The 52324-nt window shown below is 34.6% G+C and overlaps 5 protein-coding genes, 1 non-coding gene and 1 pseudogene across 7 annotated transcripts; 4 read left to right on the forward strand and 3 right to left on the reverse strand.

Moving 5' to 3' along the window:
- Positions 1-764: 764 nt before the first annotated feature.
- On the reverse strand, positions 765-1730 carry LOC11441821 (protein DMP6-like; annotated as a pseudogene).
- Positions 1731-6747: 5017 nt separating this feature from the next.
- Positions 6748-7641, forward strand: LOC112419253 (protein MAIN-LIKE 2-like). Its single transcript, XM_024776455.1, has 2 exons — positions 6748-7254; positions 7414-7641. Exons 1-2 carry the CDS (start codon positions 6748-6750, stop codon positions 7639-7641), a joined length of 735 nt encoding a protein of 244 aa, XP_024632223.1.
- A 965-nt stretch (positions 7642-8606) lies between these two features.
- On the forward strand, positions 8607-11206 carry LOC112419498 (pentatricopeptide repeat-containing protein At5g46100). The gene has a single exon (XM_024777359.2). The coding sequence runs from the start codon at positions 8993-8995 to the stop codon at positions 10430-10432; it is 1440 nt and encodes a 479-aa protein (XP_024633127.1). The 5' UTR covers positions 8607-8992; the 3' UTR covers positions 10433-11206.
- Positions 11207-11772: 566 nt separating this feature from the next.
- LOC11437791 (protein DMP6) lies at positions 11773-12801 on the reverse strand. Its single transcript, XM_003593600.4, has one exon. It carries the CDS (start codon positions 12525-12527, stop codon positions 11895-11897), a length of 633 nt encoding a protein of 210 aa, XP_003593648.1. The 5' UTR covers positions 12528-12801; the 3' UTR covers positions 11773-11894.
- Positions 12802-14642: 1841 nt separating this feature from the next.
- Positions 14643-14746, forward strand: LOC112419569 (U6 spliceosomal RNA). Its single transcript, XR_003009696.1, has one exon. It is a non-coding gene; the product is annotated as a U6 spliceosomal RNA (small nuclear RNA).
- A 12684-nt stretch (positions 14747-27430) lies between these two features.
- Positions 27431-31296, forward strand: LOC11446068 (receptor-like protein kinase HSL1). Its single transcript, XM_003593601.4, has 2 exons — positions 27431-30194; positions 30529-31296. The coding sequence occupies exons 1-2, from the start codon at positions 27605-27607 to the stop codon at positions 30918-30920; spliced, it is 2982 nt and encodes a 993-aa protein (XP_003593649.2). The 5' UTR covers positions 27431-27604; the 3' UTR covers positions 30921-31296.
- A 3455-nt stretch (positions 31297-34751) lies between these two features.
- On the reverse strand, positions 34752-39235 carry LOC11446070 (tRNA (adenine(58)-N(1))-methyltransferase catalytic subunit TRMT61A). Of its 2 annotated transcripts, XM_039830262.1 has the most exons (4): positions 39039-39235; positions 38258-38734; positions 37268-37512; positions 34752-35362 (listed from the first exon to the last, which is right to left on the reverse strand). In XM_039830262.1, exons 2-4 carry the CDS (start codon positions 38707-38709, stop codon positions 35136-35138), a joined length of 924 nt encoding a protein of 307 aa, XP_039686196.1. In that variant the 5' UTR covers positions 38710-38734; positions 39039-39235; the 3' UTR covers positions 34752-35135. The 2 variants fall into 2 exon arrangements, with proteins under 2 accessions (XP_039686196.1, XP_024631490.2); XM_024775722.2 differs by lacking the exon at positions 39039-39235 and having other exon boundaries at positions 38258-39011.
- Between the last annotated feature and the right edge of the window lie 13089 nt (positions 39236-52324).

Raw genomic sequence — 52324 nt, forward strand, 5'->3', positions numbered from 1 at the left:
AGTTGATATTATGAAATAATGCACTTCTATTGAATACATACATAAAGTATGTTCCCGACACATTAAGTCATTAATCAAATAAATCATATATTTTTTAAATAAATAAAAAAAGCAGAAAAGAGTGCAAAGATAACATACCAAGACATAAAAGAAGGATACAAATAAGGAAAATTCTATGGTGAAGTCACGAAAATGACTTTTCTGGTGAAGTTAACATTATAGTATCAAAAATATTGTGAGTAACACCCCACTGTTTGTACAATGGCATCAAAAGTTCAGTCCCCATAGTATCAACAATTCATCAGACTAACAAGAATACATTTAATCTAATTTTATCCTACCTTGTTTTAAGTGTAACACCCCACAAAGTGTAACACTTAAAACTATCACATAATATCATCAACTATGTTTGTATGTTAAAGATGTCAACGATAAAATAATATTTGTAAGTCCAAGATGTTGCAAGCATTACTGGATGAATTACTATTAATCATGAATCAGTAATCAACAATTTAAAAATGAATTAAACATTAAGATTAAAATTAACTTTTTCAAAAAAGTCAATTTTCTGACTGCACCGTAGAAGCTCCCTACAAATAAACTTGAGAGGACTAAACCAAAACTCAAGTCAGAACAATCAAAGTAACTCACATCTATCTCATTTAAAATCTTTGTTAGGAAAATCCAAAGGGACAAAACCTGCCAAGGAATAGAGTATAGAGCAAAAAACTACAGAAACAATAAGAGAACCTTTGACAAAGATCAACATCAATAAAATCTGAATTTAGAAAAGTCTAATCTATTACAATTAAAAGAATCTAAAATTCAGAAAAGCCATATTTTTGTCAATACACTGCTTGACCTCTCTGAAAATATGAGAAATGTAAAAATACATGTTTTTTTTTTTTGTTGATAAATCGTAAAAATTGGATACAGCCATGAACGTGAACATAAAAGATTTCTCAATTATTAACTTGTTGAAAGGGGGAAGCCAATTCCATGTCTCTCTGTAGGAAATGTAACGAAAAGCATGCTGCAAAAATCGCCAATTGCCACAGGCAACGCCGTGAGGATTTCTTGTATCTCTTTTGATGGTTCTGGAAAAAAGCAATTCACCACATTCCGATCAAACAATGCAATTGCTGCAAACACCAGAATTGACATTACTGCATGCATAAAATCTATAAACCGTATGCGGTATTTAGCAGCAACTTGAGGTGGAAGTTTGGTTGATCCATCAATAACCCACAAGCCCTTAAAGGTGGCAAACCCATAAATAATATTACCCTTGCTGTCTCTAAAGCTATCAGTAAAGCTTAGCAGAAAGCATGATGCACCACAGAGAGTCACAAGTGCAGCAGTCATCCACTTGCTGACAGAGTCACAGCTGCCAATATTTGTAAAGATTGGTGATAAAAGTTGTAATGCAAGGACAGTGCCTGTAGGTAGAAGGTTTGCTAAATGTGCCGTGCTCTGAAATGTCAAACTTATAGCTGTTTGTATCAAGTTTCTCTTTGCTTCTGGAACCTCTGCATTTAGCAGTAGTGGAACCTTGTGTTCATCCTTGTTCTTAGAATCATCATTGATGCCCATCGCTTATACAACCTCTCTTCACCTTCCTTTAATGTTTTGTTTTATATATGCAGCAGCATAGGTTTGTTTGTTGATAAGGTATATATAGTTAGGGACTGTTTATAAGGTCTGGTTCATATGCCACATATGTTTTGCTGCGTTTAGAGTAGGTGTGGTTGCTTAAGTAGTGGGGTGGGGCTGATGTAAGGCAATCATTTATTTACATTTCTGCTTCAACTTTGTAGGTGCATCAGGCGGTGTTAAGTTACCTTGTATTTATAGTTGTTGCAGGGGTGGTTGTATTTGGTGCTATGAAGGCTTTTGCCTTTAATCCTTATGTTGGCACCCCTGGTGCCTTGACTTAAATGAAAAGTTTTATTTGGTTTCTAAAAAAAATTACTAGTTGGGAAATCAATTTAAGGAAATTACTAATTCACGGTTCAACATATCTATGCTCAAATAATTTCCGAATCATCGGTTTAAATCAAAGTAGAAGTCTAAATGATAGTTAACTATCGTTCGATCTATCCGACGGTAGTTATCTACTGTTCCACATATGCAACTTAAACAAAAAAACTCCAAGGGTAGCTAACTACCGTGGAGCAATACAATTTATTTTCAATTTATTGTGTGCTTTGTCTCCTAGCATTTGCTGGATGGTTTGGGCGATCCCTCTTTCATGTAAGTGTTGCTCATGAACATATTTATATTTTATGGTAACCAATATTTCATGTAAGTGTTGTTCATGAACATATTATAAATTACTGATTTGTAGGAAGCTTATCATCATCTTGAGCTGTAACGCGTTCCATGAAAAATAGAAAAAAGTTCTGCTCTATATCTACTATTTAATTACAGAAATATTCTATGCCTGTATAGGTCCTCATTGTTATTGATTGTCATTTGCAGGCAATAGTTGTATTTATAATAAGATTTTGAATGTATGCTTATGAAAAAAAGGTCAAGATTTTGAAAGGTGAGAAAGGAAAAAGAATGTTATGAAGTATGGTCGTACAAAATCAACATATAATCTTGTAAAACATAATCCGGCAAAATTCACCAAAAAAATGGCAATGGTGTTGAAGATTGTTTTTTATGGATTTTTGAACTTTTTTTTCCCTTCAGGTTGAAGGTGAAGAAGATTGAGAGGTTAAAGATGAAAAATGGGTTGGAGACTGTGAAGCCCGGATACGAGATACGATACTGCACCGATACGTCGATACGGAAAAATTTCAAAAATCAAGATACGATACGGCTGAGATACGTTAATAAAAAAAAATTATATAATTAAATGTACAATATAATTATAACCATTTTTTTAATATGCAAATATATTAACAAACACAAGAAATCAGGCTCGTAGCACATTAACATAAATATAAATAATATTGACGATTAAGAGAGTAGTCATTAGTCAATTACATACGCAATATGTACAAAAAGAGCACCATCAGTGCTATACACCAATGCTAAACTATATCAAAAAGGAACTTGTTAGTGTTATACTATATCGATCCAAAAATGAAGCATTATATCCAAAAAAAGAACACATCAGTACTAAGAGTTAACACTAACAAGTAACTAACATTTCAATCTCCTCTCCTCCATTTCCATCATCAAGATACAAATCAGCTTCCAAATCTGGTTCATCCAAAGACAACTCTGCTAACTCAATTCCAACACCATCAAGCGGTTCATGCGCATCTCCACGAATGTCCCACATTCTTGATTGTCCTTTCTTATATCCATCTTCTTTCCTTGACAAGAGTCGAAGATTAGTATGCACATAAACCAAATCTTCTACCCTTTTTGGATCCATTTTGTTTCTTTTCAAAGAATGGATAAAAGAGAAAGTACCCCAATTTCTCTCACAACATGAGGAAGAACAAGGTTGCACAAGAAGCTTTAAACCCTAATTTCTCGATGGTGGCCAAAGTGGACGGCGACCACTTTGGAAGAAAAAGTTGAAACCCTAATTTCTTAGAAAGGGAAAGATGCAATTGTTTGTGTGGTGTGGGTCGTACTGACACCAAAGAAAGATAAAGGAAATGTATATATATTATAGTAATATAATGTTTTTATTCTTATTTTTTACAAAAAAAAAAAAAAACAGAAATCAAAATAATATAAAAAACACAAGTATCCGTGCGTATCGGATAATTATTTTTTTTAAAAATAAAATTTAATATTTGGATACTCTCCGGATACGTATCGGGAAGTATCAGGCAGGTATCGGTGCAGGATACGCAGGGGATACGGTACGTCATCCATTTTGAAGTATCGGAGCTTCACAGGTTGGAGATGATGATTTTTAAATTTTAGTTTTATTTTATTTTTCTTTAATAAAAGTTGATCAAAAAATTGATAATTTGTTGAATTGAACACACCACATCAACACCTATCAGCCACATCAATATTGTTTAACAGAAAAGGGAAACAGTGCAAACTGTTTAAGATATAAAATGATTAATTTGAAACTTAAATTTTTTTAAGGACTAATATGATATTTTTGTCAAACTTAAATGACTCAGGGGTATTTGACCTAAAATAAAATGAGAAAATTTGAGTAATGCAATTTTCTATTATGATATTGAGGGTTATCAATAATGATTTAAATTTTAAGAAATTATAAGTATACACATCGAATTTATGTAAATCCTATACCAAATAAGTAACATCTTATACCTCAAAAGAAACCGAGTCACCCTTTAAAGTATAAAAATCTTGCATAAAAAATGTTAGAAAGAATGAGGAGTATCGTAGTTTCATCTCATTTTGTTTCTTCCACAAAAATTTAGGTGAGTTGAATTCTGGAGGCTCAATATGGTCAATGTAAGTCTCAAAGTTTAACGAGTATTTACAGATCACAAACTAAAGAGATCCTCACATCTGCCGCGAGAGTTGAACCCACAACCTTACATATAGGTAAACTTTTAACCAACTGAGTCAATGTTCATCGGTATAGTCCCTAATTTCATTTGTCATGATGGTTTTCTTTTAAACTTTTTAAATATTTGTTGATGTGTTAAACAAGCTAATTAACCATGCAGCCCACAAAACTAAATATATCAAACTGTATGTTTCTAGTAATGACAAATGCCATTATATGTTAGTTTTATAACCAACCTCCCTATCACATTCTTTAACTTTCACTCCACCAAGTTAATCTTATATCAAGGTAACTTTCACGATTCAAGCTAATTTCCTGCTAATGATAAAATACTTCTTATTGACACAAATAATTTATTAAAAAGTCCCCAGCAGTAGTTTAGTCCCTGCAAATATAGAACATTTGGTTTTGGTCTTTGGTATTTTGTTTTAATCCTTGTAAAATCATTTCATATTGAAATTGGTCCCTATAATATTCATTTTAGTCCTCATTTTGAGAGACTAAAATCAAATATTCTACATATTACAAGGACCAAATCCAATATGAATTAATTTTACAAGGATTAAAACAAATTACCAAGGACCAAAACCAAATTTTTTATATTTGCTGGGACTAAAACCAAAAAAATATTTTTACCGAGACTAAAACCAAAATGTCAGATATTTGCAGGGACTATTTTCACATTTAAACCTAATGATTATAAGTTTGCATTTTTGCTTATCTTGCCAAGTTTGATTAGTTTGGTCATAATGATGTAATAACCATATTTTGAGCATAATGATATAATGATTAGTTTGGATTTGTGTGTTATAATGTATATATCTATGAAATATCAATCAAAATAAATACATTGTTTGAATTTTTGAAGAATTATAATTATTATAAGCTTGGATTTTTAAATTTTTTAGCAAGTTTGAAGAATGACATAATGTGGTATGTTATATAAATGCCTAAGTTATTGAATGATTCTAAGTGTGGATATGTATGAATGCCTAAGTTTCATTTTTGATATGTTATATGTTACTTGGTTGGATTTTTATGCTATTTTAAATGCCTTAAAAGTATATAGTTTTTAAGGAAATGATGTATTCTTAAATACATTGTCCACTTATTTGTGTTTTTTTAAATTTGTTTTGAACAGATATGGCTAGGGACGAGGATGAGTGGCAACGGGTTATTAGAGAGGATAGGATGCGCAACGGCAAAACGGCGAGTACCGCTAGCGCTCAGAAGGAAAAGGTGGATCAAAACCCGTATGTCCCGAAGACTCGGAAGCGGATGGACGCGAGGCCAGGTGTAGAGAGCTCACAACCACATATGGATCACTCCTCACAGGTGGTTGATCCGACACAGACATATGAGTATGCGAAGGGATTTCGGGGATATGATCGGATGGAGGAGGATATAATGTTTTATCAGCTGCAGGACGAGGCAGAGGATGAGGAGGTGGCATGTGATGAGGAGGTGCCAGAGGATGTTGTGGCGGATTATATAGAGGCAGAGAATGTTGTTCCTGAGGGTGAGCCTGAGCCTGAGCCTCAGACTCAGCAACGACGTCGTCGTGTTCCACCGATATCGCCATATCCTGTTGGAGAGCCTCCCTATCCTGGAGGACCTGAGACCACACCACTGTTGTCCCACTACGTGAGGCACGTGACGAACCCTCTTTGGATGAACTATCATAATGTAAGTGTTTAAGTTATTTAAAATTCTTTAAATGCTTTAAAGTGATTATTTAAAATAATGTAGCGTAAATGTTTTAATTATTTAAAAGAATGTAGCGTAAGTTTTTTAATTATAATATTATGTAGCGTAAGTGTTTTAATTATTTAATATTATCTATCGTAAGTGTTTTAATTATTTAAAAGAATTTAGCGTTAATGTTTTAATTATATAATATTATGTAGCGTAAGTGTTTTAATTATTTAAAAGAATGTAGCGTTAGTGTTTTAATTATATAATATTATGTAGAGTAAGTGTTTTAATTATTTAATATTATGTAACGTAAGTGTTTTAATTATATAAATTAGTGACAATGTCTTAAATAATTTGAATTTCAGATGTGGCATGATCAGACGGGTTATAAGTGTATAAATGCAGGGAAAAAGATGAAAGAGCTTGGTAAGCCGGAGACGGGTTTGAGGTGGTTTTGGGAGCTTGTGGAGGGGTCTAGCCTACATGATTTGATATACACAGGGTATTCTACCGTGACCCATGCCATGATACGTGCTATGTGCGAGAGGTGACACACGGAGACCAGTAGTTTTCATCTACCTGTGGGGGAGATGACAATCACTTTGGACAATGTGCATAATCTCCTACACATTCCTATTCACGGCCGCATGCTGGACCACGATGAAGCAATGGGTCAGGAGCGTGCGTTTGATTTGATGACCAGGTTGTTGGCCATGTCAGATGTTGATGTTAGGGCTGAGATTAGGACTGAGTCTGCTGGTCATATCAGTTATCCCACATTGAAGCGGGTTTATGAAGACCACCTGACAGAGGCTAGACGGCTGGACGACCCACATATGAGGGAGGAGTTGCAGGAGAGAGCCAGGAGGAGACAGTGGTGTGTGAGGAGTTTTCTTCTATATCTCGTCGGTTGTGCGCTGTTCACTAACAAAACGAATAGACACATCGACATGATATATCTTGATTGTATGGTGGACTTGCAGACGATTGGGAAGTGGTCATGGGGAGGGATGGCCTTAGCGTACCTGTACGACTATCTGGATGATTATGTTATTCTGAATAACAGAACGATAGCTGCGAGAACGACTCTTTTTATGGTAATAATTTAATATTTATCTTCATTTCTTTATGAATTTATTTTATAATTTTTATTATCTTGTTAGATTATTTTTTCCTAAGTTAGACTGCATTTATTTAGGATTTAATTTATATTTTTCTGTGAAGTTTTTATAATGTATTTTATTTATTTGTTGTAGGGATGGATTTTGGAGCATTTGTCAGGTCCGTACCCAAGGAAGAAAAACAAGGAGTGGACGCTGAAGAGACCATGTGCTGGGAGATGGCTTACATGCAAAGGGCATAAAGTTGTGCACCATTACCGCTCATGGCTTGATCACTTAGAGGTGGATGACGTCAGGTTTTCTACTTATGGTGATCACAGAGAGATACATCTTTTTCAGCTTATTGTCACTTACTTGGGATGAGTGATGTGTGGGAAGGAGATGGTGTACCGTCATTTACCTGAGCGGGTAAAGAGGCAGCTTTTCTATGTACAGGATGTTCCCAGACATCCGTCATCTGTCGCTCAGGTGCCTACGCATTTGCTGCAGAATGCTCAGATGTGGTTCTTCACTGCTTGGGGAGATGCGTGTGAGAGACCATGACATCATGCGCCTGACTACATGGCTTGGTATGCCAAAGTCTCTCACCCTCCTATTCTCCCACCCGATGAAGGATCTCCTCCCAGCCGGCGAACGTGGAGCAGATCATAGAGGAGGAGCATGCCTAACACACTGACGATCATCCGGGATGTGGTGCATATAGCTGATGATATTGTGGCCAGACAAGCCGAGATGACTAAAGAGGAGATTGTCCAGGAGGTGATGCGGATAGCCGGTACTGGTCGCCCTGCCGTTACGTATCAGATTGCCAAGCGGCGCTGTGGGTCGAGGTATGCTAGGCAGTAGGGTTGATTATAATTATGCTTTTTTTTTTTATGTACTTTATTACTGTGATGATCGTGATGTATAATTATGACATGTTCTGTACATTTTCTTATTTCTACGACACTTTCGGACGTACCTTTTATATTATTTCTTGTGTTTTAAATATCCTGTTCCTGTTAAATATTTGATGAGTGACTGGAAACCAAACATGTTGGTCAAGTGCTACCTTTTAGTTGGTTTGGAGGCACTGGAAACTGGAAAAATGAGCTACTGCCTGGAAAAATTTCCAAACACGTAGCAGTAGTTAACAACCGTTGGATTTAGCGGCAGTTAACCACCGTTGAACTCAGCGACAGTTAACTGCCGGCAATTTGCAGAATGGTGGTTAACTACTGCTGAAGGCGTTTAAATAATTTACTTGTGTCAATTGGAACTTTTCAATGTCAGAAAAGCAATAAATTGCATGTGGATAGAAGCCCATAGGTACTTCTACTATACTCAACTCCAGTGAACATTTTTTTTTTTTTTCAACAACATTGGAAACAAAACGAACCAAAACATCGGACAAAAAAAAAAAAAGGCTGGAACACGAAGACGATGTTGCATTCCCGTAAATCAAGGTAACATGGCTTCCATCAAATTCTCCACACAGTTTTGATTTCGTGAGCATTTTCTATTCAATTATCGCAATTCTCAAAGGTTGTTGCTTCATTTTGCACGAGACCCGTTTGATGAAATGCTTCACCCAAGTCTCAAACTAAACCTAACTCCAACATTGAACACACAGTGATTTAACTATTCAACAGTGATTGTTCCACCAGATTCAGTGTTGTATCGTTTACAAGTTTCCAAAATCTTTCATTTTTAGGTATTTTCAATTTGGGTTATTATGGCCAGTAAAACTTTGTTTAAGTGGCCAAAGCAAATTACAAATTCACTAGTTGAGCAGTTAATAAAAGCCGAAAAGGACATAAACAAAACTCTTGTTATGTTTGATTCTGCAACAGAAGAGTATAGCAATGGATTTCGTCATGATCACAATACTTTCGGTGCAATGATTCATAGGCTAGTTTCTGTGAATCAGTTTAGGCCAGCTGAAGGAATGTTGGAGAGAATGAAGCAAGAAGATTGCGAGGTTACTGAGGACGTGTTTTTAACTATATGTAGAGGCTATGGACGTGTGCATAGGCCACTTGATGCCATCAGGGTTTTCCATAAGATGGAAGATTTTCAGGTTAAGCCGACGCAGAAGTCTTACCTTACGGTATTTGATATTCTCGTGGAGGAAAACCATGTGAAAAGGGCTATTGGTTTTTATAAGGAGATGCGAGAAAAGGGCATTCCGCCAACTGTTGTTTCCCTCAATATTTTGATCAAGGCGCTCTGCAAAAACGAGGAAACTGTTGAGTCTGCTTTTCGACTATTTCGTGAAATGCCCAATCGTGGATGCCAGCCTGATTCGTATACATATGGTACGTTGATTAATGGGCTGTGCAAACTTGGAAAAATCAGTCAGGCAAAGGAACTGTTGGATGAGATGGAGGAGAAAGGTTTGTCGCCTTCTGTTGTTAGTTACACTAGTTTGATACATGGCTTGTGTCAATCTAATAATTTGGACGAAGCTATAGAATTGCTCGAAGAGATGATAATAAATGGCATCGAGCCAAATGTTTTTACATATAGTTCTTTAATGGATGGTTTGTGTAAAAGTGGACATTCTTCACAAGCAATGGAGTTGTTAGAAGTGATGGTTAGAAGACGTCTATTGCCCAACATGGTCACTTATAGTACTTTAATCAATGGACTGTGTAAAGAAGGAAAGCATAGAGAAGCTGTGGAGATTCTTGACAGGATGAGGCTTCAAGGGTTGAAACCAGATGCAGGGATGTACGGGAGAATCATAAGCGGCCTTTGTGCTGCTTGCAACTATCAAGAAGCAGCAAACTTCATTGATGAGATGGCTCTTGGTGGTATCTCACCTAATCGAGCAAGTTGGACCTTTCATGTCAAAATGCATAACATGGTTGTCCAAGGTCTTTGTAATAATGTTGATCCAACTCGCGCATTCCAATTGTATCTTAGTATGCGTACTAGGGGTATCTCTGTTGAGATTGGCACTTTTGATTGTTTAGTCAAATGTTTTTGCAAGAGAGGAGACCTGAATAAAGCTGCTCGAATTCTGGAGGAGATGATATTAGATGGCTGCATTCCGGATGAGGGAATGTGGAATGTATTAATGTGTGGACTTTGGGATCGGAAAAAAGTTCGAGAAACTACTGAGCTATTGGTGGCTGAGCTGAAGCAGAAATTTGTTGAAGCTGAGAGTTGAAGTTTGTAAGTCCAGATGAGAACATATGGAATGTATTAATTTTTGGACTTTCTATGATGATCATTGCTTCCATGACCAAGGATAAAGATTCAAACTGTGACAATAGATTTGCTGTGTGCAATTGAAGGCTAAATTTACACCTAACCTTCTCTGTTTGTGGACACTTCTTGGTTCATGCCTGACCTTTTTTGAAACTTTAACGACGCAGATATTTGTTGCAAAAAGATTTTCCATGGTTCTGGCCTGATGGATAAGGCAAACACACAGGTAATTAAAAATCCTCTGTTTTGATCAAACCCATTAAATGATGGTTATTTTAATTTTTCATTTTCTAGAAACCTTGTCAGTTCCAGTATTTTGGCCAAATTTTAAGTATACCACATTCTTTTCATAGCGCAAAATTAACATTTAAGTTGGCATTCTTATTTTTCATATGGTCTGACTCCTCAGATACTTTATCTATTATTGTGTTGTTTAACGGTGAATTCTCACTATACTTTAACAAGGTTCTGATGTTCTGTTTTATCTGTTACAACAAAATTGGAGAAGTTCAAAATTCCTGCTAGATAGGGTAAATATGTAGATTGCTAAGTAAATAGATTGTATTTTTGACACACCATGTCTTTTTGTGTTTGTGGATCATGATCAGCTAATGCTGAAATTTTCTGTTGGGGATAACTTTACATCTCTGCTGGAAACATGTGTATGATTGTGATTGTTCAACATGTATATTTGGGTTTAAGATTCAATAAATACCATTTTCCCCTTGAAAAAGTCAAATAACTGGTTCGGTAGTTCCCTGTTTTCTGCGGCAAAATGATACAGGATTATAATTGACTCTTGGACTTTTGACTTTGACCACTAACTTCATATCCTTAATATCGACAAATTCTTGCTGAATTCTGTCAAGTGTTCCAGGTTGTTTAGCGTCACTTCAGACAAAAGTTTGTTCTAGTTTTGAACTTTTAATCAAGCAGAGGTTCCTCATCATCGGATATGAGACTAATCGTAACGAGTTGCTTGAGGTGATATTCAGTTTTAACCAATGGATTAGTAAAAATATTGCTTGTATGATCAAGATAGCTTATAACCAATGGATTAGTAACAAAGTTTTTCTGGTGCTAGTTTTTCTCCAGGTTTAATATACACTAAAAAGGTATTGAGACAAATTTAATTTGAAAACTATGTGATATAGATTTTGCAATGAGAATAAATTGAAACACGGTGTTACAACTTAGGAAGTTCCAGTAGTAGGTTCAGATAAGGGTCAGAGCCTTTATGATTTATGGGTCTCTTGTAGCTGTAGGGTGTCTTGCCTTGTATTGCAAAGTAAAAGTCAATTTTATGAAATAATGCACTTAGATTTAATATAAAACCATAAACATAAAAACGCCAATAATTCATTAATCAAATACATTACTGAAATTGGATACAGCCATAAACATAAAAAAGATCTCAATTATTAACTTGTTGAAAGGGGGAACCCAATTCCATGTCTCTCAGTAGGAAATGCAACGAAAAGCATGCTGCAAAAAACGCCAATTGCCACAGGCAACGCCGTGAGGATTTCTTGTATCTCTTTTGATGGTTCTGGAAAAAAGCAATTCACCACATTCTGATCAAACAATGCAATTGCTGCAAACACCAGAATTGACATCATCGCATGCATGAAATCTATAAACTTTATGCGATATTTTGCAGCAACTTGAGGTGGAAGTTTGGTTGATCCATCAATAACCCACAAGCCCTTGAAGGTGGCAAACCCATAACAAATATTCCCCTTGCTGTCTCTTATGCTATCTGTAAAGTTTAGCAGGAAGCATGATGCACCACATAGAGTCACAAGTACAGAAGTCATGGACTTGCAGACAGAGTCACAGTTGCCAACATTTGTAAAAATTGGTGACAAAAGTTGGAAAGCCAGAACAGTGCCTGTAGGTAGAAGGTTTGCCAAATGCGCCGTGCTTTGAAATGTCGAACTTATAGCTTTCTGTACCAGGCTCCTCTCTGCTTCTGGAACCTCCGCATTCCGCAGGAGTGGAACCTTTTGTTCATCGTTCTTAGAATCATCATCGATTTCTAAATTGATGTCCATCGCGGATACAACCTCCTTTCACCTTCCTTTAATGTTATGTTTTGTTTTGATCACTTTTGTATATGCAGCATAGGTTTGTTTGTTGATAAGGTATATCTATATATAGGTCAGCATAATTTTGAGTGAAGGGAAGGGAGGGTTTGACATTGCTTGCAAGAAACACAAACATAAAGCTTGATAAAACAGCTTTCAATATATTCCTTAAATTGTAGTCAGTTTGAAGAAAGGTTGTAAGAGGTGTGTTTTTTTGTTTTAAAAATCATAAATGATGGATATGAATCTAAATGCTTACGGTGGAAAGTAAGATAAGATAAACTGAATCATGGGATCCTCGTCTTCAGGCTGAAAGTTACACGCTAATTGCCATCTTTTTAGAAGCACTTACTTACACGGTTAATAGTAAGAACAATAAAACCTAAAACTAGTAATTATTATTTTAACTTTGTAAGTTATATCAAAATGTCATGTTGTCACCTCAAATTTTTTTTTACTCCAACATGTGGTTTGCGTTGCCTTAATTTTGTAAGTTGTCCAACGTGTGATGTGCGTTACCTTCCTTTAAATTATCAACGTTTTAGTAATTGGTGAGTTTGTTGAGTGAACATTTTTATAAGAATAAACAACTAGGTTTGCTCAAAAAAAGATTAAACAACTAGGAAATGAACCCCAAATATTGTCCAAGAAGTAAGGGTTTGAGACTTAAGAGTGTGCTCTTATATAGGTTTTAAATTTCAAGGTTTTTTTACCTGACTTCAATTGGACTCCACTAATAGACAGTGAAATTGATTTTCCGAATAAGTCGACTGGTTCATCGGATTCGGTGTTTCTAGCAAAACAACTAGGAATTGTTTTTTGTTTTGTTTTTAATACAAAAGTTTAGGTGAGTTGAGAGTTTGATCTTTTCATATCGTATACGTTTCAAAATGTAATTTTTTTTTTCCTTTAAATTTTCTATATTTGTTTGAATGGGTAACAAAATTTGCCTCAGTTGTAAGTTATATCCTACGGTTGAAGCTTAACGTTTTCTTTTAATTTCTTCTTCTTATTATCATTGCTTGTACGGTATCATACCTCTTTAAAATATAAAATATACAGGTGGAAAAAAGGATTATTGAAGCATATGCATTTAATCTTTTAGCAACATGAAATTTTCCATTCCCATGTTTTCCTAGTACTTTTATTAATTTGGCAATACGTATTTTTCTTTTTATGGTATTTTTTATGCTGATTTGATGTTTTGATTGCTTTATATCAGAGATGAATGTTTGGTCCAAAGAAAATATTTTCTCAATTTCTTCCTTGAGAAATATTATTTTTAAAAGAGAAATGAAAAAAATTAGTTCACCATTTCTCTTTTTCGTCAAACAATAATGATAGTCACCAATCCACAATTTCTTCTAGAAACATGCCTTACAAAACAACTGGTTTGGTTGGGATAATGCATAAAATATGCAAGGTCCGGGGTTCAAACCCCGACCACTACCAAAAAAACAACTGATTGGACTCATGTGTAGATTCAATCCTCATGCTGGTGATATGCCCTTCAAAATTGCTCACATTTATATATAAATAATTCGATATAAAGTTGTGACTCATTTGAGGTTTGCACACAAAAAAGTTGATTGAAAATTACAACCGATCGGTTGAGCAATTTAAAAGACCTATTGAACAACCGTCTATGTTAGTTACAAGCTTTGTCCAACCTCTTTTAAGGGGGGCGACGTTTGTGTTTATTTTTCACCATACTGGTTTCTCATGCATCCTATAGAATTTGAATTATGTAATCCAAAAGCGTAAAACACACCAAAAATCTTCCAAAACCCTCCATTTTTTTTTTTATAATCCAAAATAGGGTACACGAGAAGGTTGAAGCGTTGGAAAAGAAACACTCTTTCCTTTTTTCTACTAGACCTTTATGAACTTTTACATTTTGAGTTGTATTGGTCCCATTTTTCCGTTTACTAGTTTTTTTTTTTGTTTGTTACAAGAGGGAAACATTAAAAAAAGAAACAACAAAGAGGGGAAGGAAAACTAAGGGCGAGCGAAAGAAACTCTCAAGGCATCCGCGAGAAAAACACAGTACATGTCACTAGGTGAATCATGGAAGATAACAACGTTGCTTTAGAAATATCCGATAAAACTGAAATGATATAGAGAAGATTAACATTGTCTCTCTGCAAGGAGGACACACACAAATTGAGAATCTGGTCCAGACTTTTCCTTGCAGTAGTTTGTTTTAGACAATTTTTTCCTTTTAAGAAGCAAGCTTTGTGAAATATAGGTGTTGTGAAAAAAAAATAGAGGTGCGGTAAGTCGCTCCTCTTTCCAAGCGTTTGTTAAGCCCATTAGTCATTAATGACTTTAATATATATGGAAGGAACTATTCCCACCTCAAAATTATTCAGATGTACACATCCAACAACAAAAAAAAAAGTATACTGTCGAACAAAAAAACTGTAGTTTCTATACCTTCAAAACAAAAATTGTTCAGTTAAAAAATACACTTCCAAAGTTATTTAGAAGGGTGGCCAAAGTTATTTTCTAGAAGGGTGGCCAAAATTGTGTTTCTAACTTAATTGTTGTCTCGTTGTTGCCTTGTTAGGCCTATTGAACTATTAGAGCTCTTCTTCTTTTTTGAATTTGTGCCCTAAGTAGGTTTATCTTTTTCGGACGTGAACATTTGAAGTGGATCCATACTAGACATGAGAGTAGGTATTGAAATTATTGACCGTGCGATTTACTATCAATTTTTTCTTTTTTATCTGTTACTTTGCCTTTTTAAAAAGTAAATGAACAAACGTTTAAGTAAATGTTACCTCTCTTTACTTTTTTGCTATCCAAATACTTTTTTTGTTTTCACTTATTTATTTGATTTTTGTTTATATTTATGTATTTTCTCTTGTATGTAAATGATATTTATAGATGTATGTGTTGTTCATACTATTATGACTGACTGTCACAAATATTTTAAAGTACCCGAAAGATATTGTAGTTGGACAGACACATCCTGCACTATAGACTAGACTATACCGAATCATTGATAGTAGTTCGTGTGATTAGTAATATAATGTAAATTAGATCATTATAAAACAATTTGGATTTGATGGCATTTGTCATTTTAAAACCATACGTGGCAATGAAAATCCATGTAGCACTATTTTATTAAATCAACTTTTGTCGGATTAACTTTTAAAATGGACTCCAACAACCTCATCAAACTATAAACCTTATTCTATTGTATAACCTCGAGTAGCTGCTATACTATATATATATATATATATATATATATATATATATATATATATATATATATATATATATATATAGATTAATTTTACAGCCAAGATAGTTTGATGAATGAATCCAAACCAAAATTCACATGATTGTTTTGGAGCAATAATGCATATGTAAATTCACACACTATGCATATGTTAATCCGATAAACTATGCTTATGTAAAATCACGTGCTAGCTTCCACAGTTTTTTTTTTTTTTTTAAATTAAAAAATTATTTCAAGACAATGAGAGGGGAAAAAAACTAGATTGTGAAATGGAATTTTTTAATGACTACAAGTAGTTAATTAAAAGGTAATTTTAAAAAAATATGTTATGTCATAATTTATTGCAACAATGAAAATCAAAATGGAATTGGACCTCGCTGGACCTAAGATATGTGATATGAGTGGTGGAAGAGTCTTTGAATCTATGGTGCCCTCATGAAAAAACATATTTTTAATGTAAAAATCAATCATGCAATTTCCATAAAATATTATGGCTCTTCATAAATTTATTTAAATGAAAATTATTGTGAATGTGTGATTTATTTTTAAGAGAGCTTTTTCTATTGCTCACATAAAAGTCCTAATACAAATAATAAACAATCCCCGTGAGCTTAGCTCAGTTGGTAGGGATATTGCATATTATATGCAGGAGTCGGGGTTCGAACCCCGAACACTCCACTTCTCCACAATTAAATTGTGTGAACTCTAGCCACTAGGCTACTTGACCCAAAAAAAAAAAAAAAATAAACAAAATCTCAGACTTAAAAACTTGAATATTCTTTTCCCTTTTTGGCACTGTTGTTCTTGTAAGATTTCTTTTGTTGATCATCAAAATAAAAATATGTCTGTCAGGACATATATTCACAATTTCAGAGTATTATTTGAGCTCCTCTTTGGTTGCTCCACAAGATAACTCAACATTTGTATCTCGTGTTTAGATAGGTCAACAACAATAAAATGTAATGATATTAAAAAAAATCTAATATAGTGGTGAACAACAATATCATATAATGATATTTAAAAGAATAATAATATAATGATGTGTTATTTCTGATTATTGTGTTACCCTGCAAAATTATTGGCACTTGAGAAAATGTAACTTGAAAGACACTAACTTTTATTTTTTATTTTTATGAAACTTGATTATTATTTTTTCAATGCGTAGGTTGATGCAAATTGGAGATGGGAAACTGAATAATTTTTATCATGCTCCATCTGTCAAAATAATTATCATAATTTTCATCATAGTCCAATACTAGTATTCTTGTTTACTACTCTAAAATTTATGCCTTCAAGATTATGAGACTCATGCTTCAACCATGTGGACCCTTATGATCCTTAATTGTTTGTAATATTATTGAACTTATTCACTTCATCAGCAATAAAGCTTGCAATTATAGCACAAGGGTATTAAAAAAATGTAAATAAAGCTTCAAAATGACTTTATAACCCACGTTTCAACTACAGTTTTTTTAATCATGAAGAGGGAAGGTGCCAAAGTGTGATGAGTTGCATGAACCGTAAAAGTTTAACCAATCTTTTACGTCAAAAAATGTTCTCTAGCACAAACAAGCATGTTGATAGTCATAAAATGTTTTCCAGCACAAACAAGCATGTTGATAGACCAATAATTAACCCGTCAAAATCATGAAGGAGAAATCATGTCCCCTCTCTAATAATTGTCACCCTGAGCTTTTTTGTTAAATTGGTTCCACTTTCTGTTTCTAGTACTAATTGGTTTGTTTGTGAACTTTTTCCTTAATTTGAGGAATAGGTGGGCAAACCCACATTGATGTATAGTGTGACTGTGGTAATCTTAATTTGAGGAAGTAACTCAATTATTACAAAACTGATTTGAAGGTGAGAATTATCTCTCTTATATATTTATATGCATGTCATATCTCATCTAATGTGAGACTCTTAACGTACATTTTTATGTTTAAGATTGAACAATTTTGACATGATCATTGTGGCTTAATAGTAGGTGACATGACATGATGTAGCATAGCGTCCTTAGTAATTTTATAGGATTTTGTTATTCCAGTCTAGTTTTATTATTTGTTTGTTTTGTTTTCAGTTTGTTATTTTTTGGCCCATTAGGGTTTATTATTTCCCTATTTAAGCTTAACAGTTGTAGCCTAAGAGATACTCCCTCCGTATTTTAATATAAGCAAAATTGACTTTTTATGTTCATTCATTTAATGATCTATGTGGTTCATAATATGGACCACATACATCATTAAATGAATGAACCTAAAAAGTCAATTTTGCTTATATTAAAATAACTGAGTGAGTAACTTTTATTCATTCAATAATATTTTAGAGAGTTTTTCTCAATTTCTCGTGGATTCCGAAACCCTATTTTCACAAGTTTGTCGCTTGCGAACTTATTTCTTTTGAATCTATATTTAGTACTTGTTAGCCTACGCTTCCGTATTGCATCATGACATATTTCAAATAAATTCAGAATTAAATCTAACTCAACTTTTACAAAACTTGAGGAATACTTTATGAATTTTATATCAAGATCATATCTCACACAAATATATAGTTCTCTGTCTTTCTTCAAAATTTTAAGCACATTTTAATAAGAAAATGCAGTGGAAAAAGCTATGTTCACATGCTATGTTATGTAGTTATGCTCAATAATGGCTAGAGCTGTCAAAAATGGGCCGGCCCATTGATCCATATTTTTGGACCCAAGTCCATTTGGGCCATACAAAAGTTGGGCCGGACCGGGTTGGCTCACCGGGCTTTGGACCGGCCCATTAGCCCATATTTCATTTTATTTTTGTTAAAAAACAACATATTTTTTTTAAAAATTATCAACTAATTTAAAATTTATTAACAAAAAAATATTTAAATAAATAAACTTAATAAATATGGATGAATTTAGCTTACAGTTTTAAAATTTTAAAGTTTATAAATTATTAATTTGATTTAATTGAAAGAATAATCTAGAGTTTGATTATTATTCAATGTTAATGTAACAATTATTTATATTTTTATGTCCATCCAATCATATTTTAGCAAAAAAATAATGGTGAGTAACTAATACATAAGAAAATATATAAAAAAAGTGAATAAATTTTAAAAATAAAACATAAACCCGGGCCGGGCTCTAGAATTCACGGCCCAATCATAAATGGGCCGGGCCGGGCTGGTCCATTTCTATAATCGGGCCTCTCATGCCCGGGCCGGGCCGGCCCATTTGACACCTCTAATAATGGCATGTGTGAGGGGACTAAATGCACCTAATAAGGCGAAGACCCCACTAATAATATTGGGGCAATATTCTCAATTAATAGAAATGATTTAAATTCGGAATCAATATTCATATTACACTTTGAAGGGTTGATTTTCATTTGTCCTTGTTTCCTCACCTATAATTTTTTTTTTTTGGAGGGAATTTCCTCACCTATCATTTTCTCTTTGTTTACGTGTTTCCTTTTATTATACCTTGACAACAAGACCTTAACCTTTGGAATAACATCATTAACATGAAAAGATCCAACAACATGGTTTTGTATTGTAGTAGTAGTGTTTTGTAGAGTCAATGCCCATGCCTCTAGGCCTGTACCACTCAATTCTACTTTACCTCGTGAATACTGAATGGATCAATAAATATAGGAATATGATAGATAATTTGCAAAATACTACAAGTAAAGGACATAAACACCGTGGGTATGCGTCCATCAATCACCGGCTGTAGCTACTCCAACTTGGGAATGGGATGTTCTCTTATTCAATCTTCTTAGTTGTGATGATAAGTTATTGGAGAATAATAATCAGTGTCCTAAAGGTATTGGTTAAACATCTAAAATAAGTAAAAAAAATTGTGTAATTATTACTAGATCAAATGTAACATTTTATATTTTCAAAATAAAATTTTTATTTGTAGATTTCTTAACTATTGTTTTCAGGACACTGGTTAACAAAACTTAAATTGTATTAGTAATAAGTGTATTTTAATACCAGGTGACACTCCAACGTTCATTGTGTTTTATTTGGTAGAAGGAAAAATCATAGGCGTCACCTTATCATTTTATGGGGTACCTATACGCCTATGTTTAGGCAATATAGGCCAATGCAATTGTTTTAAATTTTGAAAAATTAACTTTTTCTTTTCAAAAAAAGCATATCAAAATCAATTTATAATTGATAATGATTTTTTTAAAATATTTAGAAGATTTCATTTTTGTTAAAATGGTTGGTTTTGACGAAACACGACTCAATATTTTAAAATCAAATCCGACCAACCTTTAAAGATCATTTTAACATTTAACTTTTAAAAAATAGTAATCAAATTATATTCTACAAAAAAATGCAACACTTAGACTAATTTTCTCTATTTTAAAATTCCAACACTTTAAGTAATTGAAACATTTAATCTTTTTACCAAAATTATTTTGCTCTTAGAATGGATTCGAACTTGAAGTTAGACTTTGAGGGTTTTGACTCCAAACATAATTTTTATATTAAATTTATTTTAAATTAATTTTAAAAAAATATATACAAATATAAAACATTGTATATTTAATTAATTTAAATCAATATATATTTTACAAAATCAGCTGACTCAACATCTATTTTTGGCCACCATTAAAACAAACAACCACTCATGACATAGCATATGAGTCACTCCTATCCTACATATTATGAATGAGTTAAATATTTGATTATAAGAGAGTCGATCAATATTTTCAATGTCCTAAATAATTTGATAGAGATGTGGTGTTCAGTCTCTTATTGATCATGAATTATTGACTTATTTTACTTCTAGTGTTCGGTCTCTTGTTAATCATGAATTATTGGCTCATTTTTGTTTTTGGTTTTCGGTCTCTTGTTGATCATAGATATTGACTCATCTTTGCTTCCGATACGCTCCCTAGACTCTCCAAAACACACACAAATGCTATCAATATATGGAGGCAATGATTACGGGGAATTTATTTTTGTTCATTTTTTTTTTTGGATATCTATTTTTGTTCATTTCTCATTACCCCTAAACAGCTAAACCAACCCATGTGATAGAAGATTAATGCAATGTACGATACATAATAGTGCAATCCAAATAAACACGTTTTCTTTACCGTAGAATTTGAGTATTAGCTAGTTAGGCACTTCCCATTATGGAACAATTGACGACCCTGACCTATCTCTTTGACATAAGAATATGGCATCAACATCATTACTACATGCATGTTTGTAGAGACCTTTATTCATCTCCATGACAAGTACAGTATATTTGAATTAACATAGACCATAGATTCAAAATAAAAATACAATGCATAAAATTAGCTTGCTATTTAAATCATTAATCGTACACACTCCTTCAAATCGAAATTGCTTGGTTCTTTCCACACTTGTCAAAAGATTTCTAATCAAACTAAAGCTTGATTAAAGAATCACAAATAAAGTAACAAAGACAAGTTATAGAGGGTTGGTGTCGGTTTAACTTTGTTGATAATGATATAGCCTTCCTCTGATAGGTGGCACTACTACTAGTGGTAGTGCATAGAATATGCATTGCAAAAAAAGTGCTTTGAACACATTATTATGTTAAGCTATGCAAATCAATGGATTAAGATCTTTCCAAAATCTCATTTAATTCGCTAATCATTCACAGTAGGAGGAAAACAAGAGGGTACCTACCAAAAGAAAAGAAAGTTAAATATTTCCCCATAGTGGCTGTCAAGTACCCCTTTTTCATACAATTTAGATTAGATAGAGGAAAGTAGTATGTGACACTAGGAAAAAGTGGCCAAATGGTGGCTTAGGGGAAAGTTACTAGTTCTATATTGAAGTAGAAGAAAATGACAATAATGTATTTTATTTGGAATAGACTCAAATGGGTGGATCCACCATTGCCTTTAACTCCCCTTTTGTGTCTCTGTCTAGCTTAATATATATGGATTAGGGCCATAAATTTGCATCAAAGTTTGTAAAATAAATGATTTATAGGTTCCACGTATCTTCTTTAATTTGGGGCTCCACAGTATAGTTCATATGAAGTTTTTATTTAGGCTAAATTACATCACCATGAATCCTTTAACTTTGAAGTTTGTAACAAATAACTCCATTAAGTTATTTTGGTCACACACAAGTCCTTTAAGTTTCTAAACGTTTTCAATTTATTCATTCTATTAACCAAACATTACAAAAACAATGACGTGACACTTAAGTGTACGATGTATCATGTATCCTCATCAGGTATCTTAGAATATAAAACAATCCAAGGACATACATCCTTGCAATCAACTTTGACCCTCTCATTTTCATTCTTTATGAACCTCAAATCGAAGTCATATACAAAGAATAATTGATAACAACTTCCTTGAACTCTTATTTATTACATCATAATGTCCATCGTTTATAAACTTAACTGTCACAACATCTTTTATAACGTTTGGTTAACAAAATGACTAAATTGAAAACGTTTATAAACTTAATGGACTTATATGTGATCAAAATAACTTAAAGGACCTATATATTACAAACCTCAAACTTAAAAGACGTTTGATGTAATTTAACCTTTTATTTATCACTTGAATCAACTTGTGGTTTAACCTCCAAATTGTTTAGGTCATTCTATCTTTTGATTTTCTTAAAAACATTGCATTGAATTTTCTATTCTTTGACACGCCTTGAGCTCGAATAGTTTTTTTTAGCTTTTCATATATATTTTTTTCATATGAAGCTGGTTGTTGTGTACACATAAAAGGTATTGCTTCAAACATTTAAAAAATATTCACAATTGTTTTATCAATAGAAAATAGCAAGGAATGTGTGTTGGATAAATAAGGAAGAGGAAATTTTACTCAACTAGAAGCACAATTATACAAGAAGTAAAAAGAAATAAAGGAGAACTGTCAAATTTAACGTATTTCGACACTCCATGCTTACATCCATAATTTTACAACAAAATATTGTATTATTCAATTTGTAATTTATATGAGAAGAAAATTGCAATCTCTCTCACACAATTTTATACAGAAACATTGCAATCACTCTCACCGTATGTAGATCTGAACTTTATATTTGTGTCAGTTACACACCTTATGCTTAAGATAGATTTTATTTTTGTTCAATCTTTGCATTTAAAAAAATAATAAATATAAAGTACGAAACTAAAAAAATTGGCTTTTTTTTGTTGTCATTTTTGTATTGTAGTGTGTTAGTCGAACGAACAATTAAACGAGCCGAATCTAATGAGTTGAATAGAGTTATTCACCTATCTAGACAAGTTAAACTAGAACTAAAAGAAATATACACATCAAATTGGTTGAGTTTCAAATCGAATCAATTCTTATTGAGTTGGGTCAAATTTTACGGAGTTTGACTAAACCGACTTATTTCATTTCGAGTCATATTTACAATATTGTAGAAGATCCAAACATGTTAGACAAATTTGGATTGTCTGTAGCACTGCACACACTGTAGCAACACTAGAGTCGTTAAATTGAAGTACAAAGTTTCTCTATTATAGAAGCATTGACCTTGCATTTGCTTCTCTGTAAGCAAAACTGTTAGAAATCCAAACACTTGCTGGAAATACTGTATTCTTTTTCATCCCATGAAGAAAACAATGAGAAACCTCTTAATAATCTTTTTTGGTAACACCTATTATAATCTTGTACTCCTGTTATAATATGCAATTTAAATTTGAATTGAAGCACATTAATTTAATATTTAATTTTAAATTTAAATATCTCTACTTTATTTCGCGTAAATTTCAATTTATGTCTCCCATGATTTTTTTTTTCTTTATTTTTTCTTCTTTTATTAATAATGACGCATATATAATAATATTTTTTTGTCACTTATGTGTGTGAATTTATAATCAGTTTGTCATTTCGTCTATCTACCAAGAAAAAAAGAAGAATTATAGTGTCTTAAAAAATAAAAATGAATTAAAATAACTTGGATTTGGTTTTTCCACTTCCAAGTTCAATTGTGCAAAGCAGTAAAAATCATGCATGCCACTATATAAATCATTGCATATGCTTACTCAACGTTCGATCTACGTAACCAAATGTTTTTCACCACTAACTTTCAACAACAAGAAGCTTTTAAATAGATAATTTTTCTTACTCAAGCAAGTAGTATATGAGCATAAATAGTGATGCATAATCATGGGTAGACATGATTTAAAAAAAGTAAAATCATGGGCAGACAAATATGGTACTATATATATATATATATGTTAGGCCATACAGTAACAGTCAAGCTTGTTTGTGACTAATTAATACACTTGCCATAATGGTGGCCAGAAGCAGGTCATATACTCATTCTAAGATCTATCGTCTCTTCTTCTGTTTGCAGCCGGTGACGTGCATCCATTGATCTTCAAAACAGTCTTTGCCAACTTATCTCTGTTCACGTAATCAAAGAAAATACTCATGACTATCATGTACTGATACTGTAGTATAAAATGAGAGCAATAATATTTAGACATCAAAAGTTGACACCATTTGCAAACATCGTATACAAGTAGTATATTCAATTAAATAAGTGTACTGTAGTATATTTACAAACATAATATACTACTTTAACTGTTGATATAATTAAAAGAAAGAAAATAATTCTATTTATCACAAATCTTATTAAAGAGTGTCCTAAAAGACAAAGTTCCTCTCCATGTGGATGCCTAAATAAGTCTCACATGTGGACATTGTCCATTTTATACTCCTTTCATTCATAATTAAAAGTATTTATTGTTTTTTATTTTTATTTTGCATATATTAAATAAAATTTGGTATTTTAATTTAATTTATTCATTTTGTGCAAGGATCTTCCTAAACTTTTCATCTTTCAAGATTTTTTTTTTGAGAGATTTCATCTTTCAGATGATTAGTAGTAATAACAAGAGATAAGTTTTAAAAAAAATACACATAATAACTTGCGTAGTAGTTCTTTTATTTTTATGATTATCTAGCAAGCACCCTTTTAGTTAGAGAGAAATCTAAGAAGCACCAAACTCCTCCAATTCACCACTTAAAAATTTGTCACTATATTAAAAAGAAAATACACATAATAACTTGCGTAGTAGTTTTATTTTTATTTTTAAGATTATTTATCTAATATGCACCCTTTTAGTTCTACAAACAGTTTTATATCATTATATTTTAATAATATTAACGTATTTAATACAATTTAATAAATACCGCGAAAAGGTGAAAGGGAGAAGGTCGTTCTATAGACACCATTATATACTAAAATTTTACTCCAAAATATTTGTACCTATTTAATTTAGTTATAAATAGGTGAATCATCCATAATTATGAGATCTAAGAGCACTCTTTAAGGATTTAAAGTAAAAAAAATTATATATTGAAAAATTGTATTTTACTTTACAATGCATTGAATGAGCACATTTTTACAAAAGACTTACTCTATCCGTTTCAAAATGTGACACTCATTTTAAAAAATTGTATTTAACATTTTTAATGAATAATTTTTTCATTTAAAATCTTTAAAGAATAGCTCAAAAACGATGGATAAAACTTAAAACCCTAAAAAAAAACTTAACATTCCGTTTATTATTTGACTGAAAGCTAACCATATTTCATTTTTGGTTCTAACTGAAACATATGCTTGTATTAAAAACATAAAATTATCTAAACACGAGCCCGGATTTTCCAAATGCCGAAAAGAATCCATTTGCCCAAGATGAGGCAATAACATGTTAAGGAGATTGCGTAGCAGCAATGCTATTGCTCGCTTTTCGGTGTTCATGTATTAAGGTCTTGTGTTTAGTTCACGTTCTTTTGGAAATGATCAACTTGATTATGCTTAAATATCATCATGTTGTAAAATAATATTCCCTCCTTACCAAACTAAGATTATCTATCCAAATTCAAGAACATTTAGATGAAATGACACGATTCTCTTATAGTTATTCAATGTTTAGGTTTAAATTCAACTTTAGATATGCAGTAACGTTAAAACTGTTTGCTGCCCAATTGAGTCCCATAAGGCTTGATGAATTAGTCTCATCAGTTGCACGTGAAAGATATCCGATTTACACCAAAAATATAAAATTACAATCTTAAATATTGTACGTTAATCATATCATAGAAAGTTAAGCCGACCGTAGTTTTCTCTCTCTAGGTTTTCCCTTCTAGATTTTCCATCGAGGTGTGGTTTTGGATCAATTTTTGACCTGAGATCACCCCTCTTCATCTTTTTCTCTATATTTCAATCTAAATAAGTGATTTTCACATATATTTAGGTTTTTTCTTTGTGATTTCATCATCTAAGTGTGGTGGTTTGTTGTTCGTCGTCTTGTGTGGTGTTGTTTGATTTCCCGTCTTCTTGCAGTGTTCATCTGATTCATTTTGAAGATCGATTATTCCGTCAAAGATTTGAGCGTCAACGTTGCAGATCCGGAGGCCATAGATATTCCGGTCACTTTAATTTTATCATATATTTTTGTAGGCATTATGCCGTTATATGCTATTAACTTAGATACTGTGAGTGTGTTCGGAGATTCATCCTTTACGTTTTTAGCGGCGTTGAATGATGTAATCTCTCGATTTGAATGAATGAATATCATTTTGTTTTTGTCAAAAAAAATATATTATACATTAAATATTTTGAGAGTTTAAAATATATCCTTTTAACACAAATTTATATTTTAATTCCTTTTTTAACTCATTAATTTGTGTCTATGAATAATTAAAGGAGAGCACAATGGATTGCTGAGCCTTAAATCCGATATTTATTTTTGTTTCAAAACTGATTAAAACTGCTCCAAACACCCTTATTAACCACAAGGTCAAACTTAAATCTTTCTATCAACACTTCATCATCTTATTCAAAAGATTAGAAAGAACAACAGTTGGAGGGACAAATCTGTGTCAAATTTGAGAAGAGTCGACGTATTTGTGACACATTTGAGAAGAAAAAGAAGAATTGATTGATTTATGGTATCAATAGTTAAAGGGATTCAACATTTTTTTTTGCTCAATAAAAAAAAAGATCGTTAATTTTTTGCTAAAATTAGTTGTACAAATATCATTCTTCTAAACGTAATTTAGCACAAAATGGGATATGATTCAAATATATGGAGGTTTACCATTTTATACTTATGCCACTCTCATGCACACTCCACAAATTTTGGTAGAATTTTACTAAGTTCTTTAATAAAAACACTCAACTTTTTATATGTAAAAGAAAAACAATTTTGATAGGACAATATCATCTAAAAATACACTAACATAAATAGAATATCAATGTCAATTTGAGTTTACAAATATTGAATGTCTAAGAAAAGTAGAAGATTTTTAAGTGTATTATTATTCACTGTATTTTCTAAAATAGATTAAATCAAATCTTGTACCATCTCACAAGTTATAAACATTTTGACTCTCAAAATGTAAAGTTCTATTACACACATACATACATACATACATAGATACAATCATTCATGTTTTTATTTTATGACACTTTGTATATTCATTTTTAGTAAAATATTTTTACAAATTACCACGACAAATTGCAATTAGATTCATAATAGATCCACTTGATTTTGTCTTAATGGAAGTGTGAAGTATACATGGAGAAAAGCAATAATGCAATTAAATGATGCTCTAATCTCAATAACACTGTCGCATACCATCAAATCAACTCAAAAGTCCTTTTATACTGAAAGAAGACAGAGCCAAAAACAAAACCAGAGTATCCATCCATCAACAATCACTACCAATACCATTGTTTACTATGCCAAACCAGAAACAACAAAACCACTTCCACCATTAACAACAACAACACAAAAACTCTCTATTCTTCAACAATGCTTCCTCTTCTTTTCTTCCTTCTCCTTCTCCAACCACTAACCATTCTCTCTCTCAACCAAGAAGGTCTCTACCTACACCAATTCAAACTCTCCTTAGACGATCCATCCTCTTCCTTATCCACATGGAACAACAACAACCCAACACCTTGTACCTGGTCAGGCATAACCTGCGACCCAACAAACACAACTGTAACAAAAATCAACCTCTCAAACTTCAACCTAGCTGGTCCATTACAAACCTCAACTCTCTGTCGTCTCACAAACTTAACCACCCTTATCCTAACAAACAACTTAATAAACCAAACACTTCCTTTAGATATTTCTACTTGCACCTCCCTTACTCACTTAGACCTCTCTAACAATCTCCTCATTGGCACACTCCCACATACACTAACACACCTCCCTAACCTCCGTTATCTTGATTTAACAGCAAACAACTTCTCAGGCTCAATCCCAACCTCATTCGGAACATTTCCCAAACTAGAAGTGCTTTCACTCGTTTACAATCTTCTAGAATCTTCTATTCCACCTTCCCTCGCAAACATTACCTCTTTGAAAACACTCAATCTGTCATTTAACCCCTTTCTACCTTCTCCGATCCCCCCGGAGTTCGGAAACCTAACTAACCTCGAAGTTCTATGGCTTAGTTCATGTAATCTTGTTGGTAATATTCCTCATTCGTTTGGAAAATTGAAGAAACTTAGTGTTTTTGATCTTTCTATGAATAGTCTTGAAGGTTCTATACCGAGTTCGATTGTTGAAATGACGAGTTTGAAGCAGATTGAGTTTTATAACAACTCGTTTTCCGGTGAATTACCGGTGGGAATGTCGAATCTTACTTCGTTGAGGTTGATTGATATTTCTATGAACCATATTGGTGGTGAAATTCCTGATGAGTTGTGTAGATTACCTCTTGAGAGTCTTAATTTGTTTGAGAATAGGTTTACCGGTGAGTTGCCGGTGAGTATAGCTGATTCTCCGAATCTTTATGAGTTAAAGGTTTTTGAGAATTTACTCACCGGTGAGTTACCGGAGAAGCTAGGGAAGAATGGTCCGTTGATTTATTTTGATGTTTCGAATAATAAGTTTTCCGGTAGGATTCCGGTGAGTTTGTGTGAACGTGGCGCGTTGGAGGAACTTTTGATGATACATAATGAATTCTCTGGCGAGATTCCAGGGAGTTTAGGGGAGTGTCGGACATTGACGCGCGTTAGGTTGGGTTTTAATAAGTTGTCAGGTGAAGTTCCGGCGGGTTTTTGGGGTCTGCCGCATGTTTATCTTCTTGAGCTTGTTGATAACTTGTTTTCTGGTTCAATTGGTAAGACTATTGGTGGAGCTGGGAATTTGTCTCAGTTGACTTTGACGAATAATAATTTCTCTGGTGTGATTCCTGAAGAGATTGGATTGTTGGAAAATCTTCAGGAATTTTCGGGTGGTAATAACCGGTTTAATTCTTCATTGCCCGAGAGTATTGTGAATCTTCATCAGCTTGGGATTCTTGATCTTCACAAGAATAATCTTTCTGGGGAGCTTCCAAAAGGGATTCAATCTCTTAAGAAACTCAATGAGTTGAATTTGGCTGGTAATGAGGTTGGTGGGAAAATTCCTGAAGAAATTGGGAGTATGTCTGTGCTTAACTTTCTTGATCTTTCTAATAATCGATTTTGGGGAAATGTTCCGGTGAGTTTGCAGAACTTGAAACTCAATCAGATGAATTTGTCTTACAATATGCTTTCTGGAGAGATTCCACCTCTCATGGCTAAGGATATGTATAGGGATAGTTTTATTGGTAATCCTGGTTTGTGTGGAGATTTGAAAGGTTTGTGTGATGTCAAAGGGGAGGGTAAGAGTAAAAATTTTGTTTGGTTGCTTAGAACTATTTTCATAGTTGCAGCTTTAGTGTTAGTCTTTGGTTTGATTTGGTTTTACTTCAAGTACATGAATATCAAGAAAGCTAGATCCATTGATAAAACGAAATGGACATTGATGTCGTTTCATAAACTGGGTTTTGGTGAAGATGAGGTCTTGAATTGTCTTGATGAAGATAATGTCATAGGGAGTGGATCTTCCGGGAAAGTCTACAAGGTTGTGCTTCGCAACGGGGAAGCTGTTGCTGTGAAGAAGATATGGGGCGGAGTCAGAATGGAAACCGAGAGTGGAGATGTTGAAAAGAACCGATTTCAAGACGATGCTTTTGATGCAGAGGTTGAAACTTTGGGCAAGATTAGGCATAAGAACATTGTCAAGCTATGGTGTTGCTGTACCACTAGAGATTGCAAGCTATTGGTTTATGAGTATATGCCAAATGGTAGTCTTGGTGATTTGCTGCATAGCAATAAAGGAGGGTTGTTGGATTGGCCAACTAGGTATAAGATAGCTCTTGCTTCTGCAGAAGGCCTCTCTTATCTGCATCATGACTGTGTTCCTCCTATTGTTCATAGAGATGTTAAATCTAATAACATCTTGTTGGATGAAGACTTTAGTGCAAGGGTCGCAGATTTTGGGGTAGCTAAGGCGGTCGAATCCAATGGGAAAGGAACAAAGTCCATGTCTGTCATAGCTGGGTCTTGTGGGTATATCGCACCAGGTTAGCTGATTTCATGATATTCTTTCCACTTTTCTTCACATGTTTAATCTTATTTTGATGACTATGAGATACAATTATGTGGTACTATTTGTGATTAACTCATAATCATTGCATTTGCTGATTACTTATATTATACTAAATAAATTAAGCTTCATGAAAAGTTTGATATCAAATAGTTTCTTTTTTGCTTTGCCATGGCATTCTTAATACATCATTTTATTAACACCTTCTGATTGTCTTTTTGAAATTGAAATAATTATCACCTTCCAAGTCTAATATAGTGAGAATGTATTCTTTTGGAGCCAAATTGACACGCGATTGTTACCTTTTGCAGAATATGCATACACACTTAGAGTGAATGAGAAGAGTGACACATACAGTTTTGGTGTTGTTATCCTTGAGTTAGTCACTGGAAGGAAGCCTATAGATCCTGAATTTGGGGAAAAAGACTTGGTTATGTGGGCATGCAACACCTTGGATCAGAAAGGTGTTGACCATGTTCTTGACTCAAGGCTTGATTCTTTTTACAAAGAAGAAATTTGCAAGGTCCTGAATATTGGCCTAATGTGCACTAGTCCTCTTCCAATTAACCGGCCTGCAATGAGAAGAGTGGTGAAGATGTTACTAGAAGTAGGCCCAGAGAGCCAAACAAAGTCTTCCCAAAAAGATGGAAAGTTGTCCCCTTATTACTATGATGATGGATCAGATCATGGAAGTGTTGCTTAATTTTGTTAAAGGGTTGAGATTATTTGATTCAGAAGAGGAGGTTAGGGAGTTCTAACTAAGCTTTTCTTTTTGGTTATTAGTACTTATTAAAGTGTCAACTTTCCCTCCAAGTTTTCCACTCATGATTTGTTTGACAAAAGTTGAAATATCATGACTAGAAGTTGATATTTATTACTCTGTAAAGTTGGTCGACTTCAAGGCCCTCCCTAGTTAATTTACTTTGGGTTTGCATTAATATCTCTTATATTCAGAAGTGTGATATTCTCACTGTTAAAAAGATGCGACTCATCTCTGAGAATATGTAGTACTAATTTCAGATAATTTCAAATTTCATAATAGAAAACTGTCCCTACATTTGGAATCTGTAGTTAAACCATGCTCAAACGCTGATGAATTTTTGGATGTTTCCAGTTTAAATTCTTTGACTGCCATATACGTGAAAATTTACATCTTGCAGTGCTATCAGATATGTGCTGGGTACAGCTATGAGAAAAATGAGTTAATGAGGTAGTTAGGCAGACACTGCCCTTCCTGGTCCCTTGTTTAAATGCAGGTTCCATCCATGTGTGTTGATAGTAGTAGTCTACTAGTACTACTGTATTTTTGTGATTAATGCTACTGGGGTATATAGATATTATTACTAGTATATTGTCAAATGATTAGGGGTATCACAGTGTTATTTTTGGCTGAATTCAGCTGTGAAATTTTGCCAATTATTTGGTCAATTCTTATTTTGGCCGGTGGTTAGTTTTTTTATGACAACCATTCAATTGTTTAATGAAAGATATGTGAATTTATTGGGATGTTGATAATGTATTTTTGTGTGATGGACACAACTCTTGTTATATCCGACTTCTTTAATTTTTATCCAAAATTTAGTGTGGTAGGAATACAAAGCTTTCAATTAAGGATTAATTGTGTCTTGGTGTGTGACTTTCATTGGCTAAATATTTTTTGAAATTGGGAGCCCTTTAATTTTTCAATTTTTTGATAAAAGCTCAAATAGATGCCCAAAGGTAGACTTGACTTGATAAAAGTCACTTGAGCTCCAAAAAACTTCCCCTTCCAAAATTCGGCATCCAAACATACCCTAAAACAACTTTTTTAAGGTGATTGTTAAGTAAATAAAAATATAATTTTATTCGGAATAATTAAAGTATCTGATATTTAATACTCCTAGTTGTTTTGATAAAATACTCCTAGTTAAAAATATTTAATGAAGTTTATTAAATGTTAGTACTTGAAAATATTCATCAACGGTGTGATTGTGTTTGTACTAGTGTGTACATATTAAATGCATCTAAACGTATCTCACCGTAGAAGCAACATTCTACGAATTTTTTATTTTTTTTTCTGACCCTTTTGTCAAAAAAAAATTCAAGTCTGATCTCCTATTTGAATTTTTTTTCCAAAATGACCCACTTTTTTTTTTTTTTTTTTTTTGTCCTATTCGCCGTTTTGACAGCCGTCGCGTCATGACTGACCACTATTTTTTTTTTAATTTTTTTTCTCATTCCCGCCATTTGAACTGGCGGGACTCATTTTTATTTTTTCTTCGTTTTTTCTTTTTTTTGGCAGCACTTTTTTACATTTAAACACAACAAATAATAATGATAGATAAAAATATAGTAATGATAATGATGATATATTTAATTTAAAAACACTAATTATTTTATTCATAAGAAATAAAAACAAAAACAAAAACTACTTTCTCCGCGGAAACCAATTACGCCAATGTAAACTATGACCTCCCGTAGCACATAATTTATCTTTTTTATTTCGTACGGATCGTTGGTTTTGCTCTTGCTCTTCCTCGTGCTCTTCCTGTTCCACATCCTCGTCAAGAATTTCAACATCATCATTAGTTTCCATAGCGATTTCATTTTGCACTTGTGAAGCTGAGTTGGTCCAGATTTCATTAACGAAGTCATCGTCATTAAACCCTGCTGCCAGACTTTCTATGGTATTAGTTTGTGAATTTGGCCATTGAGGTGCGTAGCTTGTTTGGGGATAGTTTACAAAGTGTGGAGGGGTTGGTAGGTTGAACGAGGAGTATTGTGATTGGTCTGGATAACTGGTTTGTGTGGTGTATTGAGTTGGATTGAAGTCATCAAATGAATAGTTTGATGTTCGAGAGCTTTCTCCATGATGACTTTGTTGAGAATAGCTTGGACATGCAGGATATGCCCTAAACGTACCCTTGTTCGATTACTATCGTGGTGTAATTCAGGAGGCAAATCAGCGTGCATTAGATTGGGTGGACAATATTCCAAAAGAAAAATGGACTCAAGCATATGATGAGGGTCGACGATGGGGCCACATGACAAGCAACATCGTTGAGTCGTGGAACTCTGTGTTTAAGGGAACACGCAACCTACCTGTTACACCTATAGTTCAATCAACCTACTATAGGCTGGCATGTCTCTTTGCTGATAGGGCTCAAAAAGCGTTTGCAAGGGTAGGTTCCAGAGATTTGTTCAGTGAATATTGCCAAAATGCTATTAAGGATGACATTGTTAAGTCCAACACCCATCATGTCGAACAGTTTGACCGAGAAAGGTATACCTTCTCAGTCCGTGAGACCGTCAACTACAGGGAGGGAAGGCCGATGGGAACTTTCAAGGTGGACCTACGAGCGGGGTGGTGTGATTGTGGGAAATTTCAAGCTTTACATTTGCCATGTTCTCTTGTCATAGCCGCATGTTCTTCATTTCGCCATGACTACACAACCCTTATTCCACCTGTGTTCAAAAACGAGAGTGTTTACTCCATCTACAACACACCCTTCAAAGTAGTCCACGACAAGAGTTATTGGCTCCCATACGACGGTCCCGTGCTTTGCCATAATCCAAACATGCGAAGACTAAAGAAAGGTCGATCTAATAGTACCCGCATAAGGACTGAAATGGACGAGGAGGTGGTGGAGAGGACTCCGACACCGAGACAGTGTGGGTTGTGTCGGCATACCAGTCATATTAGGAGAAATTGTCCGAGTATAAATAATCGGTAGTTAATAACGTTGTGTATTATGTGTTCAAATAAATTAATATATTTTTATCTATCATTATTATTTGTTGTGTTTTTATCTATCATTATTAATATATTATGTGTTCAAAAAAAAGAAAAAACGAAAAAATAAAATAAAAAATGAGTCCCGCCAGTTCAAATGGCGGGAATGAGAAAAAAAAATAGTGGCCAGTCATGACGCGACGACTGTCAGACCGGCGGCCAGTCCCGCCATTTGAGATGGCAGGAACGGCGAATAGGACAAAAAAAAAAAAACAAAAGTGGGTCATTTTGGAAATTTTTTTCAATAGGGGTGAGACTCGAATTTGTTTTTGACAAAAGGGTCAGAAAAAAGAAAATTTCACATTCTACAATATTGTTGTGAGGAGGTGAAGCCAAACAATCGTGATTCTTAACAAAATTAAACACATGCCAAGAGGTAGCTTGAAAGGAAATGTGCATTCATTGCACCTTTCAACCTAAAAACAAGCACAAGCATTATGTGGCATCTCTAACATGTCACTGTCTACGTTTATAATTTTTTAAGTTTGTCCTTTAAATTTCGCATAGTTGACCTTTTTTTTGGTGTCTGTTACAATATTGATTTGGACATAATGTTGCTTTGTGACAGTTCACATGTCTGTGTTTGTCTGGTCATAAGTCATAGTTAAGAGAGTATGGAGAAAAGACGAGAGAAGGAAAGGGAGGAAATGGTTGAAAGATAGTTTCCAAACCCTTTCTTTCAACTTTGTTTTCAAGAGAGTTTGCATTTAGCTTTGCCTCAAGGGGATTGAATTTGAAAGAAATATATGAAACCATCATCAAAGTGGGTTATAGTATCAAGAAAGTATTAATAACATAAATCAATCACCTTGCCAGTAAAAATACATGGAAAATGAAAAAAGTTAATTGTGGAATGTCTATATTTGTGCAAATAATTTTTGCACTTTAGTGCTTTCTCAGACTCAGGCATATTTGTAGCCAAGCACTTGTGGCATACAAAAAATTCCTTTTCTCAGACTCAGGCATATTTGTAGCCAAGCACTTGTGGCATACCAAAAATTCCTTTCAAAACTTATAATTAAAAGTTAAAACGACCAATATCAATTTCTTGCATGATGCTCAAATTGATAAATGGTACAAAATATACAAGGTTTCTTCTCTGCTACAAAAAAAAATAAAAATGAAGGACATGATTGAAGCACTTGGTCATGAAAAGCATTTAAGTCTTGCAAATGTCAAATAGCCTGTGTGTCCTCTAGCCTCATCACAAGGTCTAGCCATGACAGAAGAAGTAGGATTGCTGAGAACATAGTTTCCATCTGAACACTGTCTTCTCTTGCAAGGAAGAGAACCATTGTCATCTCCATGAAAGCTTTTCGTTTTCACTTCTCGAACTTCATATGTGCGTAACAGTACCTCAAATGTCCTTATATCTTTCACATAAGCAAAATATAAACATAGAAATTTGTTAGTAGGCCTAATTTAGTTGAATTTTATGTTAGAATAAATAGAATAGAAGACGGGAATAGGGGGATATCTGATTTTTTGTAGGCTCTCTAACTCTTAGTGGGCTGTTTTTTTTCTTCCGGTTTTTCCCCTTTTATATCTCTTAATACAGTTTCTGTATTTCCCCTTTGTCACACAACTTTGTTAGAAATTTATTTCCAAAGTTTTGTCAATAAATCCACAAGCAATTATCAAGTAAATTAAGAGTAAAACAGTAGAGTCCAAACTGATTCTAACACTGGTATCAGAAAGCAGTTGATCCAGGCAGTTATTCCTTGCAATTCTGATCTTGGTAGCAATTAATGGTTACAAGGTGCAGAATGGATGCAAGAATCAAATTTTTAAAACGTGCCTATGAAGGATACATGGCCATACGGAAGGAAATTCAGGAGTTGCAACGACTTCTAGAGGCAGAGAAGTTTGAATCACAAAGAAGGATTGAGGAATTGCTGGAAACAGTAAGAGGCATGATTCTGCATAATGAACATGATCAATTCCATAGAGGAAATTATTTTGGAAATGGAGATGGCAATGGCGTAAGAGAGGATTTTAAATCTGGCTCCAAACAGAAATGGCAGAAATTAACTATTCCAATATTTGATGGAGAGGATGCGTTTGGTTGGACAAGTAGAGTGGAACGATATTTTGAATTGGAGGGTGTAGGTGAGCACGAGAAAATTCAAGCTGCTAAGATTGCCATGGAAGGCAAGGCCCTTACATGGTCTCAATTGTGGGAATTTTGTGCATGAAATTCTACTTGGGAGGATTTGAAGGCAGCAATCATACGAAGATTTGAACCGTCCATACTTCAGAGCCCTTGTGAATCATTACCAAGTCTCAAACAAACGGGGACTGTGGAGGAATATAGAGAACAATTTGAATTATACGCTGGACCACTCGTAAGGGCTGAACGAGAGCATCTTAAAGCAATTTTTCTCAATGGACTGAAGGATGTAGTGAAGGCAGAACTGAAATTGCACCCAGTAAACTCCTTACCAGAGATGATGGACTATGCCCAAATAATTGATCAGAAGAATTTTTTGATAAATAAGGGTACTGTTAGGATGAATGAAGGGGGCAGTTTCGCTAAAAGCCATCCAAGAAACAGAACCGCGACGTGGGAACCAATCAACAAGTTAGCACTTCAGACAAAGTCCTTGGGAAACAGTTCCATTGGAGAATCTAGTGCAGGAGGACGACAGGATCATTTAGGGGAAGAGCGTTTAGAAGATTAATGGAATGACAAAACGCGAGAAAAATCAAGGGTGGTTGAGAGAGAATAGGCTCTCTAACTCCTAGTCGGCAGTTATTTTCAGTTATTTCCCGTTTTCTATCTCTTGCTGCTGAAGTTTTTGTATTTTCTGTATTTCCCTTTTGTAACACAACTCTGATCGAAAGTTGTTTCCAGAGTTTCATCAATAAATCCACAAGTAATTATCCAGTAAATATTTTTTTCTTTCTGAACAAGCCAAAATGAGATATATTAAACCAAACTGATTCTAATAGAATTCTGTCAGAAAATTGCTGCATGTTGCACATGCAACTTGAAACAGAAAGAAAATGCAAACAAAGATGAGGAAAATCAGAAAATATATATGAGGACAGAAAGAAGAAATCATTATCGAAGTTTACGAAAGTGCATTTTAAAAATAGATTGGAAATTTTTGAAACATTGTTTTCAGTATTTTCTGAAATGTATTCTCTCTGGTTTGCTTTCATCTTCTCTTGATCATAACTAAAAAGGAGAAAATCTATAATCAAATGCCATTCCATCCTTCATACAAAGCAAAAATGCAATGTTATTAGAACGTAAACAGGTCCTAAAAAAGTACCTGTGAAGCAGGACTGAAGTGCATCACATGATCGTTGTACTTGTTCGATACACGGAGAGAACGAGCAAAATGTGCCATCTTGTTTAAGCATTTTTGCAGCTGAAGGAATAGCCAACCAAGGTTGAGGTAGATCCAAAAATACAGAATCAGCCAATTCATTTAATTCATCAGGAAATCCCTCACCCTGAATGTCCCTAACTCCACAACTGATTAAACTGCTTAAACCTATTCTCTCAAAATCATCCCTGCAAATAATTAACAAATTAAGTAAGCTTATGATTTACTTAATGATTCAACTTTCTACCTAACCCTACATAACCCTTGTCACTTGGAAAAAAGTAATGTAGAAAGTGTAATTATAAACTAGTTTCAAGATATTTTTCTTCCCGACGTACAAGAAATTTAAATCATATTAAGTCCTTACGTGACTATGGAATTAACAGACTACTAGTATATCAACTTGTACAGAACAGAAGAACTGAAATTTTGAATAATGGAATATTATTCATCAAACATATAGCTTGCTATTTCATAAGCATAAAACAACAAATGAACGCTAATAAAGCAAGAGTTTAAATTTGAATCATTGTCGGCGTAAAGTACTACACGGTGAAATCAATCGCGGATAACAAAAAATGCTTATTGTTAAAACTCTGCTACACTATAGCGCAACCCCCAGGGGTTGTCCTGGTGGTGTAGAATTGAGACCTACGTGTGTGCTCCTCTTTAGGTCCCATGTTTGAATCCCCCAGGTGCAAACAATTTCCGTGTTGGGCCAGTCCGCACAAAACATTATTCTGGATTCAATTGGGCCCCACCGCTAGTGTTGGTGGAATTGGTCCCCTAGATTAATCGATCCTGGAACCAAATAGCAAGTTTCTAAAAAAAAAAAAAAATAGTGCATGCTATAGCAACTGCTATTTGACAACATTTTTACTAAATAGCATATCACGGAACAATAGCGGTTTTTTCAAATTCCTGGTTTGTTACCTAGCTGATGCCGCTCTTTGTTCATGAAAATCAAATGTATAAACATGTCCGTTCGGCGCAATTGCCCTAGCAAGTGAAGTAGTCAAAGATCCACTACCAGTTCCAGATTCAAGAACCAAACAACCAGCAACAATTTCCAAGTACATGATAACAAAACTAATATCAGGAATATAGAGAATTTGAGTCCTGTGATTTAACACTAGAGTCCATAATTCTGGTGTGGGAGCTAACAAGTAAACAAAATCACCCTTATTGTTGAATACTTTAGAGCCAAAAGGCTTTCCAATCCAATCAGAATGTTTAAAAGCACCTAAAGAGTTCTGAAAGACTGAACCCTCAGACACTGTTACAGCTTTCATATTGCCATGTTTTACGTAAACAATAACAAGATTGCCGTCATGAATCTTTCGGTTGAATGCTATTGTTTTTTCAGGATTACTAGTCAATAACATCTTGAAAGGCTTCAAATTTTTCAACCTAGTGAAAAAGAAAAACCATATGTCATCCACAAGCCAATTACATATGTGATTATGTGTGAGTATATATAGGGTATGTTTCGATAAACAACTTAATTTAAGGCTTGTAAGGTAAGTCATTATCATATAAGTGCTTGTCTATACATCATTTCTATATAATAAGATAAAATGAATTCACAAGTAAACAAAACATTATTGGAAAAAATAATTGAATGGATGAAGGGGAAACCAACCAATATAGATTTGAATTTGAACCAACAAATTTGGATTGACCTAAACACCAGTAGGGGGGTTTAGAAACTCACTCTGTGTTTCATGAACCAACAAACAACAGCATTGACCTAAACACCAGTAGCCGTTCAATTTGGATTAATTTTTTAGTATTATAATTGAAATTGATATCTCATATATAAATGCTAATTAATTTTCATTTTTTTGAAAAATTATAGGGACTGAATTACATTATTTGAAAAAAATAGGGATCGGTGTGCAAAATTTGCTTGAATTATAAGGATCAGTATGAGATTCACACTATAGAGTAATGTTGTCCCTATAATTATAAGGATCAAAATTTGCTTGAATTATAAGGATCAATATGAGATTCACACTAAGAGATTTACATTACCTCAAAAAACTCCCACATCCAAATTAAACATTTTTTTTTTTTTTTATGGCTGCCACTTCACCTTCCCTTTCCTTACATACTCCGCCACTCATGGTGGACGGAAAACATGGATTGACCGGAGACCGAACACGCAGGGCCGACCCTAAGATTTTTGTTACTCTGGGCGAAACAATAAATTGTGCCTTTGTAATTATTCAATTTTTTTTTCTTGCATTTTTTGTTGCAAAATATTCATTTATAATTAAAGTTATCTAAAAGTATTTTTTAAATAGAATTAATCAAAGCGAATTTTATATATATATGAGTTTTGCTAGAAGACACATTTTATGAAGGTGTCTTTTAGCAAGTTATCCTCCTATTGACATTTGCTAACAGAAACCAACTAATTTTTATGAATGTGTCTTTTAGCAAGTTATAACTAAAAAGTGGATAATCACACCTTAAGGTGTGGCTTGCTAAAAGACACTTCTAAAGGGTGTCATCTAGCAAAACCCTATATATATATATATATATATATATATATATATATATATATTACTAACTACTAAGTAAATATAATAATTTTGGTGCCCCTAAAAAATGGTGTTCTGGGCTGTCGCCCTTCAAGCCTGCCCTCTGGGCCACCCTTGCGAACACGCAGTCAAGGTAGAGTTTAAGACATATGGTTTACTAAAAGAGAAAGGAATGAGAGTTGAAATTTTAGCATGCACTTATTGATTTGACTTAAATTAATTAGGGAGAGACTAATTTGTCCAAAAAATATTTTTGTCAACAATTTTTCTACACCGTGGCATTAGTAACTCATAAAATCTTCTCAAATGCACCAACCCTTAGTTTTTAAGATCAAATTATCAATAGGATCTTTCAAATAAACTTGATATTGTTTTAGGTTACCAAATTGTATTTGATATATATCAATACTACGTTTGGTCATAGAACTCGATTTTTTTTTTGTGCAATGTATTGTCTCTGTCCACACTAATAATTTTTGCTCCTAGCTCTCAGTTCTAATTGAAAAACATCTCATGTTGTTCTCAAGTAAGCATGCATAGCACATAAAATTATTTGGAAGCATGCATATGTATTGTACAAATTTGGTTGTTTTTCTGAATATATGTCCAAAAAATATAAAGTAATTTGATATGAGGCTACTTCCTTGTGAAATGGGCAAGATATGGATGGCCAACAGCAAGTAGTTGTGACAAATAGTATAATGAAATCATCATTGAAGATATTGGAATATTGCTTTCGAAATAGACCAGTATGTTGACAGCTTGGAAAGTGTAACTATCACTAGAATTCCCTTGAAAAAAAGATGACATCACTTGAATTCGTTCTTTTATAAACGTACCCAAGACATAATTCCACAAAATCTACCACTCAGATTCTTTGATTGTCTGATTTTATAAAAATGACAAGGTCAAGAAGCATCATAGTAAAAGAATTAATAGATCTTATAGCATTAATAAATGGTGACCATGGTCAGAAATAGGAACCACAACCATCATGGTCATCAATCAACAGTCCAAGAGTCTCAATGTGGGCTTACAAAAGTTTGACATGCATATTTGTGGTTTCCGTTACTAGGTTGCAGCCATATAGATATGCTGGAACAAATGATTTTTGTTCAATTCAGTCCATTCAAATTGATAGGAACAAAGAAATGTTTCCTCCGCTTATTGTTAAATTATTAGTTTTACGGACACGGGCAACAAACACGACACGCACACTGACACCACTAATAATTTGAAAAAAGCGCATAATTTAGTGTAATTATATTGTCGGTATCGTGTCGGTGTCGGACACGACACGTGTTCGACACCGAAACACGTTTAATCCGAAGAGTGTTCATGTTTCATAGGTTTTAACTACGCAAGGCCATGTTGTTATCGTTAGTTTGTGATGGTTTTAAAGTATTAGTTAGAACAACTATGAATAAACTAAATGTTAAATATATAAAAATGTGACTCGTTTTTAATGCATTGGTGTTTTTGTTTTTTGTTTTTTGTGGTGGTCGGGATTTGAACCCCGGACCTAATCTCCAACAATTTTCTATGTACCGCTACTTTGAAGTGATTTTATAACAAGGCTTTTGACAATCCGTTAACTTCATGTTCATGTTCATTAGACTTTAGCTCCTTGTGATTTGGAGGCGAAACAACGGTTGTGGGACTCTTTGTCTATCCGACTTCAATCTTTGAGGGGGAAGAAGGTGTGTGTCTGTGGTGACTTTCACGCTGTTCGGTATGTCAAGGAGAGAATATCAGTTAGAACTTCACATAATTCGTTGGATCATGTTAATTTTGATCGCTTTATTGATGAAAATGATTTGGTGGACTTACCGTTATGTGGTCGTATTTTTACGTGGTACAAAGGTGATGGTAAGTCCATGAGTCGCTTGGATAGATTTCTTCTCAATGATGAGTGGTGCTTGGTGTGGCCGAACTGTATGCAAGTGGCGCAAATGAGGGGTCTATCTGATCATTTCCCTTTGTTGATGTCGATAGATGAGGATAATTGGGGTCCTCGACCTGCTCGAATGTTGAAATGTTGGCAAGAATTTCCTGGTTACAAAGAATTTGTCAGAGAGAAGTGGAAATCCTACAATATTGCAGGGTGGGGTGGATTTATTTTGAAAGAAAAACTGAAACTAATCAAAGTGGCTTTGAAGGAGTGGCATATTACTCATAGTCAGAATTTGCCTGGAAAGGTAGAGACTTTAAAATTGCGCCTCTCAGAGTTAGACAACAAGGGGGAGGAAGCGGTTTTGTCAGATGACGAAGTTGTGGAGATGCATGGCATTACATCAGATATCCAATCTTTGTCTCGAATTCATACAAGTATATGTTGGCAACAGTCGCGGTTACAGTGGATGCGGGAAGGTAATGCAAACTCAAAATATTTTCACTTTATTCTGTCCAGTAGGAAGCGAAAGAATGCTATTTCATTGATTTTTGTGGAAGGTGTGGCGGTGGAGGGAGTCCATCCTATTCGTCAGGCGGTCTTTTCTCATTTTGCGTCCCATTTTAAAGCACAAAATGTCGAAAGGCCGAATGTCAATAATCTTCATTTTAAGAAGTTGTCTCTTTCAGAAGGAGGAATTTTGATCAAGCCTTGTTCTTTGGAGGAGGTCAATGAAGGTGAAAAACACAAGAAGGGGGGGGGGGGGGGGTTGAATTGTGTTTTCTTTTTCTCTTAAAAAATACTTCTTCTGATAAAACTTCAGAAGCAGTTTGATTGCTTCTGATGAAATGATCAGAGTCAGATTGCAGCGGAAAGGAACAGAGCAGAGAAAAGAAAGACAAAGACACAAGCAGTTATCCTGGTTCCTTCCACAACACGGAAGTAGTCCAGTCCCCCTTGCACTTCCAAGGAGATTTCACTATAATCACAAAGATTACAACTGCTCAATACTTTCTAAGTATGAGACTTCACAAAAATGCTCAAGCACACACGCAAGAGTCTTCCAATGCTCAAGCACTAAGCAAGAGACTTCTAATGCTCAAGCACGCAGGCAAGAGACTTCTAATCAAACAAAAATACAGAGAATTGAGTTTGAATTGAACACTTGATATACAATCAGTGGTGTTCACAATACAATACAGAAAAGACTCTAGACTTTGAATTTCTAAGATGTATCAAATCAGTGCAGAAATTCAGTGTGCTTTGTAGAATCAAATTGACAGAGTTTTGACGCTTTTGAACTTATGTATCTCTGTCTCTACAATCTTCAAGTCTTCACTCCTTTATATAGAGGCGTGAAAGAGACGTTGAGATAATCAGCACGTCTAAAGAGTCGTTTGAAATCCTTTGATTATCCACCAGTGATCATTTGCCTGATTTGGGTGTAGTCCTTTGAAGAATAAACTTCAAATTCATTCCCATCTTGAGTGTACAAATTCTGCAGGCATGGCTGTTGTTTTGTCTTGTAGCGTAGACAGAAAACAGAGTAGTGGAGGTAGTGGTTGTACACTTGTACTTTGTCAACTCTATTAATGAGAGACAAGTGCTCAGTGCTATCCATATATCCGTTGATACCTCCCTTTCAATTCTTCGTTCTTCTTTGATAAGACTGAATTGAGAATCAGCTACTTTGAATCTTCAGTTTGATTAAAGGATCAAACGTAGCTTCTGGTGAAGATATTGCTTCTAATAAAAACTTTTGCTTCTGATGACCTTCTGCTTCTGATGACGTCATCTCTTCAGGAGCACTTCAGCTTCAGGAGCAGTTTTCTTCAGATGCTCAGAATTTCTTTTTCTTTCCATTGTTCTTCCAAGACCTATTGAAATAACTTGAGTAGCCTTTGGTCCTGTACACTTGAACAATTATTAGTAATAACCAATTGACAATTTTTAATACCTTGTTATCATCAAAACTTAATAAGGTTCATTGTGAAACACATTTTGTTCCAACAATCTCCCCCTTTTTGATGATGACAAACAATAGTATTTAAAATGTTCAATTGTTGTTGATCTAATTAATAAGTTGACCACTGGGATAGAGGTTTGTAAGCTCCCCCTGAGTCTAATAGATCTTTAAGGTGAGGTTTGTAAGCTCCCCCTAAGTTCTATTCTTATTAATTAAATTTCAATAAAATACTCATAAAATCAAATCAGAAGTATTTAAAAGAAATTTAGAAGTGGTTGTAGTGGGGCTCAGTGCCTTAAAAATACTATACATTTACTCCCCCTTTTGTCATCAACAAAAAAAATAGAAACAAAAGAAAGAGTATCAGAGCAAAACAAAACAAAAGAATAAACATATAACCTTTAAAAATAGTATTTCAGAGCAAGCAGCATTAAATATCATCAGAGTTAAAGCTTGTAAAACATATTGAAGGTGAAAAAGCACAAGATCCAGAAACAATGATAATATATATATATATATAGAAAAGTTGAGATACAAATGCAGTGCAACTAAAGTACTTAGAACAAAAATTAAAACAAGCAAAAAAAAAAGTGCAACTAAGGTTGGGTTTGCTTGTACATCTGTTCCAATAGATACTTGATTTGCTCATCCTTCTTTTTGAGTAGCTCATCCTTTTCTCTCATTCTTCTTTTGTATCCAGCATGAATTCTTGTTGCCCTTGAGATGTACTCTTCTTCTGGATAGAAAGGAGTGATGTCCAGCAGAGCCACGTAATTCAGCTCTTTCACTCTAGCTGCTTCATGCATATCATCCAACATCTTTTGCAGCATGGCAGAGTGAGATGAGACACACTTTGAACTAAGCTTATCCAGCAGGTCATCAAAACTCTTTTTCAGATCCATCCATTGATCAAGATAGTGAATAGGAGGTACATGAACTGTTCTGCGAAGAATCAGTGTCTGAATCTCATCACTAAGCTTGATTAACTGTTCATCAATATACTCAGATTCAAGGATATAGTCAGGGATGGTTGAAGGTTCAGATTGAGTTGTATGAGATGTGGAAGGTTGGTCAGAGGCTAAATCTATTATTGGTGGTTCTGGTTGTTGTTCTGGTTCTGTTGTTTGGTCAGAAGTTGTTTGAAGGTCAGGAGCAACTTGTTCAGAAGCATCTTGTTCAGGAACAGTTTGTTCAAGAACAGTTTGCTCAGGAACAGTTTGTTGGTTTTCTAACACAGTCTTTCCAGGGACTGTCTTAGAGGCCTTTGTAGGTGTAGGTTGCATTTCACCACCTAAGTGTTTTTCTAAATTGTGAATGGTTGAGGATTCTTGTTGTTGGAGGATTTCTGAAGTAGTTGCTTCTGAAACTACTTCAGAGGCTCTTTGTGGAGTTTGGTTAGGTTCTTGGTTGGGTTCAGGTTGTTGTACACTAACAGGCTCTGGAATATCTGGATATAGTGGATGAGTAGTAGGCAAATTGAATTTCTCACACAGTTTAATCCTATTTTTGGAAAATTCTATTTGAGTGCTCTCATAGTCAAGTGTTCCATATTCTGTTAGTTTGGTAGGTTTGGTTTTTAGAAGCTTGTCTATGTGTTGGCTAAGGGGTTGGTCATCTGATTCTGTTGATGATGAAGAGGGTGAAGAGGGTAGAGATGGAATCTGAGTATAGATGTCAGGTTTGGATGAATTACCTGAAGATTGAGCTTCTGGATGAACTGCTTCTGGAGCTTTTGAAACTGGTTCTGATGAAGTTGCTCCTGAAGCTTGTTTATTCTTCAAGGCTTGAGAAAGCAGAGTTGCTCCATACTGAACAGTTTCTAACTCAGACGCTAAAGCAGCAATGTCAGGAGTAGGCACATACCCTGCAACCTTGAGAGCTCATCCCTTTCTTTCTCAAACACTTCCTTCAACCTTTTCTTCTCTGCTATCTTGGATGCAGAGTACTCCTTAGCATACTGCTTTATTTCTTCAGTCATTTCAAAACTGGGCATGACTATAGGCTCTGAAGTTATAGTCCTTTTTGCCTTCTTGGGGCTTGAGTCTTCATCCCAGTTTTCTTCCAGTTCTTCCAACATTTCTGCCCTTCGTCCTTCAGCTGTCTTCAGATTCCTTGAAGATCTCTTCCTTTTGATGGTCTTAAGAGCAGCTTCTCTTTTCTTCTTGGGACTTAGAGGCTCTTCAGAAGCAGCTTGCTCAGAACCTGTTTGTTCAGAAGCAGGCTGTTCTGCTGTTTCTTGAGCATTCCTTGTCCTTTTTGAGATAAGAGGGACATCATCCAAATCCTCCACTTCCTCAAGAATGGTGGACATAGCAGATTTTTCCTTCTTGGCTTTCTTATGCTTCTGAGCACCCTCCTCAGTAGCATCTTCAGCAAGGTATTCTTCCTTGGTGATCTGCTTCTTCTTAGATTTTCTGCCTTTGGCCACAGGCAGATCACCACCATACATTTCCTCAGGGACATCTTTCAAGCTGATCTTCAGATTGTAGGTTTTGTAGAAGTCCAAGATGTAGGCTCTCTGCACATCCAGGGGATCCTTCTTGCAGATGGGGATGTGATGAGTGACTAGATCAGATATTGCATCAGATTCACGCATATCAGAATCTAGTTTCTTGAGAGCATTTGCTGGAATCAGTTTCATCTTTACAAGAGTTGATGCATTGATTATCTTCCCAGTTACTGCTCCCAGCTTCTGGTTATCATAGATGCCCACATCCTTCAAGGCACTTAGAAGTCCTCCTTCTTGAAAGATTACAGAGAGTAGTCTTCCATAAGGAACAAACTTTCTGTTTTCCATTTGACTCTTCTTTAGTTCCTTGATCATGTATTTGAACATGTACTTTGGAACATTCATCGTTGTTTCCTGAGTGATGGTGTGATGCAGAAAGACTTTGTGACCAAGAGAGGGTTGATCACTTCCTCCACCTTTGGGAAAGATGTTTTCATTCTGGATCTTCAGCAGCATTTTCTTTTCAATGCTCAAAGTGCTGTAAGGTTGAGCAACCTTAGACCCATAGATGGTCTCATTCACAATTTCCTTCCAAGAGCTGGTTCTTGGATTAGGAATTTCTTCTCCAAAGTATTTGCCAGAAGTATCCCTTCCCATGGCTTGAGCAATAATCTGCTCATTTATGGTTACAGGAATACCCATGACATTTGATCTAATCTCTGTGCCGGTGAAGGAGAGTAGACCCATTTCTTCTCTGGTTTTTCCCTTTAGAGTAGGATCAACCAGAATCAGTTGAGCTTCTTCCTGTCTAGCAGCTTCAATGTCAAAGACTGAAGCCCTTACCCAAAATTGTCTGACCAGAACTTCATAAGTTGGACCATTGAGAAGACTGAAGTAACCCATCATCTTCTGCTTCTTGTAGAATCTTACCAAGTCGCACCCATGGTGAGTTAGAGAAGCGAAATCCACTGGATTTTCCGCTTGAATGATTAACTCCCATTCCTCAATAGACATAGTTCTTCCTTTGATTTCATATGCTGGAGTATCTATATCCATATTTGATGAAGAACCACCAACAGAACTTGAAGATGCCATTGATTTGAAGTAGTTTTAGGGTTCTAAGGTGTTTTGAGAGGATGAGTGAATGCGCTTACTTTCGCAGAGGGTTGAGAAGAAAATAGAAAGTGTTTGTTGTGAAGTGAGTAGTGTGTGAATTGACTTAGTGTTTTTAATAAAACGTTTGCAATTCAGAAGGGACAAACAAACACAGCATTAATGACAAATTGGGGGCGCGTGTAAGTATGTTAAAAAGCGAATAAAACATCATTGCCCTTTTTTGTTATACTCCAATACAAATAGACCACGTCAGAGACTCTTCAGAAAACTACCTTTTGGGTAATGGGACAGCTGTTACATAAAGTAACTACCAACGTTCCCACTAACCATGCTATTCAGAAGCAAAGAATAACACTTCTGAAGTTTTAGTGCTGACGTCATCTTCAGAAGCACATTTTCCTCAGAACCTCAGTTAAGAGCTTCTGATGAACCAAATGCTTCTGAATAAACTTCAGAACCAAACTTCTTATTCAGAGGCAAGCAATTTTTCAATCAGACACAAAATGCATGTTCAAATTTTTCTTAATAAAATCAAATCTTTCAACAGATAAAGGTTTTGTAAATATATCAGCCCATTGATGTTCAGTATCAATGAATTGTATATCTAAAATCCCTTTTTGAACATAGTCTCTGATAAAATGGTGTTTGATTTCAATATGCTTGGCTCTTGAATGTAGAATTGGATTCTTTGACAAACAAATAGCAGCAGTATTATCACAATAAATGGGAATACTGTTAGCATTAATCTGATAGTCTTCCAACTGATGTTTCATCCAAAGTAGTTGTGTGCAACAACTTGCAGCTGAAATGTATTCTGCTTCTGCTGTAGACATAGCAATAGTTGCTTGTCTTTTGCTTGCCCAGGATATCAGATTCTCTCCCAGGAATTGACAATTTTCACTGGTTGATTTTCTTTCAATCCTATCACCAGCATAATCAGCATCACAGAATCCAATCAACTTATAATCTAGGGATTTCCTATACAGGAGTCCAAGATTAGTTGTTCCTTTCAGATACCTGAAGATTCTCTTAACTGCAGTTAAATGAGATTCTCTAGGATCTGATTGAAATCTTGCACACAAGCATACATTGAATAAAATATCAGGTCTAGATGCAGTGAGGTATAACAGAGAACCAATCATACTTCTGTATAGCTTCTGGTCTACTACTGTTCCAGTATCTTCTTTGCTTAAGGTGCAGGTTGGATGCATTGGAGTGTTCATCACTTTACAATCTTCTAGCTTGAACTTCTTCAGAAGCTCCTTTGTATATTTTGTTTGATGAACATATACTCCTTCTTTACTTTGGTTGATTTGAATTCCAAGAAAGAATTTCAATTCTCCCATCATACTCATTTCAAATTCATCCTGCATTAACTTAGAAAATTCTTTGCAAAGAGATGCATTAGTAGAACCAAATATTATATCATCAACATATATTTGCACAATCAAAATATCTTTCTTAAGAGTCCTTCTGAAGAGTGTTGTGTCAACTTGTCCTCTTTCAAAATCATTTTTAATTAAGAAATTACTTAGTCTATCATACCAAGCTCTGGGAGCTTGTTTCAAGCCATATAGTGATTTCTTAAGTTTATAAACATGGTCAGGATGCTTAAGATCCTCAAACCCAGGAGGTTGTTTAACATACACTTCTTCTTCAATGACACCATTAAGAAAGACACTTTTGACATCCATCTGATATAATATTATGCCATGATTAATTGCGTAGGATAGAAGTAACCTGATTGCTTCCAATCTTGCAACTGGAGCAAATGTTTCAGTGTAACCAATGCCTTCTTGTTGACTGTAGCCTTGAGCAACAAGTCTGGCTTTGTTTCTGGTTACTTCTCCTTGTTCATTCAGCTTGTTTCTGAATACCCATTTTGTTCCAATAATGTTCTTCTGAAAGGGTTTGGGTACTAGATCCCACACATCATTCCTTTGAAATTGATTTAGCTCTTCTTGCATAGCTAATATCCATCCATCATCTGAGAGAGCTTCTTCAACAGTTTTAGGCTCAATTATTGAAAGCAGTCCTATTAATGACTCTTCTTGTCTAAAATGTGATCTTGTTCTTCTAGGACTATCTTTGCTTCCAATGATTAGCTCCTCAGGATGTGAAGATTTGTGCTTGAATTTAGGTTGAATAACCTGCTGAGTGTTATCTTGAAAGTCTTCAGAAGCACTTTCAATCTGTACTTTTGGGCTAGGTTCTGCTTCTGAATTAGACTCAGCTTCTGGAGTGATTTCAGCTTCTGGAGTAGATTCAACTTCTGTATACTTTTCAGAATCAGAAGGTTGATCAGATTCTGATGCATCTTCAGAATCAGTTGTACCTGCATTACTTTCACTTTGTTCTGAAGTTTTACTTCCAGGCTCTCTATCATCAAATTTTACATGCATAGATTCTTCAACACATTGTGTTTCTGAATTATACACTCTGTATGCCTTTGACCTTTCAGAGTAACCTAAAAAGATTCCTCTTTGAGCCTTGGCATCAAATTTCTTCAGATAGTCTTTAGTGTTTAAGATGTAACAAGTACATCCAAACTGATGAAAGTAAGAGATATTGGGTCTTCTTCCTTTAAAGAGTTCATATGCTGTTTTCTCCAACATAGGTCTGATATAGATCCTATTTTGAATATAACATGAAGTATTGACTGCTTCTGCCCAAAAATGTTTAGCTAAGTTGTTTTCATGGATCATGGTTCTGGCCATTTCTTGTAATGTTCTGTTCTTTCTCTCTACAACCCCATTTTGTTGTGGAGTTCTAGGAGAGGAAAACTCATGGAGAATCCCATGTTTTTCACAAAAAAGTTCAAATGGCTCATTTTCAAATTCTCCACCATGATCACTTCTGACTTTCAAAATTTTCAATTCTTTTTCAGATTGTATTTGAGTGCAGAGGCTGCTAAACACTTCACATGCATAGTCTTTACTTTTAATGAATTTTACCCAAGTCCATCTGCTGTAATCATCAACAATGACTAATCCATATTTACTTCCATATAAAGATGCAGTGTTAACTGGACCAAAAAGATCAATATGGAGTAATTCTAAGGGTCTGGAGGTTGATACAATGTCTTTAGATTTGAAAGAACTTTTCACAATTTTCCCTTTCTGACATGCACCACAAAGTGCATCTGAATGATAATCAATGTTAGGCAATCCTTTGACCAGTTGTAACTTGCTAATTTTAGAAATTAATCTCCAATTAGCATGTCCCAACCTTTTATGCCATACCCATTTTTTATCATTCATTGACAGAAGGCAAACTACCTTCTGATCAGCCAGATCAGAGAAATTTATTTTATAGACATTCTCAACTCTCTTTCCCTTGAATGTAATGGATTTGTCATCCTTGTTGACTAGTGTGCAGTTGGTCTTACTGAACGTTACATCATACCCATTGTCACAAAATTGACTAATACTCAATAGGTTATGCTTCAGACCATCTACTAGCCACACATTATTAATTGAGATGGAGGAATTACCAATAGTACCTGTACCAATGATCTTTCCAGTTTGGTTGCTACCAAACTTCACTTCTCCTCCATCTTTCATTGTAAGGGTAAGGAACAAAGCTTTCTCTCCAGTCATGTGCTTTGAACATCCGCTGTCTAGGTACCATGACCTTTGTTTCTCTCTTGCCCTTAAGCACACCTGCATTTTTGGCCAATTCAGATTTAGGTACTCATATCTTCATGGGTCCTTTTGGGTTAGTTTTGGAGGTTTTACTTTTCCTCCCTTGTACCTTAGGGTGAATGCTGAGTGGCTTCTGATCATTCAATACTTTAGGTTTGACACCTTTTGGTATTGTTTTCTCAGAAGCAGTAGCTGCTTTGTTCTTCTGATCCTTTTGTTTTGGGATTTTAGATTCTGGTTTAATCAGATTCTGATGAACAGGTTCTGATCTTTTCAGAATTTTAATCTTTTGACTCTTAGGATCAGATTTTGTCATTACCTTGATCTTAAGGTTTTCTGGCTTTGATGTGATCTTAGCCTGTGAACCAGAAGCTTCAGGTTTTGACTGAACAGCAGTTATAGCATTTGTACCTTCAGGCACAAAGGTGGATTTCAATCCATCCTTGATACAATCACAGTAGCTCTTGAGACTGTATTCTTTGGATTTCTCCTCAGAATATCCAATCCCTTTGCCTTTGTTCTTGTATGTGCTGTAGATCATAGAAGCAACTTTGCTTCTGTCTATTCCAGCCATAATAAAATCATCCAAGGCAATCTCATGTTTATTGCCTGAACCTTTATCACATTTTTCTTGTAGCTTCTGACAAAGACTCTTGAGTCTATCTTCATATGTTGTTGATACGAGGTTAAACCCTTTGAGTTCTTCTTCAGAAGCTTTCAGTTCCAATAGAGTTGACTTTTGTTGTTTCATCAAATCAACATATTTTTCTTTTAAATCTGTCAACTCATTGGTTCTGTGTTCAAACAATGATAAAAGTTCTTTTAGAGAATCAACAAGTTCTTGTCTAGGGATTTTGGAATATACCTCATTTTCATCTTCTGAATCTGATTCGGCTTCTGATACTACTTCTGATGATACTGTTGCCATTAACCCCACGGCTGCCTTAGCATCATCATCAGCTTCTTCTTTATCAGAACCAGATTCACTATCCAAATCTTCCCAGGTCGCCATCAAGCTCTTTTTGATTTGCTTTCTGAATTTACTGGAGTTGAAGCTTGATTTCTTGGATTTGCCTTTAAACTTCTCCTTCTGAAGATCAGGGCAATCAGCAATGAAATGACCAGGCTTCTTACAATTGAAGCATCCCTTCTGATCTTCTTTCTTGGAGTTCTTGTAGCTACCTCTCTTGCTCAAAAATTTCTTCTGCTTCCTTGCCAGATACTCAAGCTTGTTGGACAGCATAGCCATTTTTACAGATTGATCTTCATCAGAATCTCCATCAGGTGATTCTTCTTCAGATTCACTGGCTTTGTAGGCTTTGGAAGATTTTGAGATCTTTCCTTTAGATGGTAAAGCAATGGATTTACTCTTCTTAGAGGTTTCATGC

This window comes from Medicago truncatula, chromosome 2 (genome assembly GCF_003473485.1).
Source record: "Medicago truncatula cultivar Jemalong A17 chromosome 2, MtrunA17r5.0-ANR, whole genome shotgun sequence".
Classification (NCBI taxonomy): domain Eukaryota; kingdom Viridiplantae; phylum Streptophyta; class Magnoliopsida; order Fabales; family Fabaceae; genus Medicago; species Medicago truncatula.

Excerpts from the sequence above, each read along its gene's own strand:
- LOC112419253 (XM_024776455.1), top strand. The coding sequence starts at position 6,748 with ATGACAATCACTTTGGACAATGTGCATAATCTCCTACACATTCCTATT. Across the intron at positions 7,255-7,413 it reads CGAGAACGACTCTTTTTATG|GGATGGATTTTGGAGCATTT; the intron begins GTAATAATTTAA and ends TATTTGTTGTAG.
- LOC112419498 (XM_024777359.2), top strand. The coding sequence starts at position 8,993 with ATGGCCAGTAAAACTTTGTTTAAGTGGCCAAAGCAAATTACAAATTCA.
- LOC11437791 (XM_003593600.4), bottom strand. The coding sequence starts at position 12,527 with ATGGACATCAATTTAGAAATCGATGATGATTCTAAGAACGATGAACAA.
- LOC11446068 (XM_003593601.4), top strand. The coding sequence starts at position 27,605 with ATGCTTCCTCTTCTTTTCTTCCTTCTCCTTCTCCAACCACTAACCATT. Across the intron at positions 30,195-30,528 it reads TTGTGGGTATATCGCACCAG|AATATGCATACACACTTAGA; the intron begins GTTAGCTGATTT and ends TACCTTTTGCAG.
- LOC11446070 (XM_024775722.2), bottom strand. The coding sequence starts at position 38,859 with ATGATAATGACTTACCTTACAAGCCTTAAATTAAGTTGTTTATCGAAA. Across the intron at positions 37,513-38,257 it reads CAAAGAGCGGCATCAGCTAG|GGATGATTTTGAGAGAATAG; the intron begins GTAACAAACCAG and ends AATTATTTGCAG. Across the intron at positions 35,363-37,267 it reads ACTTCAGTCCTGCTTCACAG|ATATAAGGACATTTGAGGTA; the intron begins GTACTTTTTTAG and ends CTTATGTGAAAG.